This window comes from Haliotis asinina, chromosome 2 (assembly GCF_037392515.1).
Source record: "Haliotis asinina isolate JCU_RB_2024 chromosome 2, JCU_Hal_asi_v2, whole genome shotgun sequence".
NCBI classification, from domain to species: domain Eukaryota; kingdom Metazoa; phylum Mollusca; class Gastropoda; order Lepetellida; family Haliotidae; genus Haliotis; species Haliotis asinina.
Window position 1 is genome coordinate 83,462,837 of NC_090281.1, and position 72,089 is coordinate 83,534,925.

General features: G+C 36.7%; 2 protein-coding genes across 3 annotated transcripts; one reads left to right on the forward strand and one right to left on the reverse strand.

Moving 5' to 3' along the window:
* Nucleotides 1-41,336: 41,336 nt before the first annotated feature.
* LOC137274465 (nuclear apoptosis-inducing factor 1-like) lies at nucleotides 41,337-48,250 on the forward strand. Its single transcript, XM_067807662.1, has 4 exons — nucleotides 41,337-41,785; nucleotides 45,512-45,644; nucleotides 46,055-46,205; nucleotides 46,400-48,250. The coding sequence occupies exons 1-4, from the start codon at nucleotides 41,633-41,635 to the stop codon at nucleotides 46,572-46,574; spliced, it is 612 nt and encodes a 203-aa protein (XP_067663763.1). The 5' UTR covers nucleotides 41,337-41,632; the 3' UTR covers nucleotides 46,575-48,250.
* Nucleotides 46,433-50,253, reverse strand: LOC137274464 (putative nuclease HARBI1). Of its 2 annotated transcripts, XM_067807661.1 has the most exons (5): nucleotides 49,768-50,253; nucleotides 49,416-49,639; nucleotides 48,620-48,728; nucleotides 48,299-48,479; nucleotides 46,433-46,520 (listed from the first exon to the last, which is right to left on the reverse strand). In XM_067807661.1, coding segments are annotated over exons 1-5 (963 nt in total). In that variant the 5' UTR covers nucleotides 50,215-50,253; the 3' UTR covers nucleotides 46,433-46,518. The 2 variants fall into 2 exon arrangements, with proteins under 2 accessions (XP_067663762.1, XP_067663761.1); XM_067807660.1 differs by lacking the exon at nucleotides 46,433-46,520 and having other exon boundaries at nucleotides 48,265-48,479.
* Between the last annotated feature and the right edge of the window lie 21,836 nt (nucleotides 50,254-72,089).

Sequence of the window (72,089 nt, forward strand, 5' to 3'; positions counted from 1 at the left end):
TGGTTGTGGTTGTGGTTGTGGTTGTGGTTGTGGTTGTGATTGTGATTGTGATTGTGGTTGTGGTTGTGGTTGTGGTTGTGGTTGTGGTTGTGATTGTGATTGTGACTGTGGTTGTGGCTGTGGCTGTGGTTGTGATTGTGGTTGTGGTTGTGGTAGTGGTTGTGGTAGTGGTTGTGGTTGTGGTTGTGATTGTGGTTGTGATTGTGGCTGTGATTATGATTGTGACTGTGGTTGTGGCTGTGGCTGTGGCTGTGGCTGTGGCTGTGATTGTGATTGTGGTTGTGGTTGTGGTAGTGGTTGTGGTTGTGGTTGTGATTGAGGTTGTGATTGTGGCTGTGATTATGATTGTGATTGTGATTGTGATTGTGATTGTGGTTGTGGTTGTGGTTGTGGTAGTGGTTGTGGTTGTGATTGTGGCTGTGATTATGGCTGTGATTATGATTGTGATTGTGGTTGTGATTGTGATTGTGGTTGTGGTTGTGGTAGTGGTTGTGGTTGTGATTGTGGTTGTGATTGTGGCTGTGATTATGATTGTGATTGTGGTTGTGATTGTGATTGTGATTGTGGTTGTGGTTGTGGTTGTGATTGTGATTGTGATTGTGATTGTGATTATGATTGTGATTGTGGTTGTGATTGTGGTTGTGATTGTGGCTGTGATTGTGATTGTGATTGTGGTTGTGATTGTGCCGTAGTTAGGTTTGTGGTTATGGGTGTGGTTGTGGGTTTGGGTGTGGTTGCGGGTATGGTTGTGGTTGTGGGTGTGGGTGTGGGTGTGGGTGTGGGTGTGGGTGTGGGTGTGGGTATTGTTGTGGTTGTGGGTGTGGTTGTGGTAGTGGTTCTGCTTGCAGGTGTGGGTGTGGGTGTGATTGAGGTTAAGGATGAGGGTTTAGTTGAGACTGAGGTTGGAGGTATGGGTGAGGGTGTGATTGAGATTGGGGGTGTGATTGAGGTTGTGGGTGTGGATGTCTGTATCTGTTGAGTTTGAATGTAGGTGTGGGTGTGGGGGATGAGGGCTGCATGTGTGTTGTGTGGGGCATTGGGTGTGAGTGGGGTAGTGGGTGATGGTGTGGCATGGGTGTAATGTTGCCAAATAGTTCAGGCATATGAAAGAGTAATGCTATTGCTCTAACTGTTGAAAGTATTCAAATGTACAAGCATTTACTCTTATGCTTAAGACTATCACACTAAATTGCAGAAATGATACTTCCCTAATGGCAAATGTTTCACCAACCCAGGGTTAACCTGCTCAAATAGTATTTCTCTCCCTTCTGTGAATACTTTACATCCATTGTCTAACATGCTCCCAACTAAACAGTATAAAGCTGCAGTATTCTCAGTTATCAGAAATATTATTTCAAACAGAAAGCTGTCCAAAAACATATGAAGGTCTGTTCAACTAATGTTTTCACAGAATTCTTGTTCCAAAATTCCTTTTTAAACAAACTTCACTGAGATTCAATGTAAAAATAAAGACTTGATTGTGAGTAGACTCTTGGCCTCGAGATTAGTTCCTGAAAAGTCTAATGACTCAGCTTACTGACGTGGGATTAATCTTTCTGCTAAACACAATTCATGTGAAAGATTTCTCTGATTTTTGTTCAGTGGGCACAGGCTAGGAACTGTTGAGTTCTGTAGTTCTTGTTGGAGTGTAGAGCTATGAGCCCAAATATGCAATAATTCCACCTCACCAAACAGATAATCTTCTTTCGACAAGGATAAAAACTCATGACGGAAATGACAGGGGCTGATCGTGGGAGATAATTACTTCTGAAGTGATGATGAGATTGCTTGAAAGTTTTTTGAACTCATGCACTGCAGGAAAAAATTGAAACAATTTAGGAAACGGAACAGGACGTTGCTTGTCCAAAAATGATGCTTCCAACCAATGAAGATCTTGGCAGGAGTCTGATCATTTTTGTGTCAAATGGATGGCTAAATATTTGAAAGACTTTAAAAAGATCAACTGAATTCTGCACGTTTTGATACATGACAGGGAATGTGGAAATAAACATACAAAACAGTGTTTGCTTATTGATGTGGTAGATAGCAAAAATGATAAAAACCATATTTGCATGGCCGTCATGTCACATTATAATAATCATCATCACTACTACCAGAGATCCTCACAATCACCACAAGAATTATCATGTGAACATCATACTGACATCATAATTCATCACTGCCAAAATCATCACTGCCAAAATCATCACCAGTACCATCATCAACCTAAAACTACATCAGGGGTGGTGGGGTAGCCTAATGGTTAAAGTGTTCACTCATCATGCCACGACCAAGGCTTGAATCCACACATGGGTACAATGTGTGAACCCATTTCTGGTGTCCCTGACATGATATGGCTGGAATATTGCTAAAGCAGCATAAACAATACTCACTCACTCACTCACTCATTCACTCACTAAAACTACATCATATCATTGACATCACCACTGTCATAAACATTAATTCCATCTTCAGAGCAGCCATGAGCTCTTGTCTGAGACATTGCACTGAACAGACCTGCCAAGTCACATCACTCTGACCTCAAACAGGATGAGTCCAAAGTCTAAGCAGAACTAAAGCATGGAACTGTACAATTCAAATCATAACATCCACACTGCCATATATCTGTAATGTAAACCAATCCCCACAGACCAGTACATTCTCTACATGTCTAATCACATCACCCACAGATCAACCAAGCCTTAACTGCCACCTCGGGGGACAAATATCAGCAAAGAAATCCAGCACCTAAAACACAATTTACAGGATATTTCAAACATCTGACAGAAAAAAGACGGTTTGAAAACCCTTGAAAGCCAACAAAAAGATAATGTTTCTGAGTCCAACCCAGTCCCATCACCCATGAGTGACTATTCCATACCATGCCCTACTGATCATCAGATGGCTCAAAGAAACAGACAACATAAATGTGACATTCATCTCAGACAAGACACTTAGAAACAATTACACCAACAATAAACATCCCGTCCAGCGCATCCCAAACTGTAGGAAATGTGTGCATGAGATCTGATGCAACTGTGGAGACAAATATATGCAAGGTACTTGATGCCCCATAGTCAAAAGAATGAAAGATCATGAAGCTCATGTAGAAATGTCTGACATGAAATCTGCCCTTTCAAAACATCTTAAAACAATTCCTGACTACCATATTTCCTGGCAACAAACCAAGAATCTCCATACCAACATCAATACCAGAAAGAAAAGGAAGCTTTCAGAAAGTATTGAATTCCAAAGAAAGACGTCAACCATTAACAGACTCCAAGAGATCCTCCACCCAGAGTGTGCCCCACTGTGCTTTAATCATATCATCAGCCACAAATGAACACCTTGCTTGCCTTTTTGTTAGTGTTACTATTGTCAGCTATTTTTTATCACATCCATCCCAATCAACACCTCCATTGTGCTTAATTGACTTGATTTACTAACTGTATCTTGCATGAAACGATCACCATGTATGTATGTATGTATGTATGTATGTATGTATGTATGTATGTATGTATGTATGTATGTATGTATGTATGTATGTATGTATGTATGTATGTATGTACATACTTACGTACGTATGGAGAGAGAAAGACAGAGAGGGAGAGAGAGAGATAGAGATAGAGTGGCCATCATCATCAAGGATAAATGGTAACATTCACATTTTGATGACCCATCTACTGAGCTCTGCTATCACAAAAGATCAGTACATGGGTTCACTTTCTTCAGATAATGTGCTTACCTGTGAACCTACAATTGGACAAGTGTGATATTTCATTACAAGATAAGAAAAACATCTGAGGTTGTGTTTCTCTTAAAATCTTTGCCTTTCCAGAAAGCCTCCTTCTCACAAATCATCAAACAATGACTTGACAGATAAAAAGCTCTCCTATTAATGATGACTTATAGTTTCCACAACGTAGCTGAAGATTACCTTGGTTTTGAGACCACACTTTAGCTGACAAACATATATCAATGCATAACTTTGGTATAATATACAGTTTCATTTTACTATTCTTGCTCTCTTACTCACTTAGTTCGCCTCTACTATTTTTTTCACTGACATCAATGACAACATGTCACAAACGTTGTGAGCCACGAAAATGACTCTAGCAGGCTAACAATGATGTTAATTGACAAAACCAACTTTTATCAGCCTTGCCATCAAACCTTAAACAGCAAACAAGCCAAAATCAATACAAAAAGATAAAATAAATGAAAAACATCCAAGTTTCAATTTTGTTTCAATGGTTTCATGGGACAAGCACCTAATGGGGCAATCCCTCCGATTAGAGGAGCAAATCTTCAGAATGATACAAATTTCGCCTCTCTCAGCCTGTTGACGTAGAGCTTATATTATCTCTCAAAATGCTTCACATATTTGTGGAGAGGTTCACAGATTGATTTCAGCGTGAGCTGGCCAACATGAAATCAAAATCCGAAACGAATGACATTGCAGAAAAGCTTCACAGACTGAAAAAGTGCTGTCTTGTGACACCATCTAGAGCTGGACGAGTCATCCATGGCAGACAGATAGCTATCAGAAGGTTTACACAATGCATACTGGTGGTATTCAGTGTGGACTGAACCTCTCCACTTGTTTAGAAAACAGTTTCATTTCCATACTGGCGGTTCCAGGGCTGTGTGATTCAGTAATTACCTTCTCGTTGGGACTCCACCAGAAAATAACAGTCAAGAAACTGCTGAAAACTTTAAATTGAATAACTGGGTGAAATTATTGCATTTCTGTTGGGACCTGAACAGTTATGCTTTGATATAGGCTCCTTTGACACTGAGGGGAACTCTTTTAAAGTGCATATTTTTTCTTTTATATTTGGCAAAGTGGGAAAAAATATCCAATTAAATTGTTCTGTGTATTTATGCATGAGGTAATCAAACAATGATAATGATAATATGATAATAATTCACTTATATAGCGCCTAGTATCCATCTGACTAGCTGCTCACTGGACACTGTAATCAGAATCTCATTATCATTACCCTGGATAACCCAAGCTGCCTCTTAGGCCCAAGAAAGTCATAGTCATGCGACTTAATTTCACCGGTTACCCATTTTCTGCTGGGTGAACAGAGGCAAATTTGAACAAACTCACTTGCCTAAGGTGACAGCACATGAATGCCATGTGCTTTGTTGTGGGGCAGGACCTAGAAACTCTCAGGAGTCAAACTGCACAACACGGTCACCGGTCACCCATCCAAGGACTGTCCGAGCTCAAGAGTGCTTAACTTCAACTAATGGTGACCTGAGTGCTGTGCACACCCAGCTGAAATAAGCATGAAAAAACCATGGTATACCATGGTATACCATGGTAGACCATGGTTCACAGACCATGGTTTCCATGGTCTAGCACGGCTTACCACATCCGGTAAATGGCACCACAGTTTACCATGGTAAAATAAGACCATGGTCTACCATGGTCAACCATGGCAGAATTAGACCATGGTAAGCCATGGTCTACCATGGTAGCAAGACCATGGTGGCGGTAAATGGCACCACAGTTTACCATGGTAAAATAAAACCGTGGTCTACCATGGTAAAAAGTGACTATGGTGTACCATGGTAAACCATGGTAAAAGAAAAACCATGGCATACCATGGTCTACCATGGTAAACCAGAATAAAATAAGACCATGGTCATCCATGGCAAAAATAGACCATGGTTAACCATGGTCTACCATGGTAACAAAACATCATGGTGGTAGTAAATGGCACCACAGTTTACCATGGTTAAGTAAAACCATGGTCTACCATTGCAGAAAGAGACCATGGTGTACCATGGTTTGCCATGGTAAAAGGAGACCATGGTGTACCATTTATTACTACTGAAAAAAATGAGACCATAGTAAGTACAGCATGTTCGTTAGATTGCACAACAGTTTACCATCAGAATAACCTTTGGTTATTGAGACCATGTTGAAAACCAACCATATCACACCACAACCTACATAGAAAATTGATATAGCACAAACACCATGGCATAGAAATCAATTAGAATATCAAATATTAAAGAATTAACATAAAAAAGACCCATGCACTGAAAACAAACTGTTTACATTACGAAGACAAAGTTTATTACGAACATTGCCTCAGATTTAAATGAAAGACAATTTGACGATAGCTGTTGGAAAGCTCACAGGGATTGTGGGATATCCTGTGCAGCTAGAATTATAAATCCAGTTACACTGCTGAGGAAAAATGGTATGTGGACATGTTCATCTTTTTTCAGAAGACATTATTATTTAATATTTCAAAACAGAAATGGGATGTCCTTCAGTCTGTATCCAGGAAAATGAACTCTTTCGGGACAACATTTCATGCAGTAATATACAATTTCAGAAATCCCATTAGACTATATGATTTAAAAGTAGACACAATGAGAGTCACGACCAACACAGAATTTACAGGAGTGCCCCAAATCATCTACCTGGAAGTTGTACAGGGGGCATCACAATTTCTCTCAGAGGAGACAGGATTATACACACATGTTGGAAGAACCTTCAGGAAGAGCTGTGGGGACATCACAGAAGATACCCACATTGCTTCAGGGATAGTGCGTGAGTGAGTGACTGACTGAGTTTAGTTTTGCTCCACTTTTAGCAATGCTCCAGCAATAGCACGGCGACAGACACCAGAAAGGGGCTACACACACTGTACCCAGGAGAGGAATCGAATCTAAGTCTTCAGTTTGAAGAGCAAATGGCTCTGGAATATAACTTAATCTTCAATGTTTCAACATTAGTACCATTTCTTCAGAACTGTCCAGTGGAAATCTGAAAAACACACAAACAACATTTAATAACAGTGTTTCCCCATTTCAAAGGTTCTTAAGCAAATATTGAAATTGTGTTGTTTAATTGTATATTTATAACTGCTGAAAAAATGTTAAGTATTTTCCCATACTTTGGATATTTTTTCACCTGAGTATTATACTAAATCATGTTATTTAAAAACATTTCTATACATTAATGACTTTGAATCACTTTCTTTTAATGTGAAGAGTGTATATCAGTAGCAAAACATGCAATAGAAGTCAAAACACCAAACTGGCTTCCAAATCACTTGTCTACATTCATAACCAAATACAATATTCTGAAATGATGCATAAAATTTCATAATACTTATAATAATCAGCACTATCATAATATTGATAAAAACGTATCTCAAAGTATTTGAACCTATTTCCACGTTAAATGAATGGCAAAATGTACTGACACATTCAGTACTGGTTTACAAACAGCAGTTATTACAAAGCTGAATACAAATATATACGATAGAAAGAAAATGGAATGTCCATAAACGTGCCTATAGCAATTACCTCCCTTTTATGATCATTTGAGTGTATTTTATTGTGTGTGTAATCTGAGAACAAACGGAATCTTTCAGGCTGACCTTACAGGCACCGTGAACTTTGACACCTTGTGCTACACAATTTTTTAAGTCATAACGGTTTTTAAAGTACCGTTAGATACTGATAGTGTCTTAACATAAATGAACGGAACATATTACATAAAACCTCAAATTAACGTTCATCACACATTATTCCTTCCGTTTGAGAGATATTCACTGAGAATGTACGACATAAAGTAAACACTTCATACATTGCTATATATGTTATTGTTACATTGTCTTACGTCATTCTAATCAAAGAGTGATGCATACCCCTTTACCTATGTTCGTATGCGAACCTTAAGGTACTCAAAACAATTTAAATATCGGGGCACTCAAAACGATTTCAATATTGCTGTTGTTTACTTACCGCTCGTGCTCATCTCCATTGGAAATCAACCTGAGACGTATCCATCGGCATAAATCTAGTCTATTCCTTCTTCACATATCCAACATTGGATTATCCTCCAAATCCGTGAATCGCTAATACGTTAGGTTATTCTTCGCTTAGATCGTTGTCTGTTGGCAAAAGTTGTGTTTGGCGCCTCTCGCTCGGTTTGCGCGCTCACACAGGTCTACGTGACACATAGCACTAGCAGCGATGGCATCGTGCCGCGAAGAGATCGTCCCCATTCGGCTTGTCCCGGAATGGTGCGAGTTAGAAGTGGAAACGTATTTTTTAAGAAAAAAATTAAAGCCAACACGTTTTCATAGATATATCCACATAGATCTACTACGACCAGGAATATAGTCGTAACTGCATATGTAATAAATAAGCTGTACGGTTAGCGCTCATGAAGTCGCAATAGATTACGGAAGAACGAAGGGCGTGGCCGTGTTTGGCGCGAAAATCGGAGCCATGTACCGCGCGTTCTTGTTACTTCACAACAGTGGATAATTTCTAATCTTACGATGTAATAATGGCTAGAATTACAGTATTTCGGCATAAACATCGAAATTTGAATAAATATATATGTCGTATTATTTTCAACGGTGGGAATTGCGAAAACTTGATGTTCTGTGTGCTCACGTCCCTTGATCGATTTGATCGATCTGTGGAAGGACAGTTTATGTACATATCCCCGCCCATAAATTTAATTTCATTAGTCAAAATTGACCTAATTTTTTAATGGTCGTATTTGCACGTGGTGAACGGAATGTGACAGTGAAATGTGTTCAAAAGTGGAGAGCACTGATTTTTTTTTCAACGGGTAGATCGACGTACGTGTTTGGAAAGCTGTAAAAAAAACATCGATATCAAAATTCTTTTCAACATTTCTTTCTGTTTATAGTACCAAGTGAACTGTTTGTTGTTTTTACTGTTTTGTGTTTTTGCTTCACCATAAACAATGCGAAAGACGTTCTTATAAGTATCTGCTCTCTTGCGATCGAGAAAATCACGGGAGAAATTCAATGAAATGAGACGAATTTGACAGCGTACTTCAAAGTTTTACTTTATGGATAGACTAACAACTAGTCTCTTAAATGAACATAATTTACTTTAAAAAGTTCATATTGAAAATACTATAGTATAATACTATAATAATACAATGAAATAGAGCGCTGAGACTTTCTTCATTCACAGAAGCTAAGGGAATCTACAATCTGAGAACAAACGGAATCTTTCCTTACAGGCACCGTGAACTTTGACACCTTGTGCTACACAATTTTTTAAGTCATAACGGTTTTTAACGGACTTTCTTCATTTGCAGCCTGAAGTTAAGGGAATCTACAATCCATATTTTCTAGACTTACATGGGTATTCTTGGATATATTTGCGTCAGGGTCTGTACTTTATGGATTAAATATCAATATTCAGGGCAATTAGAAAACTCTACAGTATCAACTAGTTGCGTAGCTATTAACAAAAGGTGAGTTTTTCTTTGAACTGTCTATATTGCTGAGACATTGTTTAGCTTTTCTGTCGTACAATGTTTGTTGTGGTTATTTTAAAACAAGAAGAAAAAGGCACCCACACACAAAAACTAGTATTAGAGAGAGACGAGATTTACACAGTTTAATGGACAACTTTAACAAAGGGATCGGGAGAAATAAACCATGCCTATTATATTTTCAGATGAACACAGGGTTATTTTTGTTTTGCTTTTCCAGAGTATAAGACGTCAGTTGTTTTGTTTGTGTATCTCTGCAGCAATTATTAGTAAGTAAAATCAGTGAATAGTTCCGCTTATGATTATTTTTATGACATCCTGTTCTATTTTTTTTTATTAAATCACACTACATTTTAACACTCACTGAGGTGTTAAGATTTAGTTGTTTAATGCACACAAATGTAAGAACAAGGACCTACAAGATTTGTTATTCATAAATGAAACACAGAGTCATGAAACCATCAGGTTTCCCCTTTTAAATTTTTTATTTATCACAGTTTAAAATGTAAAATTTTTCTGTGATGACCATGGTCTACCATGGACTTTCATGAAATGACCATGGTCAACCACTGCTTTGAACGAAAACACCATGTTTTACCATGGTTTTGTCTAGGATGACCATGGTCTGCCATGGCAAAAGGACGATGACCATGGTCTACCATGGTTTCTGGTGATCATGAGTTGTGATGACCATGGTCTACCATGGTAAAATGGAAAAGACCATGGTCTACCATGGTTACTGGTGACCATGGTCTATAATGACCATGGTCTGCCATGATGACCATGTTAGACCATGGTCTACCATGGTCTAGAAATGTTGGTGACCACGGTTTAGCACGGTAAACCATGGTAATACCATGGTTTACTGTGGTAAGCCGTGGTTGACCATGGTCAACCATGGTGCCGTTTCAGCTGGGCAGTGAGGACCACTTGCCACAAACCAGCATCACAAATTTGAAGGTGCATATAAGGTTTGGACAAGGACATACAACATGGCAGTATACAAAGGATCACAATACAATGCAGCAGTAACACCATAACATAACCATGACATCATACAAAGGATCCCATGGGCAGATCCAGAAGTTGTGGTGCACCGGTGTGCCTGGAATCCAGATACGATACAATCCTTAAAACAAGGGGAATAACATTACACAAAGGATTCAGATAGAAGCAATAAAACAAGATCATATACCATGGCAGTATAGAAAGGATTGAATTATAATGAAGTAATAAGGTCACAACCCTTCTGTACATCATGATTCAAAGGATCCAGATACAGTGCACTGCTAAAAGAAGTGACATCACGAAACAATCATCAAATGATAAAACAATGTTGTACAGCATGGCATTACAAAAAGAATCCAAATGCAACATAAGCATGAAAACATAGCACAGCATTGCAAAAGTCCATAACCCAGTCACGCGGCATTACACAAAGGGTCCAGATATAAAGCATGGTCAAACCATGATTATCCAATCATAACACAATGACGTACAGCATGGAATTATAGCAGCTACAGAATTCTAATCAAATGTTCAGACAAATAAACAGGACACAGCATCACAAAAGGTTCCAGTGATATTATGATTATTAAGAAAACAGTTTCCATTATAATGCAACATACCAGAATGTTACAACAGGCCATTACATAAAACCCAGCAGATAGTACAAAATATATAATAGGTGGGGTAGGGGTGGGGTGGGGGGAGGGTTCACCATGTTACCAGAGACCATATAATCGGGTCTCTGATGTAATTACATGCTTTCTGACATTCTGTCTTCAATAATGCAGACATATCCAAGCTTCTTGATTTCATGTTTATCAATGTCATGCTGATTCATTCATTAGACACAGTCAATTCTGCTGTCAATTCAGTCTCTTCAACATGAATTAATCAGGAGAAGAAGATAGGTTTTAACTTACCATGTATCACATCTCTCCGGTTCCAGGTAAGACAGACAGATGGCTGGGTTCAGAGGATTACCAGTGTATTCTCTGTGACAGAACAATGTAATCAGTCATTGACAAAAGCACTTAAACAGGCACTTGATGTTTTAAGTCTGTCATTACAGTAGATCATATTTGAAAGCAATTCCTTGGTGTTTAGGATTAGCGTCTTAAAAAATGCTCAAAATTTTACCATTAAAAACATTTATCTTTTTGCATCAAATTTCAACTGTTCCATTTTTTGGGAGTACAAGGAATGTCAATGGGAATTGACGATCTTGAGTTGAGTTCTGATCTTATGAAAACAGGTTTGAATCCTAGAATGTCTCTGAACATGATCCATGCTGTGTCTCCATTCTAATTATGTTTGTGCTTTCATGAAGTGCAAAAGTGGACGAAATCAGACTTTATTTGCAGATGACACTGTGACATAACAATAACTAAAATATTGTTCCAGTCATCGATTGAATCCAACAGACTCCAGAAACAGTTCCTTCAAGTGTCATAGCCATGGTCATATTCAGTTAGCTTTGAAAACCCCAAATCCATTAAGGAAATAGAAATAAGCCTTATTACAGTCATTGTCATTGGAAGTCACAACAAGTGCATTCAACAATCAGTGCTCAATTTAAGTCCCAAATTCATGGAATGTTTGGAAATATTTCGATAACTTATTCTTATTTCCAAAACTATGTTGTGCTTATCTTCATCTGGGTAGTTTGACCTGACAATGGGGTGGAAACAATGGGAAAGAAACAGTTAAAAGGTAAATGTTATACTTTGTTGTATGTCACAATGTTTCTGGGCTATTCCTTTCCTCCTTGTCATGTGAATTACGAATAGTGCTCAAGGGACTGTAACTACCATAATTGAATGGAAACTTCTGACTGTTCCAGCACTGTAAGCAGTCTATGAAACAGGACACAAAGATGAGTAAAGTCTACCAATATCAGGTCCTCATCAGGTCATGAGCCAACATTGCCAACATTACCAACACAAAGGCTTTTGATGGTGCTAATGACATGGGACCAACTACTGTGAGGAGCTTGCCTAAGGGTAACCTTCAGTTAAAGGTTATACTATCAAGATACCATTGTCCATCACTGTCCAGTCCTTAACGATGATGTTATACTAGTATTTATTCAACAAATCAGACAAAACTGATGAATTATTTAACCCAGATATCTGCGTGTATATCAGAACATTTTTAGCAGGAAACACAGTGACTAAGAATCTTTTCTTTTGCAAATATTGTGAGGCATGTGACATAAAACCTGCCTAATAGAATACATTAAATGAAAATTGGATACATTAACGTGGGATGGCATTTCAGCAATCCCCCAACTGAAAGTCTTGACACAGATGAACCTTGTCTTTCTCCCACATGGTAAGCTGTCTACGTGAAAAATGTTTGTAAGAAGATTGACTTAAACAATATGGATTGCAGATTATTCAACCATTAAAAAAACTTTCACGATTTTTCTTAATTCTGATAGATTTCCTTCATTCCCTAGAGAATTTATATGTACATTGGACTTAAGCTAAGTCAATTGATCTTGGATTAGACATATAGGTTGTGGATCTTGATGGATATACTTGTATCGCATCACACTGTTTGATTCTAGACCGAAACAAGAAATTGAACCAAGAGTTTCCTCATGAAATATGCATTCTACAACATTGATTATCAAGGCCTTGAAACATAAAGTTTGTGTTTGGATATGCATGGATTTAAAATGTGAATAGGTTGATTTGGATTTAATTAAAAAAGAAGATGAACGATATAATTATCAAACCAGATGATAACTAGTGTTTCATTCATGTATGTGACACATCACTTAAGCAAGTATAACGGTATTACAATCGCCGATACTGTTATCCTTTCTGCTTATTTATGCAATTGAACATCCTGTTTGAAGCTTTTTATATTATTATAATCAATTACTATATAGAAAAACATAATTTAAAATGTTCTAAAACTTAAATCAACATCAGTATCAAACTTGACTTTTTGTCTGTTTTCTGTTTTCATTATCAGGAAAGTTTTTAGCTTTTTACAGATTTTACTGACCTTTTGTTAACCAAAACAAATACATCCAACTATTGTGTCCCTGTCTGACACGAATTAAGGGATAAATCTGGGGTCAGTAGAGGTGTGAATGAGGTATCCATAGTGAACTGTGATCTAGTACCTCAGTAAGGCAGCACAGTACCTCAGTAAGGCAGCACAGTACCTCAGTAAGACAGCACAGTACCTCAGTAAGGCAGCATAGTACATCAGTAAAGGCGTCACTCTGAAAATAAGTATTGCCTGGACGCATATGCATACATGCATATTGCTTTATCAGTGAACAAATCTTGAAGTGATGTTATCCCCAATTCACCATCTAACCAAGTACTGACTAACATGAGAAGCGTGGCAAGTGACTAACACACCTGTAAATGATTGCTCTGACTGTCATTGTAAATATCTGTGGCTTGAAACATCTTGAAACCTTGTCTCTGAACCCTCCCCTGTACTTACAACACTTTACTTACTGAAAGAATAAAAGCAAGCCCACTCTGACATAAAATGGATAAATTTTGTGATTCACTCCGAGAATCCAGACTGTGAAGATCTTTAAAGTGGTTCACTAATTTAGTGTTGAGTGAGTTCCGAATGCAGTGCTTATCGTGCGGTACCTTTTTAACGCCAAATATAAAGTATCATCATTATGTAAGCAAATGTAAACATGTTAAAATCAGATTATATCAGTAGGGATTGAGTAGTTTATTGAATCCTTATTCTATTCTTAAGTGAAATGTTTCCACTACTTGAGGTTTAAATGCAAATTGAAAGCCTAATGGAAAATCACAGGAAATTTAAATCTTGAAAGGGAATAATTCACTGTAAACTTTTCAAATCTTGGTGAACTGTAAATTTGAATTCTTTCATTTCTTTACTTCTTGGAGTTTTAACATGTTTGCACTGACAAACAACATCGATAAAAAAAGAAATAAAAATAACAAAAAAAAACAAAAACAAAATTGCCAGCTTTTTTCTAAAGTTATTTCAATTTCTTTATTGAAGTAACAAAAATTGATTTGTTTAAACACTGAAAGAAATATATGATTTGCAAACAAATATCTAAACTTCAAAAGAAAAATATGAAAGGATATATCAAGATCTTGATGACAATTTTGATAGTTTGATATTACTCTTGAAAAATAAAGTGAATATCCATGATGTTTTTATATACAGTTACTCTTCCATTCAAATCATAGGTCTGTTAAAGTTAGTTTCATGTTTCCATCCATTTAATTTGAGACAGGGTGATATACAGTCACAGTGAATATGAAACTAAACAGCCCTGTGTCATTTAGATGAATCTGTTTATACAACAGCCGACTATTTTTGATAATAAGAAAGGTAAATGATATTTTGTAGCCCTTAAGTAGCCCTTCACCTGTCATAAGCTAAATTGTATTTATACTTTGTTTAATAGTTTCAGGTATTGCATTATTGCTCCTTTCTTATGATACTGCTCTTCCATGCATCGAAAATAACATGGAAGCTGTTGAATATCTCTGTTCTGTACTGACATTAAGTGCCATTGAATAGAGCAATATAACTCCATGTGAACACAATATATTTTCCTTTGGAAGCTGTGACTGAAGAAAGAATTTGGTTTGGACAATGTACAAGACTGTAGAGATTCTGATACATGTACAAGTCACACTTGGGACTGAGGTTTCATGCCGGTGATGGCAACTTGCCAGAATGGACAACTTGCCAGTTTTGACAGCTTCTAGTGCACATATCCGCACAACAAGTACATGCTGAAGACACTGGTATGTTTTCCCTCGATCACTGGATGTCAGTCTCAATGGCATATCATATTATCGATCTCAACTCCCTGGGGAATACACAACTCTGTCAGCTACTGATAAACACTAACGTAATAACAAACTCAAGGTTGGGGGCATGACCAGGATGGCTGACAGAAACGAGTTATTACCTCTTATCCTTACGAGGTACCTACATTCACAGCTGGGTGGACTGGGACACGTAGTGATAGTACTTTGTCCAAGTTTACTGCATGTTGCTGCACCTGCAACTAGGGGTTGTGACAACATGGAAAGAGTCTGTAGACTAAGTTGAGTCCAAGGTTTTTATACCTGGTCAGAGGTGGGCTCAATCCCATCAGTTCAAGCTTGCTGGATCACTAGCCTGATGCTTTAGCCAGCTCGCCTACCATGTCTCCATTACTCAATCAGTATACGACAACACTACCCTAAAACGTACAATAATGCTACTTAGTTTGAATATATCAATATTACTACCTGTGAACACAATATTTATCCTTTTAAATCATATGTTACTCATCATGCATACAACAGTACTATCCCATTACATACAATAATGCTACTCATCCTAAATATATCAATGTTACTGTCTATGAACACAATATTTATCCTTCTAAATACAACATTACTCACCTTGCATACAACACTATCCCATTACATACAATAATGCTACTCATCCTAAATATATCAATGTTACTGTCTATGAACACAATATTTATCCTTCTAAATACAACATTACTCACCTTGCATACAACACTATCCCATTACATACAATAATGCTACTCATCCTAAATATATCAATGTTACTATCTATGAACACAATATTTATCCTTCTAAATACAACATTACTCACCTTGCATACAACACTATCCCATTACATACAATAATGCTACTCATCCTAAATATATCAATGTTACTGTCTATGAACACAATATTTATCCTTCTAAATACAACATTACTCACCTTGCATACAACACTATCCCATTACATACAATAATGCTACTCATCCTAAATATATCAATGTTACTGTCTATGAACACAATATTTATCCTTCTAAATACAACATTACTCACCTTGCATACAACACTATCCCATTACATACAATAATGCTACTCATCCTAAATATATCAATGTTACTATCTATGAACACAATATTTATCCTTCTAAATACAACATTACTCACCTTGCATACAACACTATCCCATTACATACAATAATGCTACTCATCCTAAATATATCAATGTTACTGTCTATGAACACAATATTTATCCTTCTAAATACAACATTACTCACCTTGCATACAACACTATCCCATTACATACAATAATGCTACTCATCCTAAATATATCAATGTTACTATCTATGAACACAATATTTATCCTTCTAAATACAACATTACTCACCTTGCATACAACACTATCCCATTACATACAATAATGCTACTCATCCTAAATATATCAATGTTACTGTCTATGAACACAATATTTATCCTTCTAAATACAACATTACTCACCTTGCATACAACACTATCCCATTACATACAATAATGCTACTCATCCTAAATATATCAATGTTACTGTCTATGAACACAATATTTATCCTTCTAAATACAACATTACTCACCTTGCATACAACACTATCCCATTACATACAATAATGCTACTCATCCTAAATATATCAATGTTACTATCTATGAACACAATATTTATCCTTCTAAATACAACATTACTCACCTTGCATACAACACTATCCCATTACATACAATAACACTACTCATCCTAAATATATCAATGTTACTATCTATGAACACAATATTTATCCTTCTAAATACAACATTACTCACCTTGCATACAACACTATCCCATTACATACAATAACACTACTCAGATTGAATATAACACACATACTTCACTAAGACAAGACACATCAAAACGCTGAGCTGTGAATAATGTTTTTGCCTGCATCAGCAATTCTCCAGCTATTCACAGCTGCTCTTTGAACCAATATATCCCAGACAAATAAACCTTTGGTCTCTTACATACAACACATTACGTCCTTTGAAGAAGCATCATCTCTAGTTATACATCCCAATATAGATTTTCTCAAAACTCAAACTCAATTCTAGATTCAGTTAGCATCACCTTAGGCGTAAAGGAGATCAGTAGAACCACGGTCCATTAAACTCATGTTCCGTTGGCACTTGTTTCTTGTACAAGTTTGGTAATGGACGAATTTCTGCAGCACAAAATCCACAACTAAAACAATTGTGGAAATGGACCAGAAACACTAAAAGACTTGACAAATTATCGCTGATGTGTATCATTGTGAAGATACTTATAAAATATACCTCATCAGGACTCACCATGTCATTTCTACTTGAAAAGTGTTTATCATTCGTCAGAAATCATGATAGATTTCTATTCAGCTGAATTCAGCATTCACATTAAAGATTTTCCATTTTGGAAAATGTTCCATGTTAATGAGAAAAGGACGTAATGTTTTGTTGAAATATAAGGATGATAGATGATGGATTATTAGATTTCTAGATAACTGCAATGGCAATGCAATCTTTAAGATATTTATTATCTGGAGATGAAAAGAGAAGAAGTGATCAAAATGTGTTATTAACAGCCATTCAAATACTTTTTCAATCATGAATAATGTCACTGCTGTTGGATTTTAACACACAGTTTGGGGGTGTATACTCCCCAGGGAGTTGAGAATAAAATGTTACTGGGTACAGATCTATTGATTTGGGTAACATGTCATGTGCTTTGATGAAGCGAACAGAAAAAGGATAAAATTAAGAGACAATGGGTCGTCAGTAGATCCTGCGTGCGTGCGTGCGTGCGTGCGTGCGTGCGTGCGTGCATGTGTGCATTTTTGTATGACAAATTCAATAGTTACACTGTATGATGACAGAATGCATCTTCAAAACCAATATCATGAGCATAAATCTTCACAATAAGGTCGTGTTGGTGGGAATCAACCAAGGCTATTTTTTGTTTGGTGTTTACTGGCGCATTCAGCAATACTGTGGCTGTTTTGAATGAGTCTGTAAATGCTAAAGTCTTTATCAAACATTCCGGTGATTGATATCATGAGCATGCACCAGTCATGCTAGAAAACATGATTTAACTGTAGACTTAGCCTTGGCCACAGTTGTCAGCCATTCCCCAACCTCCAGTTTTGGTTTTGGCATGGTTTTCAAAGGTCCAAATAAAATCTGTAATGAAGAGTTCTTTTTTGTCCTACTGACAATGCATACATTGACATTTTGTGTGTTCTTTACTAATAACCTTCAATACAGCTCACTGAGGAAGACTTACATTACTCCTATTACATATTCATGAAGATATTGTAGGAAGAGGTGACAAAATGGAATCAGGTGGTGCGGCATAACACAAAACTCACTCACCCACCAGAACACGCTGGGAGATGCAGATGCAGAAATGGTAGTAACATTCAAGTATGAGTAAAACTTGATGCAACTTAAGTGCGCTGAAGAGGTCATTGTTGGCTCGGGTACTAGAGATATGTACCTTAAGCATACAGAAATGCACACATATATCTGACACCCTAAACAGCAGATGAGTCTATATACCACAATCCAGAAGCGAAACTATATGTTGTTGCTTCCGTTCAACAAATTGTGAGTGGTACAGTATACTGTGAACTATTTGTCACTGTTTATGGTCAATTTCTTATGAAGCAGTACTAAAGAATTTTTGACTGTGATATATAAATTTTGTAAATTGCAATATATTGGGTGGTGAACATATTTAAAGTCACACTTCCTGTAACATTGGCACACAACTATAACACATTACATACATAGAAGTATTTCATTGCTTTATGCCAAAGCACTCCAAAGTCATTTTAAAATTGGTGTTGCTTTAAAATTAAGCATGTGATGTAACTTAGATATTTTAAAAAGTGTGATTTACTCTGAACAAAATATTGAAACTAAGATACAAAAAGGCAAACAAATATTTTTTTTCTGATTGTCTGCAAGCAACAGAGGTATAGAGGCAACACCAACGCATTATCATATTGAAAATGAAACCCTGTATTATAAAGCTGAAATGTCAAAAGGTGAGGTATTGACAGGAAATGAAATATATAGATCATGTATTGAAGCGCTGAGTTTAATATAACAGTGCTGATGATAGTGGTGAATCATCTTACTCCTACTTAAAGACTGTCTGTTTCTCGTGTACTCAGCAATATTCAAGCTTGGATGTTTCCCAGATAAAGACTGGTAATACTCTTCAGAAACCAATGCTATCTTACTTTATGGGGTGGTGTGACCCACAGATTTGGTTGACACATGTCATCATATCCAATGGTATCAGTCTTTGCTCATCATGTGGATCACTTGATATTCTGGTCACGATTTGATTATTCACTGAAACCAAACTGCTGGATTATTCCTTACTGTGCTGTCCTCTACTAAACAATCCAAGCAAATGGGCTACAATGATCTGAACAAGACAGGGTCACCTGCCCCAAACATCTGATCACAACCTCAACCATTCGATTACAACCTCAACCATCTGATCACCCACTCCAACCATCTGACTGCAAACCCCTACCATCTGATCACCCATCCCAAACTCCTGATCACTGACCCCAATCACAAATTCCAGCCATCTGATCACCAACTCCAACAATCTGATCACCAACCCCAACCATCTGATCACCCACCCCAACCATCTGATCACCAACCCCAACCATCTGACTGCAAACCCCTACCATCTGATCACCCACCACAACCACCTGATCACTAACCCCAATCACAAATTCCAACCATCTAATCACCAACTCCAACCACCTGATCACCAACCCAAATTATCTGATCACCCACCCCACCTACCCCACCCACCTGATTACAAACCCCTACCATCTGATCACCCACACCAACCAGCTGATCACTAACACCAATCACAAATTCCAACCATCTCATCACCAGCTCTAACGATCTGATTGCAAACCCCAACCATCTGATCACCAATCCCAACCATTTCATCACAACCTCAACCATCTGATTGCACACCCCGTACCAACTGATCACCAACCCTAACAACCTCCTCCATGACCAGAAAAGGTTGCTTGTTTGTCCACTTCAAAACCATAACTCGGATACAAAATGTACTTAGCTGTCAACGAATGGGTCTTGTCTTGATGTATATAGGTGGAAGTCCTTTCAATGCTCATAATAAAAATACATATTCATTAGGGACACAAATATGAAGTAGAAAACTTACCATATGACTCAAAGGGAGCTAACTCCTGCAGTAGTGATAATTCAGCTAATATCAACCATGAAGAAATTTTTTTGTATGATAAAGAAATATAATTACGCATGACTATAGATAAAACACATGCAAATTTGACACATAAAATCCACATACTACAAAAATAATATTTCAGTGTGCAATGAATCAGAATCTTCTATATCATATCTATGTATGCAAAGGAAAGACTTCAAATCCACTAAATGTAAAACTAGTATCATCAGACTAAAACATTGCATAAAAATTCTTTGATGTAATGAGAAGTGTCTTGACTGTCACATTTCATGCCTATCAGTTACAAATTCAATTTCTTTTTTTTAATAAGAACATGATTAAAATCTATTTTTCTTATAGCAATACATCAGAATAGTCTTCATGAGTATTGAGTGTTCCATACACAATGTTCACTCTTATCACAACTATCTAACAGGTTTTCAGTGAAAAAGGACAATTTCAGAGTTTTACTTGCTATTTGACTATTACCAGAAAACACCAACACCACCACTACCATCATCAGAATCATCATTGTCGTTGTCGTCATCATTGTCCTCCTCCTCGTCATCGTCATCATCATCATTGCCATTATCATCATTGTCATATTGCATTTATGTAGTCTACAGAATAAATTTATTTTCACACTACATGGAACGTTTCTGCAATAACTATCACATCCGCCATGCAGTAATATGTCAGCCTATTTTGTTTTAACAAAATATGAATAATACATATCCTCCTGATTGTTTTACTGTCCATATTTGCTGTATAATGTATTTATTTCTTTAACTTATCCATGTTCCTAATGCTTCCTGATTCAAATGTCAAGGCATTAATTGTAACTTTATCTATAATACATTGTTCTTTTGTTACACAATATTTACATCATGCAGTTGGCATTAAAGCTATAAAATAAAATGAAAAATCTTATACCAATGATCCAACAATTAAAAATTATTAATGTGTTATTTGTTGAATAATTCAACATTTTCCTTAATATGAACTATTTTTCAGCATATTAATAACTATTGTTTTTAAGTAATGCAGAACAATAATAGCATGATAATATGATGAAATGACTTTTACACTTGTGTAAAGATTAGTTCACAATATCTGGACAAGTGTCGCTCCTGAAGTGGGTATCTGACGAGCTGTCATTCAAAAATTATAGGTGTTCTCCTTAATGTGCAAACTCTCTGTCCACAGCTCAGACAATAAAATCTCAAATGTCCAAAATCGCTGACACCCTTCCAGCATGCTTTCACGGCCATTGAAAACATGTGGCGCCTCTCATCCACTTACTTAAATAACTGGAACCTACATTTACTGTAAATTCAATAAAGTGCCAATGTGGTGTCGATTAGTGTCTAATCTATAGAGGACAGAGGATGGAATGGCTTCCATATGTTTGACCAGTGGTCAATGAGCAGGTGATAGCTTAGAGAGAAAACTCTTGACCATTTGACCACCCAGCAGGAAGGCATCAAGTGGACCGAAATATTTCATCCATGCAGAAGATGACCTGTCCTTGTTTGCTCCTTCAAAGACAATTTTGGTGAATTATTACAAAGTTGTGGTTGTGTTTTCAGATACCTTTCACTAAAATGTTAAACTGATAGCCTTAATCGCGGGTATTTATCATTTGACCTTTCAATCTCCCCACCCCCACCCCCCTAACAGTTCCTCTACTTTGACCATGAGGTGAAATGTTAATTCATGACCCATAGAAGAATCAGTACTTTGGCATATCAAATCCTGATGGCAAATCCTGCTGATAAAAGGGTGCAAAAAACTTTCAACTTTAAAAATAACATCTTACAGTTAAGAGTAATTCAGAGGACATATAAATTAAAATTGTTAAATAATCATCAGATAAGACATATTGACAAATTTCAGAAATATTAAACAAAACTTTGAATTAATTACAAGGTGTCAGGAAAACGCTCAGAGATTAACACCTGCTATAAAGGGCGATTCCAACTGGGAGAGACCAAATGTGCACATTATCTGATAAGCTGCTGGAGTGATTTTCCAAATTTAAAAGCAGTAATGTGCCTTTAAGTCCACATGGGCTTTGGTAACCTGCCATTACTTTCAATAATAGATAAGACCTGTTATCCTGACACTAAAACAAAGACGTAATCACATCATAAGCTCTGTTGAATAATCAGATGGCAACCTGACAGGCTGTAATCACGTTATCAGAGCACAAATTTCTCCCATGTTCCACGAAGCAGGCTCTTTAGGCCATCATAATGTTGGGCAATGGCAAGTATAATGGCTACAAGCTGGGCCTCCTATTCTCAAAGTCATCTTAGAGATAAGCCTGTCTTAGGTCCATGTTAATTTATGCTAGTTAAGATAACAGTAGAGCTACAACCCTTTTTTAGCAGTTCTGTCCTTAGGGCTGGCTTAAAGGATGAGAGTGAGTAAGTGGTGTGAGTGAGTTTGCATGGGTGGGTGGGTGAGTGACTGAGTGAGTGAGTGAAATCTTCACCACACAATCATTATAATGAGACGTGCATCAATCTAGTTGAAAATGGGTAGATTGTCACACCAAAACCTAGGGTCTACACAACATAGATACAATCTTGTTTATCGCCATGACTAGAATATCTCTGGTCCTACTCTACTTAGCAACTCAACTAATGCTTAGTCTCTGAATATATACACATATATAACAGTAACAAACTAGCCAATATAACTTGAAAATGAGGCCCACTGGGAGACCTGACATTCAGAACTGAGCCTGAGGAAATGTAGACTTGCTTCTTTTGAAGCTTTAAGCATTGCAGCGAGGGTCTGGCAGCAGGGTAAATGATGTGGCTCTGGGACTGCGAGGCAGACTTTGGATGAACTGTTAATACTGGCAGGATGGCGTATGACAGACGAACACCTTGTATTGTAGGGAAGGTGCCACATCACAGGAGAACACCTTGTATTATAGGAAAGGTGCCACATCACAGGAGAACACCTTGTATTGTTGGGAAGGTGTCATATCATGGAAGAACACCTTGTATTGTTGGGAAGGTGTCGTAACATTTGAGAGAAGGTGCTATATGTCAGAAGAACACCTTGCCTGTTGAGAACTTGTATCTTCAACATGACAAGAAGACATAAAATATACAACTTGAATCAGATATTTTTAGCTTTACAAACACCTGGTGTTATCACTGATCAAACTTTACCTTTTCTTGGAATTCTACATCCATTAGAATCTGTTCAGTGCTTAACTGAGACAATGTTTGCAGGCACTGGCATCAATTAATGAAATTTAACAAATAAATTCATGGACACAACACAATACAAGCTGATCTTTCATAAGGTATATTCTCCATGAAGAATATACGTTGCTAAAACTATTGTCTTTCATTTTAATGAATGGACATTTTCAAGAAGTTCATGAACTATAATCAAATTACATATGCTTGAACAAAAGATTTCCTTCTATTTGAATAGACATGAAGGACAACAATGATTTAAATTTAAGACTTTTACTTAATCTCTAAAGAGGAAGCCTTGTTTGATTTAAGCATAAAAGATTTATACCTTTATATTGAAAACAACCTTTGAGAAAACAAGCTTTGTGATCTGTCAGGATGAAACCTCTTTGAAAATATAAATTGAAATTTTCATGACTCTGGAAGAGTTGTTTTTGTTAGAAAGCATCATTATAATCACTTTTTGATATGTTCTTTGTTAAAACTGAACCAAGAGAGTACAATAGGTTTGCTGACAAGAAACTGACGTCGACTGATGTAGGTTTAAAGAATGGCTTTACAAGAAGTCTCCTCATATACTGTGATAATGCATTGCATTTTTATAGAAACCATTACAGAATTACCCTCATCTCTTAAGTTTATTTACACACTATTAATTTTTGTTGTTGATTCACTAAAATACTTGATTCTTGTTAATATGAACATGGTTGTCATGACGACAAGAACACAGAATTAATTACCACAGGGCTGAGTTCTCTGCTAGATCTCAACATGACCATAGGATTATCTTTAAATATCTCAACACAATGTTATATCCTGAAAATATCTTCAGAATAGGTCTTTGTATATCTTAGAAAGGCAACCGTGTTCTTGGTTATATATCAACATAGAGGACACCTCAGCACAACATCATATCTTGTAAAATCTCTACAGATCATGTGCAAAATATGCGAACAAGGTAAATGTTACCAGTATTATCTGAACATTGCCTCAGTATTGTTTTTAAACATCCTAGCAAGGTTACAGTCATACCTTTAATATCTCATATCTTCGAGTTCTGAAAAATTCCAGCATGACCATATGAACACAGGAGTTATATCAACAAAACGACAGTTAATCTTTGAATATCTCAACAAAATTGCAAGGTTACCAATATTTTGAAACATCTCAGAATGTACATGTGGTCTTTTAAGTTGCTTTGAAATTTCTAAAGAAAAACACAAATATATCTCCAGATGTCTCATCGCGTGTAATGGCCATCACATCTATCTCATATTAACATGTATTACCTCAGCAATGTAATTTCAAACTATCAGTATAATATTTAAACAAGAGTCATCAGAAGATGACATATTCCACGGCACCTACATATTTGAAAGGGTGCATCATCTGACAGTTACTTGATGTATTTTCTTAGACTCCCAAAATGAAACTCATCCATACCCATTGAAAATATGTCCAAATCATTTCCATGGAAACTCAGAAAATGATAAACCACACAAATCTGTAAATAGCAACAGGAACCACTTTGGGATCTGCCTTAGATATCTGCCAAGTTTTGCTGAAAGATATGAAGTTTTGAAGTTGTGCTCCAGAAACAGAGCCCATTCCTCCCTTTCAAGACTAAGTTGGAATCAATTCCATGGAACCCAGGGAGCGGGGGACAGGGGGGAGCTGGGGGAATGATATATCATGAAAATTTGTAAACAGCAAAAGGCACCACTTCAAGATCTGTCTCATATATCTGCCAAGATCTGTTGAAAGATATCAAATGTTTTTCAAGTTGTGCTCTGGAAATGAAGCCCATCAGTCCCTTTTGAGTTCAGTCAAAAACAGTTCCATGGAAACAGGGAAAAATAAACATGTCAAAAATCTGTAAATAGAAAAAGGCACCACTTTAAGATCTGTCTCATATGTCTGCCAAGTTTTAAAAAAGATATTGTGAAGTTTTCAAGTTGTGCTCCAGAGAGGAAGGTCACCCCTCCCTTTTGAGGTTCGAATCATTTCCATGGAAACCAAGAAAAATATAAATGACAAAAATCTGCAAATAGCAAAAGGCACCACATTAGGGCCTGTTTGATATGTATGCCAATCTTTTTGAAAACTACTGAATGGTTTTGGAAATATGCACAGAGACAAAATGATAACGGATGGACAAGACATTGACTATATTCCAGGGCATTACATGCTGGGGTAGGGGGATAAAAACTTTCCTTAAATAGCCGAAAAAGTAACTGAACTCTAACTCCAAATATCTCATGAAGAGTAATGAATAGCACTTCTCCACCTCACTTTTATGTTGTTAAAATTGATTGGCTCATCTAAATTCCTTATCAAACTATTTATCAAATGTGCTACATTTACTCAGAGTTATTTCATGAGAAGATGAATCAACAGAGTTGATGATAGGATTTAATTGACAATCCAAGCTCTGTAGGCAATTCAAACACACCTCAATTTTGTTTCTATGGTAACACAAATGTCATAAGGTATATCAATATACCTATAAGTTTTGTAGACTGTATTAATTAGAACCTACTGCACACTCTGTACCATTTACCAAAGAGACAGGTCACCCTTGTTCCTCCTGTAAACACCTGGTGCCAGCAGGGAATCTTAAAGATTATGCTTGACATGTGTACCAGGTTAGGTTAAGAACATGAATAGTTTAGGAGATATGTTTTGGCCAAAGGATGGTGGATGTATGGATGGATGGAACTTGTTTCTGTATCTCCCACAAATTTGTTGTTGTGGGGGATAAAATTGAAGGGTTCCTTCTCATTGTTTTTTTTAAATTGTTGTTATGAATTTTTTTCTGTAAAATATGTTATGTTCTGAAACAAGTTTACCCTCTCTCTAATGATATATACATGCATACCTCAACATAGAGGGTATACAACCATTCTTTTGTTTGGTCATCATTGGAGTCCCTTTACAACAGTTAGTGATCCTTTATTACCTTGAGACCTGTGAAGATCAGGGTTAGAACTGATCTTCCACAATCCATACTTGTTGTAAGAGACATCCAGTGGCCAGGTTTGACACTGGACTGACCACATCTCAGCATATCCAAATTGTGTAGATCAGTGCTCATGCTGTCGATCAGTGCATTGTCTGGTCCATAATTGATCATTTACACGTCAATATTGATTGACTACAAACTGATGATATCTTACCCACAAAGGATATCTTGCTATAAATATTATTATACAGTTTTAAGGGTTAATAGAAGGACAGGTAAGACATAGGCAACTTTGTATAAAAAGTCAAAGAAGCAAATTGCCTTTGCTTCATTCAAAACTTTTGAGATCATTACATGCTTTTGCATCACAGAAAGTTGACAGCAAAGGTGAGAGACATTACTGATACTGGAGTGGCAGTATGTGCTTAACATATTTGTGAACATCTGGTGTCATAACTGATTTTAAAAAATCCATTCAAATCATTTTCACCACAATTTTGCCATTTTATGATCAACAGAGTCTGTGTTGGTCAGTAAATGAAGAATGATTAGTCTCTGCCTTGTAGTCAGTCAATCTGTCTGAACTATCTCTGCCAGGATAGGAGCTCGAGGTCATTTGGAAATGTCTCAACAAAGTATTTATATATTTCTGAAGAGGAAAAACAAATATCTCCAAGAGACTCAACAGGAATAATGTACAATACTTCTAGCTCAACACTATTTTGCCTTTTATGATCTGCAGAATGTGTTTTGCTCAACACTATTTTGCCTTTTATGATCTGCAGAATGTGTTTTGTTCAGCAAATCAAGAATGATTTCTCTCTTGTCTTCAGTCATTTGATCAGTCTGAACTATTTCAAATGGTTGCTGCTATCCTTATTAACTGGGTTAGACTCAATGATGATTACATGAGAAAAGATTTACACTTGGACACACCTGACCATTGTTGATATATACAAGACCACCACCTGTGTTGCTATTGATGGCTTCCAGCAGCTAGCCTCTTCTGTATATATGTGTTAGTATATCGACCATATGATGTTAATTAGAAGCGGTTTTGTTGACACAGAACCTCCATGAAAGTTGTGTTCAGTGTTAGGCGATACTGTAAAGATTGGCAGAAAGTAGGATGACATACAAAAACATATGTTTTTAACACCCCCAGTTATGCCCTGCTTGTGTGCAATGGGGTCTTGGGTGACCACACACATATATAACTTTGTTTGAACATACTGATTGACTCTGTCAACATGGATCTTGTTGTGCCTTTGGGGAGATTCTAGGCTAATCCTGTTTAGATTTGTTGCAAACCTGTCATTAAAAACTGGCAAAATATGTGTGAAAATAACATTACTTTATCTTTGAATAGGCAGCTAGCAACCACCTGTAACAGTCTGTCATTATCATAACACAGATTGGACCTCTTTATCCGTCAAATGTTCTTCTGTGATACAGCACTTTCTGTCAAGTGTTCTGTGATATAGCACCTTTGCTAATGTGTTCTTCTGTGATATGGCACCTTCTCTCAAGTGTTCTGTGATATTGAACCTTCTCTCAAGTGTTCTTCTGTGATATAGCACCTTTGCTCATGTGTTCTGTGATATTGCACCTTCTCTCAAGTGCTCTTCTGTCATATAGCATCTTTCTCTCAAGTGTTCTTCTGTGATACAGCACCTTCTCACAAGAATTCTTCTGTGATATGTCACCTTCTCTCAAGAGTTCTTCTGTGCTATGGCACCCTCTCTCAAGTCTTCTTCTGTGATATAGAACCTTTCCTATAATACAAGGTGTTCTTCTATCATATAACACCTTCTCTGAAGTGTTCTGTGATATGGCACCTTCTCTGAAGTGTTTTTCTGGGATATGGCACCTTTGCCTACAATACAAGGAGTTCTTCTGTGATAGGGCAGCTTCTCTCAAATGTTCCTCACTTCTCTGATATAGCACCTTCTCTCAAATGTTCTGTTATACAGCAATGTTTCTCAAGTGTTCTTCTGTGATATGGCACCTTCCCTACAATACAAGGTGTTCTTCTGTCAAACAACACCTTCCCTCCAGCATTAACAGTTCATTCATAGTCAGTCTCTCAGTTGCTGAACCACATCATTTACCCTACTACCCAGACCTCCCTGCAATGCTCAAGTCTGACATGAAGCAAGTCTAGATTTGCTTAGGTTGAATGTTGCACCTAACGGGAGTTCAGTTTAAATGGGTTTATTTGTTACAATTCAAATGATATATATTAAGAGATTAAGCATTAGTCTATCTGTGATATAGCACATTCCTTTCACAGCAAACAGTTTATCTATGACATGGCACCTTCCTTCCAATACAAACAGTTCATCCATGATAAGACACCTTCCTTCAAAATATAAAGCATTCATCTGTCATATAGCACCGTCCTTCTAATACAAGGGTGGTGTGGTACTATAGTGCTTAAAGCATTTGCTCATCACACCGAAGACATGGGTTCAATTCACTCACTCGTACTCACTATAGTGCAAAGCATTCTTCTGTCATTTAGCATCTTCGCTCTAATACAAAATTTTCTTCTGTGATATAGCATCCTTTTGTTACTTAATGAGCAGATCTGTAGCCTAGAACCTAACATCTATCACAAAATGTTCCTCTTGTTTATACAATGCTGCTAAGATTTGTTATAAAATATCTATAAACACAGGAATCAAATAACACCTCTCCTGTCCTGGGAGAACATTGGCCAGGCTTCGGGGTGTAAACAATTTTGATCAGGTAAGTGGAGATGTTACAACCTACTTCATATACGTCTTAGGTTGGAATGGTTTTCAGATAGAGTTAGGTCTTTTGTTTCCATGAGAACAGTGTGAACATTGTCTAATAATTCCTGTACCACATTAATGCCTCAATTATCCACAAATATCAGTGACCCATTATAAAAGTCACATTATATAACATAACTTTGTCTTTGTTTATACCTTTTAAGAGCTGGTTTCTTTCCTTTCAGTGTTGTTATAAGGAAAAATGAACGTACCCTGAGGCTAACACAGTCCAAAATTTTTAAACTTGAGTTGAGACAAATGTCAACAATAACCAAGACCTGTATTTATCTTAAGTTTCAATAAGGCCAGACCAATTTTATTTGTTGTTTTATGGATTCGCAAGTTGTATTTGTTCAAGAATAAGGCCAAAAATCTAGGTCAATTTTCTATGCTCGACAAATACAATCCTCACTGTTTTTCCTGGCCACCAATGCAAACTTACAAGAATTTTTTTGTTAGATTGTATTTTGCCCCATTTACACTTTATAAAATGTCAAAATTTAAATACTTTTAGAAGTTAGAAGGAATATTACCTTGGTGACTATTTTTATTTTTTTCCCTCCTGTCTTTAAGATTTCTGAGGACAAAAATCCATAAAGCAAAAATTAAAACTGTTCTGGCCTCAATCTGTTTAAAAAATGGTTAGTGTATTGATGAATGTTTTAGAGTTAGATTACTTGCTTTAGAAACAAATAGCACTTAACATTATCTGAAACATTTGCCATATATATGGCAATATATGGAAAGTTGTTAAGGAGAAAAAACACAATTCAAAGTATGTGCGTTCTTTTTCGATCATGATGCCATACCTTTTACATACCTGTAAACAGATATACTGAACAGGTTTTGGGATCAAAGCTAAGTCTATTGCAAGAACACCACCACCCATATGTCTACTATGATGTTCTGACATTTATTTGTAACATAACCTGAAGCTACAAAATAACCTACTCACAGGCATCAGAACTTGATATTCAATTCCAAATGGAAAATAGGTGCTTAGTGATTATTCTACAACAAGATTATAAATGTATGTTTCAGGAGTTTTAAAAGAAGTCGCCTTTCAGCTTTTACATGCAGAGCAAAGAATGTGAAGAAATGTTGAATGTTAACAATATAGTATTACATGATATGTAACATCTGTAAATGCAGGTCCTTGTAAACCTTCAACTTTTATCTTGTTACGCAAACTCTAGAATCATCCATTATTCAAGTAGAAAGAAAAGAAGAAGACCCAGTGAAGAATCCAGGATAGTGACTGACTGAGTTCAGTTTATGGCTGCACTCAGCAATATTCAAGCTATATGGCAGTGGTCTGAAAATAATCACATCTGGACCAGAAAATTCAGTGACCAACAGCATGAGCATCAATCTACGTACTTGGGATACGATGAAGTGAAGTTAGCGAGTCTGACCACCTGATCTCATTAGTTGCCGCTTACGACAAACATCGGTTACTGAAGATCATTTCAAACCAATATCTTCATGGGTCTATAGGTTTGAACTGTCATCAGTTCACTGAGCGCTCATTGTATCAAATACTCTTGATCACTGGATGATCCGGTTCATACTGGATTATTTATATATGGCCACAACAGAGCTGGAATATTGCTGAGCATGGCATTAAAGAAACAAACAAAAATTATATAAAAAAAACAGGAGATTTTCTTTGTGGATATGTACAAAACTTATGACCCATAAGTCACTAAATGCTATAAAGAGGAGAAAAAATAATAAATAAAACTACAATGTTACGAATACTGACACCAAAGTTCAATACAAATACACCTACTTACACAATGTAATGTTTGAATAGTGTGGGTGAGTGAGTGAGTGAGTGAGTGAGTGAGCTTTTTCTCTGTTTTTAGGACTATTCCAGCAATATAGCTCTCTTAGTGCTAAAATAATCATAAGTTAATGTTAATGTATGGTACTTAAGAGAGCTTCGAAAATCTAGGCCCTGGTTTACAAATACCAATACCAAATATGATAAGATATAATGACTTGAAAAACACTCCACTATGAAACAGGGAGAATTTTGTAGATTTGCATAAAATCATACAAGATACATCTGGAGCATATTTACAAGCGAAGCAAAACATACAAATAGCCAGATATATGTTTAATTTATATACTTACATAAGTCATTAGGTACACTATCAAATACAAAGTCATAAACATGGTGAGATACACTATTTATTGTGGTACTAATATTTTTAAATATACGCATCCCCTTGACCCCACCTTACATACATACACATCTATCTCACAATCTCAGTATAACCCTCTGGTATCCTTCTTCAGACTCTCATTCTCATATAACCTTTAAAACAACTGTCAAGCATGTTTAAAAAGCATGTAAGCCAAGATTTTCATTTAAACATGTCCCTCCCAAAATTACCATTCTGTTAGCCCTCAAGGCGGAACACAATCTAGATGTTGTTTCTGCGTTAATAGACCATATGCCCCCACACACGGTAGATTAAGCATGTGCCACATGATTCTTGCACTGTACTCAGTGACTGCTCCATGGTAAGTACCTCTTGTCAAAATGCATTTGCAGGAACTTTTTTTCATCAGCTTCCCTTCCTTGTACAGATGCTAAAAGCTATGGGCTGGACAGCAGCTGCTGAAGAGGGGAGGGGGAACTGAAGAGTTGGCCCAGGGGCAGTGGGGAATTGAATACCAGGTCCTGGGGTAGGTGAGTTGTGTGTATCCTTGGGATAATTTGGACTAATATATCTGGATGAGGCAAGTCATTCTAGACTTGAGATTGGTTGATTTAAAAATTACTCTGAGACAGGCTTCATGTCAGGTAGCGTAAAGAAGACTTGGGCTTCATCTCTCTTATCTTATCTCCAACTATGGGGAGTGGGCTAGCCTTGTGGTTAAAGTGTTTGCTTATCATGCTGAAGATCCAGGTTTGATTCCCCATATGGCCACTATGTGTGAAGCCCATTTTTGGAGTCTCCTGCCTTGATATTGCTGGAATATTGCTAAAAGCAGTTTAAAACCATACTCAATCAGTTGTTGACTCTAACTATACATAATTTGGACAACAAAGTGTAATTCCTGAATTTTAAAAGGGGATGACAGATCAGAACATAAGGAAATTCCAGCCTTGGGGGATTTTGTCATAAAGAAGGACTGAATGGGAGGGGAAATAATATGTTCATGCACAGACAGGGGGTAGGAATGGGTCAGTGAGTGAGTTTAGATTTTACACCACTTTTTAGCAATATTCTGGCACTATTTCTGAGGGGGACACCAGAAATGGGCTTCTGACATTGTACCCTGTGGGGAATAGTACAGGAATGACATTATAGGTGGGTGGTATTAATATTGTTGTAAAGGAGAAATGAAGGAGAGGAAAGTCCAGAAGCAGTATGAGAAGAGAAAGATGCTGACTGTCGATAGAAATGACTGAAGTTGAAGTTGGTTGGAGGAGAAGACTACAGCAGAACCAGGCGGAGGTCCCCAGGAAGAGAAACGGATGAATTGTGGCAGGAGATAGGGCCATGTTGATGACTGCAGGGAGGGAAGAACAGAGGGGGGTGGAGGGGTGGGGGGTGCAAGAAAAAGGAAGCAGAATATGGAAGGAGGACTGAAGCAAGGGCGGGAAGAACAAAGGAAGGATAAGAGCACAAGGTGATTGGATGGAGATAGGATGGGAGGTTCAAAGGGAGTAAATGATAATTATGAAGAAGGAAAGTGAGTGAATGAGTTTAGTTTTACGCCATACTCAGCAATATTCCAGCTATATGATGGCGGTCTGTAAATGATCAAGTATGGCCAGACAATCCAGTGATCAACAGCATGGGCATCCATCTGCACAATTAGGAACTGATTACATGTTTCAATCAAGTCAGTGAGCCTGACCACCCAATCCTGTTAACCGCCTCTCATAGCAACCATAGTTGCCTTTTCTATTCTACTCTGGATCTTCATGGGTGTGAAGTAGGAAATAGGATTGAGTCAGGTGTGAAGAATAAAGGAAGGAAAACAGGAAAATAAGAAGGAAAGAGTATTGAAGTCAGGGTGGGAAGAATAAAGGAAGGTGACTTGGAAAATGAAGATGTAGACAGCATTGGGGTCAGAGTGGGAGGAAAAAAAGGAAATGACAGAAGAAGGAAAGAGGATTTGAGGCAGGTTGGTAGGAATAGTAGAAGAGGTGCAGAAAATGAATGAGGAAACAGCATTAGTGTCAGGGTGGCAAGAATACAGGAAAGGTGAGAGGAAAATGAAGTAAAGAGTATTGGGGTCATAGTGGCAGGAATAAAGGAAAGGAGTGAGGAAAATGAAGTAAAGAGTATTGGGATCATAGTGGCAGGAATAAAGGAAAGGAGTGAGGAAAATGAAGTAAAGAGTATTGGGATCATAGTGGCAGGAATAAAGGAAAGGAGTGAGGAAAATGAAGTAAAGAGTATTGGGATCATAGTGGCAGGAATAAAGGGAAGAGGAAAATTAAGAAAGAAAGAGGAGTTGAGGCAGGTTGGTAGGAATGAAAGAAGGGGAAGAGGTAACTGATGAAGACTGGAGCCATGGAAGAAAGAATAAGATTAAGAAATGAATCAAGGCTGGACTAAGGCCGAGGTCACTGAGTTGGAATATGAAAGAAAGAGTAAGGGCTTGACGATAAGATGACGAGTAAACAAATTATCATTGTGTATCAGATAGTTAACATTTGGACATCTTTCCTTGGGATGTAGATGCTAGCAACATGATCAAGCTGCTGCTTTATTGAAGAAATTATACTAGTATTTAGATTAGGTGGAAGGTTTGGGGTTCCTCATTGTCAAGGTAATATCTGTTGAGGTAAGCACTGAGAATATCTACAGGAGAAGATCTGGAAGCATTTTCTGTATATTCTTTGAAGACACTTACACAGTGATGGATGTCAGCAGGAGGTGTGATGGACATAATGAGATATAATGAGATGAACGGATAAATCAGAGGCTGCTACTGATCTGGGCAAGGTTTAGGGAAGTAGGAATTGGTCAGACCAACAACTAGTCTGTTCAAAGATCATACGTTGCAGAAAAAAGTTCTTAGCAGAAACAATATTATGAAAATGAGCCCTGAAGTTTTCTTTAGTGAAAATCTAGACTTGCCACTTTTTCTAGACTTGCATGGTCTTTATTGGATATATTTACTTCAGGGACTGCATGATGGACTAGGAATTGGTTTCAGGGGTTCCTTGAGGTTCTAGACTTACACAAGTCTCTTAGGCAATAATTCATAGTTTCAACAAAAAAGATACCAAAACAAGAACAACAGACTGGGGTCCTTATTGTTTGCTTATCTAGACTTGCCTCTTTAAAGGACAGAATTACTATACATCTATGGGCTTGGCATTCAGTACAACCTTGTATAAAGTTAATGAGGTTCCAGTGGCGTTATTTATGAATTGGGCAGATCTGAGACCAATCAAGGGAGTGGACTGACCTTGTTGGTGCTGCTGCTTATTTGATTTTGCTAATTCAGGATAATTAGGTTCCATGTCATAGGTTATATCATCTGATATGGATTGGAAAAGTATGGAGTTTAGAAATCAGTATGGCATTTTTGCTGATGTACAAAAGGTGCAAACTGCCTTACGATTTTAGAATAAAATGATATGTGATGATGTTGAAATGTTGGCAGTTTGTTTGGGTTCAATAGATAAACACAATGAAGATTGCAGATAAACACAACAAGATGTCTCGGGAAATGCTTATTTGATAATCTTGATGCAGTGACTAAATTAGTCTGTTACAAATGCACATAACTATTGAATTAACTTAATATAAGCATTAAGCTAGGAACAATGTTATCAAGAGAACACACTTGATGCTATTACACAGTACAATGAGAATAAATGTAAAGTATGCAGTAAACACTAGCAGTCTAATAATTGGCTCCAGATAAAACATACCACTCTACTTGGAAAGGATATTTTTTTTCTGTTCATGATACACACAAGAAATATACTCCTAATATAACAAGTGCATATCTAAGTATGCATACTGTGTCTGATTGTCCCAGGCCATTTTGATACACATTCAATCATGTGTCTACCTATCAAATTGTGGGTAGTATATATATATATATGTATTCATTCTTAACAAAAGTATGGAACACTAAACTTTGAGTTTAGAAAGGCAGTGTAAGCATCAACAAACTTTTCAAAGACAGGTATCTTATGAACACACCATCATTTCTCTTTATCATCATCCCTAAACACAACACATGATATCCACATGTACAACACAGTAGCCCCATACATGTGCATGGGGTGTTGTTTTTGGTCCATAAATCAGTGAAGAATACTCATTTTTACAATCATCTTACATCACACAGTTGTAAGAGTTTGTTTTTAGACATTTTTTTAAAAATGAAAATCATACACTTGCAAATTTCATGTCAAACACTGCTCATCTTTTGAGCAATTACTGTACAAACAACTATGGTCATAAGGAAGTGCACGAGGAGATGCCATCTGAAAACATTCATGACTATCATATCAACATAGACTGACTCTGATATATCTCTCTATTATTTCAGTCGTAATTGAAAATGAAGTTCCCTACTTTTTCTCAAGCATATGCAAACAACATATGATTTCCAGTTTAATGTTACTCTTTATTCCACATTTCTGAAGGTATACTAAAAAGAATGTTTGTTTCAATACAATTTATATTTCCATTTTCATTTATCTATCCCAGTATACAACTTGTAACTCCATACCTATGCTACATATATACATATGTTTGTGTAAAACTGTATATTATTGTTACGCCTAATCTTACGTATTGTATCATGATTGTCCACCGGTGTGCAACGGCTCCTAGTTGACTGCTAGTTCCTGTCTTATACAGTTGTAATGAATAATCAATAAACACTCCTTAGATTTACATATTTTATAAATCATTCATCAACAGAAGAAATATTAGTTACATGAAAATCCAGCTGTGTGCTGGGTGAATATAGAACCAGTCTTATCCAGGTTCCAGCAGTATCAGACAGGGTACCAATATGTCACTGTGTGGGAATCAAACTGTATGCCTTAAGCCACAAGGCAAGCACTTGTCCTACCTGACCAAATCTTCAACCTCTACACCCATTTATCCCCCTTCTCCATTCACCATATAATCTCAGACACTTATTATCTATCTGCCTGTCACCCACTCAACATCCTCCCTCACCCCCTCACAATCCCCCTTCCCCATTCACCATATAATCTCAGACACTTATTATCTATCTGCCTGTCACCCACTCAACATCCTCCCTCACCCCCTCACAATCCCCCTTCCCCATTCACCATATAATCTCAGACACTTATTATCTATCTGCCTGTCACCCACTCAACATCCTCCCTCACCCCCTCACAATCCCCCTTCCCCATTATCCGCCATCCCATATCCTTCCACTGAAATACGACAGGAAAGAAAATCCCCTATCTTGTGTCACACGTTTACGAAAACATAAATCTAAACAATTAAATGACATAAACATTTGTTGAGTCAAAATAAACCAAAACAAAAATCTGAAACTACTTCTCATAAAGGCCAATTTATTTCCTTGAAATAGCAGTCCCAACTGAAAACATTCCAAAAGTGTCAAAGAACACTTTTAATGTTATATGTCTGACATTTATACACTCATAGTCAGTAAACATTACAAATTAACATTCACAATTCTCACTGCCACCAATAGAAGGGCATTCTCTAACATCTGCTACATAAAGTATTTGGTCTACTGAAAACGTGTGAAAATCTTCAAGCCTCAATAAATTACAACTATCCCACAAACAATCTAACTAAATGTACCAGAAGGAACCCCCAACACTACTGTCACCTTCTAATTAGCAAACTTTACTAATGGTGTCAAAACATCCCAAACATTTGCATACTTGATTTGAAGAGGACTATTTTCCCTGAGAGCGGAAAGTGGAATTTGATCCGAAATTCTTGCCATGGTTCCAAAGTTAGAGACTGGAACTAATATTCACACATGGTAATCCAGTAGATGAGGAATTGCTTTATATTTATTTCTATAAGGATTTTCTTTTCATCAACTGTCAAAACATGTATGTTTATTTACTTTCAGCTGTCATCACCAGAGAGAGAATACAAAGGAGATACACAGGGGACTGGTAATGAGGAATGGTAATTAACCTAAATAAACTTTCATTTCAGCATTTTTTTTCAAATTTATTTATGCCAGAACTTTGGTTTCTTGTTTTTTTATCTTCATTCACAGCATGAAACACTTACAGTATTTCACAAAATAAAGACCACTTATCAGACAATACTGTTTTCTGGCTCCCACCTAAAATATATAACTTGTTTAGTGTTACACCTAAAACACAAAGATAACTGTCAGATAGCTGACAAAACATTGAAAATTTTGTATGTATTTTTCTTAACAAATAAATCATGCATTAATTCAATAGTTTAATCTTACCAGAGCAAGATTCCCTTTGACAGGATGAACTGTAAACTCTTTTTATATTCTGGTTTATCTAATTTAAAGCAAGACTGCCAGTAGATTTAAACGCTTAAGTTTTAATACAAGCAAAACACATGACATGAGGTTTCAAGTAGTAAAGTTAGTGAGAACAGTTGGAAGTAAGGCTGAAGGAGTGATTGTCAGCTCAGGTACTACAGATACATACCACATTACATACTCTACAATCCCATAATGTATGTAGTTCCTGTTAAACTGAAGAATGTTATGCATCATGAAATATTTCTTACAACACATGCTAGTTTCTTGTATCTAGTACAACAGAATGACAGTTCTGATCATGAAACAGGCTAATACTGAATGGATTCATCATATCGTATGTTTCTGTATTATGGTTTTGGCTTGGCTACATTTATCTTGTCTCCATACACTCCAGCATGTAAACTCTGATCGAGTGATGACAATCTTGTACAAGTTCTCATATTTTGACTAAAAACATTTGGTTCTGCCCCTATCCTCTGGAACTCACTTCCATCAGATTTGAAATTGTGTCCAACCTTTGAGCAATTAAAATCAAGACTGAAGACCCATATGTTCTCAGAGTATCACGGAGACATTTATATCCAGTGAACGCATCCTCTGGAATTTATCAGTACAGACAGGCATATACATATTTATATTTACCTGGGGTACACATCTGTAGTACTTATGCCAACAACCAATTCAGTAGAACTACATTAAAACTGACAATGTTCAATCACATGTGAAGTCTTCAGTGCAAGTGAAACAGTTAGCGCAGTACTTGCGCTGATTTCAATGTTGTAAGTATATATGTCAACAATTTGAATTGGTAAATACTAATATTAACCTTAAAACAAAATAAACACTGATAATTTACATCATTATATTTGCCTGAATTGAAAAGGAATAGCTCTGTCATCAAACCCCATGATGTCATGTCATGACTTACATCATGTCTGACAATATTTAATAGTCAGTTCTACTCCACACATTGCAGTGACTGCCACTACTAATATTTAAATGGAAAAGATCAAATGTTGCATTAAGAAAAGACCTGAATTTCAGGTTCTCTTTTGTAAAAAAAATAACAAAAATATATTGTTTGCCCAAAATGTATTCAAACAGGTCTTTTGAACAGTTTTATCAACAGCTCTGCATTTTCCCACCTATTATATTGGATATAATGATTAAAAATACATATCAACTAAGAGAGGTCAGTCCTGTAAATATTTGTTTCCTGGCTGCTGAGGCAATTAAATCATGTTTCAGTCAGGTTTGGATACTGCTTGCAACCTCTGACTGGCCAATGAAAATACAATATTTCCCAAGTTCATGGGAAAATGTCATTTAGTATACAACAGTATGATACAGTAACAATAAAGAAGGCTTAGTCAAAATCAAGTATTTCAACAACACATTATCTAGACTGCAATGTGGATCTAATTATTCTTCACCTATTTCTACTGACTAAATTGTAATTAGAAACATAAAACTTGGCTATTTGTGCCTACACAAAGTGTTCTGTTTGTAAGAATAAACATACTAATGGCATTATTTTCAATTTATATCTCATTAATCTTATCAGATGACAATGTACTAAGAAACACTGCAATATTTCAGATAGTTTCTGCAAAAGAAAAATATTGTCTTAAAAATCGAGTTAGTATTAATATTTACCCATGGAACCATTGAAAACATATTGCCCATATAGAGATTCCCTTGACAGTTCCTAACGCTGCCAGCCATCTTTATTTCAATAACTGATGATGTCGAAAAAAAAAAAATGACTGCAAGAATAATTTTGAATTTTAAACCAAAAAAAAATGATTAATATCTCTTAAAGTGAACGACCACAGAGATCCAATACTGTTATTGTTTTTGCTGCACTTTTAATCTGCTAAAGTCATGTACCACCACAGAATTGGGTTGAAAAAGAAATATAAACATGGGTTTTCCTGATTTCACAAACGCCATCTCTACCATTGAATGAGTCTCTGAAGGCATCCTCAACTGTCAGCAGCTGAAACACAAATGTCGTAATTCCTCTTAAAATCTCAACCTTTGGAAAAGTATATGATGAACACTTTGATGTAATGATGCTTTAATGATTTCACATGCAAAGAAACCGCACTCATATATAAAGTACCAGTAATGAATGATGGAAAATATTCTCGATCATATGTTTTTGATGATATTGACAACTGTTATTCCATAATTCTTCTAAAAATCTGAACCCTTTGAAACTGACGACATTCCTGTGACATTTCATTTGCATCACTTGACAATAGTAAAATTGCTTATAAAAAATTGTTGATAACAGACCAAAAAGTGATCTTGATTCTAATGACTTCAGTCATTTGCTTTAAAGTTCAAAACATAATTCTCCGTTGGGATGATCCATGCTATATCAATGTTGCGAAATGTTATATTTCCCCATAAAGTGAAGTCACATTACTGTTTTCATAATCACAAGAAAATGCCTGCTAACAAAAGTGCTTAATTTTTGTAACATATGACTAAAGCATATCGAAAACACACAATTTTTGGAGTATCCCCCCAAAATAATTTGGTGAAAAGTATCTGTTAATCACCACATCTATCTACTGACATGTTCTTTGGCTTTTACAGAACGTGCAATATTTAAGTCAAGTGAAGACATGGAAACAATACTTCATATCAGCATATTTAATGAAATTCACTCTGAAATTAAATTATCTTGTCAAATCACCATTCACAGAACTTTGTTCACATATTATTGCTTCATGCCACACCTGGCCATATCTTAACTGTAATGAAGTCAAACAGACCAGTGTTCAATATTGTAAGCAATTATCCATTCAACTGGAGTAGGATGACATACATCAACCCTGTAAGTCAGACAACCAATCCACAAGTCTGTCTCAGAGCCCCTGAACTGCAATATTTTCCCTTTAACTCACATTTCCACAAGGCTAAAGCCCAAACTGAAGAAAGCTTAGATGAACTCGGGTTCTGAATCTCTTTGTTTCATTTTAAATGAATATATATTTGTTTTCATCAAACTTATTCACAGACTAAGCACTAGTCTAAGAATCAATGACTTAGCAAGACTGTGTCACATGTTGATAATGTTACACAATCTAATTGATTTAGCATGGCCATGTCATAAGTTGTTAATTTAACATCACCACATTAATTTAGCGTGGATACGTCATATGATGTAAATGTCACATATCCTTGGTAATATAGAGTGGCTATGTCGTATGTCGTTAATTTAGCAATGCCATGTCATATGTGCTTAATGTATCACATGCGTTTAGCATCACCATGTCCAGTAATGAGAACAATAAACATATCTGTTATCAGAAGTATTTAATCTGTTTGTCTGAAAAAGAAATAAAATAATAACAATAAATATTGTCCGTTTTCAATTTAAATTTTTTTTTCAGTATATACTCAATGTGAACAGCTTGTAGTCTGAAAAAGCTTTGGGAATCAATTTGTAAGTCAGGGGCGGTATTCTAAAAAAGTCTAAGATTTCTCTTAAGTTTTGTCTTAAGTTTTCAAAAATTGACTTAGCTAAGTCAGAAACTTAAGTTCGTATTCATAAAGTGACTTAGTCAAAAACTTAGCTGAGTCGGACGTTAAGTCGATCATAAACTTAAGTTCTTGGCCGCGGTGCGTGCGCATCGTTGCTAGTGGGAAAATACCAGCAACGGAAAACTTCCGGTGGAACTCTTTAATGCAAGAAAATAAAAAGTGACGTCAAGCGGGGATTCCCTTCTGTCATCGGAACGCAGACGACAAGAAATCATGGCCGAGACCGATGCTAGCAAGAAAAGAAAACCCAACTGGCATAAAGAAGAATGTCTGCTGTTAGCAGAATTAGTGAAGGAGAGGAAGACTGTAACAGAGGGGAGATTCGGACCGGGTGTGACTTCGGCAAACCGACATGAGGCGTGGCAGGTGAGTGCATTCAACACGTTAACCCCCTGGATGCCACAGGGACATATATGTCCCTCCTCTTCACACCTCACTTTGAAGTCGAATAAAATTCTAAATATACCACGCATATATAAATACTTCACAGTTTTGAATTCTGCGGAAAATTCCCAGTTTCTTGATACCATCCACTATTATCTCAGACCAAGCGAAAGTGCTTAAAATCGCCTTTCAAAATAGGCTTCTTCGTAAATGTCGCCATTTTTCAAACTGTACAAAATCGAGATTCACAGCGTTATTTGCAGTATGTTTTGAAATGTGAAAATCGGATAATTACTGGGAGTAATGAATTTCAAAAATAGCATATTAATGATCACTGATATCAAGTTTTCATGTAACCCGGAATGATAATTCTGAAACGTCACCGATGTACCCAGAATCGGTTGGGATGTTTTCGAAAATACACTTACACGAACGCCGAAGTGCGCTTTCCGCCATATTGGATAGTGTTTACTAAATCACGTTTCGAGAAGGCCGGTATTGAGAAGCCCATTACATCATCTATACTTCATAGTTAGCTGCGACAAATGCATCATTGAATTCCCCATATATCTTAGAATCAAATTACAAATGGTCTTTGTCACCAATACCAACTGTCTAGACAAAACGAAACGAAATATACTTTGTATGAAAACGAACGCTGTGCTCGAAAGACAGCGCTTGACTGAAATGTAAACAAAGAAAAAATCCAATTTTACAATGCGTAGCATTTTCGGAAATTTCCTAACATCCAGCCCTCTAATCATTGCTTACAATAGCTCAATACGCTTAGTATATTCAGGGGAAGAGTATCGTGGCAAAAAATAGCAAATTGAAAATAGATACAATGAAATAATTTGGTAATTCATAAGAAACTGTCAAAATTTTAGTGCAGCGTGACGCCATGACTGACGCAAAATCACGCAGAACGACAACGGTACTTATCGGCATTTCTGGCTTCTTCCGTCATTTACAATGTAAACGATAAGAACATATCACAATACACAGATAGGCAGAATAATTCTGATTACTTACATCTCACATTTATATACAAAAGATCCCTGAATCAAGCAAAATGTCGTCGCAAAATCCTGTGTACCCCTCTCAGCGAAGCCGCCATTTTGAAAGAAATCGGTCATCGGTAGTGATGTCACACGTCAACATTGTTGCACATATTAGGCAATTTCTTTGAGGTGAAGGTCGGTTGAACAAGAGTAAACACAATGCCCATACCATTCCGATTGCACTTTTAGTATTGTGATGTATATTTTGCGCATCGTTCAGATATTTTTTCATGAAACTGATTTCAGTATCTACGTATATCCATGTTCAACACCATATCATGTGTGGATATAAGGTATCCGTTTTTATTCTTTGAAAGCTTTTGATTGTTTGAATAATATTTACATGGGAAACTGTCTAAGTAAGTGTATTATACCACATTTTAAGCCTCTACACAAGTGTTGGAAGACCACACGTAGCCATTACTGCAACATGTGCTTTAGTTCCCGTGACGTGCAATATTCAATACGTTGGGGCAAATATTGCAGTTTCATATGAACAGGTTAATAAACAACGATTTAATTCCAACTTATAAGTAAAACGGATAATATTAATGAAAATGATTTGTACATTATATCAAATGTAGGGACACACATACTACTATTTAGAGGAATTGTCTTGTTCATTGTATTGGTTCGTGTCGTTTTTATAGACAAAACTATTATCAATATTAATTGACCAGGTGCGAGTTTGTCAAAACGTTTCATGATTCATTATCATTGTTTTTCGATAATAAAGTCAATTCAAATGCGATTAAAATATATCTGATGGCAGAATGTCTAACTCAAACAATTTTTATACGGAAATTGTTAAAAATATATACATCAGGTCAAGTCTTAATTTGGACAAGCATTACGTCCATTTTCTAATACTTCTTTACTGAAACATCGATCTCTTTGTACCTTTCATTGCATACTTATGAAGGGAATTGATTTCATAATCATGAGAAGAAAAGTATTTTTCCTAAATGAATACTCAATGAACATTCAGGTGTTGTGAAATTTTCATTTATGCTAAATTGATGCTAGGCAGGTTCGCGTGTTGCTCACAATAAGATATGTAGTAAAACCGTGTAATTGTTGATATATTCAGGACACTATTTCAGTGATAATACCATTCATTTTATATTTTGGCTAAAAAGTGTTGAATTCTGACACAGAAGCCGAAATCTTTTACACATTGAGTGGAAATTAGGGTTAGATATGTACTAATCAGCAACCAGAGTAGTCTTTTTCCGACGTCACAAAATGCACAAAACATGCTGTGACGTCAACTAAAATGTCGCATTATTTTCAGTTATTTCATTACGTTTGAAAATGTGGCTGTTACTCCGTTAATAATGATGGAAAATTAATAAAATTACATATACACAAACAGGAGAATATGGGAATCTAAGAACTAAAATATGTATCGGATAGGGACATCCAAATCGCTATTGCCTGATTTTTGATGTAGTACACTTGCATCTTGTCTTACAGATTGTGAAACTACCAAAAGGTATCCTCTCACATTGGGGAAATTTGTGTTGGAATAGTTTGGTTCACTGTGAACAAAACATCACGAAAATATTCTGTCCATATCCACAGCAAATTCTCTCCATGTGATCGGAGTTACATTGACCTAATGTAAACCGTAGCTGAGTTATGCCCCCTTATCTTTATACGTACATGACCTCTCTGTCGACGTTTGACGTCATAGTAGAAAATCGATTTTTGACATTTATTGCGGGTCATTTTTGATTTTGTGAGTATGACGTTATGCATTAGCACATACATCCATTTCATATACACTTATGTCGTTCAGATATCAAGCTGTATTTTCTTCGCTGACACTTCCCGTAAAGATGCCAAATTAAAAAAATCGTAGCAGAGTGCTTTTATTGGTGCATGATAAAAAACTGAGAAATTTACTGTTTTTGAACACACACAAAAGTTTTGGACAACTTTTAGCAGTGTCTCTTTCTCAAACCCCTGAGGTAGCCGCAATTATATTTATACCAACGGATACGAAATCAAATATCCTACATGTCTGTGCAATTTCATAGCCGTACGCAGATCCAGGACCACGCGAGCGCAAATCTCGCACAACGTTCACTTTTCAAACTTTATGAAAATGTGCGCCTGAAAAAAAACTCGGCATCCAGGGGGTTAAAGAACGTCTTATCAGGATAAATTTGATAACACGTAATTATGTATAATTACCTCATGAATTGATGGTACATTGTACAATAGGAAATATATACGAACCTTCAACATCATCAATTAGTATAAAAATTTACGAGCACCATTTAATGCATTTTATCAATTTTTGTGTAAACTGATTTTTAAAAAAATGGTTGATTTGCACCAATTCCCTCCTTGTAATATAAAGTATTATGCTGTCAGTAATGATTGTTTATTTACAGAAATATTCCGTACATTCTTTTCTACAGACCAAAAGTCGTTTGGTTCAACTTATAATGTCCCTGAGTAATGGTACACAAATACTAAATCAGAGAAATCATTAATCATAATGAAAAATTACTTTTACATTAATTTGAAAATTGTCATGTTCTCTCCTGAAACAGAAGAATGCCAAAACCAAATTTGTTATTTTCAAACCAAGGATCCAGGTAATATTAATCCAAATGTGAACCAATTTTTGTCTTAGAAAATCACAGACACCCTCAATGCAAATGGTCACCAACAAAGAAGCAAAGAGGAGGTCATTAAGAAATGGAAGAATCTGAAGAGTGCCGGAAAAAGTGCTTACAGCACATTCAAGAATTCAACAACTGCAACCGGTAATGTTTAGATTTTATTTCCTACAAAGAGTAATATATCTGGGATAAGGCCTAAAAAAATTCTTGGGGTTCCCATGTCTCTACTGACCCAAAATTTTCCCACTGACCATAACAATTTTACTCACCATAATAAATCCGACTTTCTTTCAGTTATGTAAGTATTTTAAAAGCACAGGAGAAAACCTAAAGTAGTATCATATCACACCATTGTTTATGAATTATAAAATCACAAAAACACCAACTTTTAGTTTTGTGTGAGGTAAATCTGTTCATTGCCATGAATAACATTGATCATCTATATTTCATATGAGCAGGTGACTATGGGTTGATTGTGTAATATTTTTAATCTCACCAATGTGGTATGTTATAGTAGTATAATTAATTCAAAGTAAGTCTGACTATATTTTCAGGCGGTGGACCACCCCCAACACCTATAAGCCCTGTCACAGAGGCGGTGGTGGACTGTATTGGCAGGGATAACACTGTCCTAACCGGGATTGGGCCAATGTCAATGGATTCAAGCTTCATACAGCTCCTACAGCTAGACCAATCCTTCGAAAAGTAGGTAATAAGTTATTGATAGTATTATATGAGTTCCCCAGGCTACATGCATGACTGACTGTGTGAAGTCATAATTTAAAATTAGAAATTAGTTAAACCTTCTTTTAAGATATAAAATAAGAACAGAAAACAGGAATTGAAAAGCATATGTATTAAAATGAATACAAGATTGATGATATACGTTTATGTTTCAGAGAGTTAGAGCCATCATTGGCATCACCATCAACATCAGCATCAGCCTGCACATCAGTCTCCACATCAGCTACTTCCTCAGCAGTTTTGGAAAAAGAGAAGTTGTTACTGGAAATTGAGGTTCTGAAATTACAGAAAATTTATCTTCAGTCAAAAATCAGGAAATTGGAAGAATAGCTTTTCACATGTATTTTACTAGTTCCAAATATACAGAACAATCTTTAACAAGCACAAGTATTGCTGTTATGAAATTGTTGTTGCGTGTGACTTATCCCTAAAATACAAAATTGTGTATGTTATCATTGTTATGTCAAAGGTAGACATCTCTTGTGTAATTTTAAGAGCTAATGACAACCGATGAATACAAACTTAATGAACAGTCAGAATATTGGAAAACAACACCTTGGATTTTCTTTCACTTGAATTGTTGGTACAAGACATTATCTTACTCTGAAATTATGGCATATTTCTTGACTTGCATCTGACATTTTCGCATATTTGGAGGCTTTACTTTTAATGTTATCCAATATTGCTACGACTGATATGACCAAATGTTATCTGTACACTTGAAAGATGATGCCCACTGATAATCTACTTCAGTTTTGGAATAAATTGCATCTTATTTCCGGTACATGATTTTCAGGGCCAGGGGGAATTGTGATCTTCGTAAGACTGGTGTTGATGTTTAAGATGATATACATGTATGTGGTTAAATTAACCATGGGATGAGGTTGAACCCCTTTTTTTATATCAAACGTTTCAAATTATTATAGTTTTATGGCTTGTTATGATGCTGCTATTTAAAGAATGTACATATGGAATATGTTTGAAATCGAATAACTTGAGGCTTAAACATGGGTAATATTAGCATAATTCTAAAGTGCTAGAACTCAGTCTGATCCACTTTACACTTGATGCCATTTTGCACAGAAAAATGAAAACAAGTCAACCTTGACTGTTAACATAGGAAATTTTGCTTTTACCTACATGAATCATCTGGATGAATCCTAGAATGTATTGCAATGCAAACAATTATATTGAGTTTTTCAATGGATGATATTTATTAACCCTTTGAATGAATTCTTCTTATGATGCCATAATCGTAATCTGTTAAACTATTTCACATCAAAGGAATTATTTATTAATTGTAATGTAATTGCATGATCTTATGACAGACTTTAATAGTCTGATGTTTAGGGTGTAAATTATACCCGCTCTACAGAGTAAGGGGGGTATATAGAGTTCACTCTGTCCGTCCATCCTTCCATCCCAAAATTTGGACCTGAGCATATCTCTGAAAGTTTACATGTTAGGTTCACCAAACTTCACATACATGTCAATCATTACCAATAGATGTGCCTTTTGCTATTTGGAAGTTGGGTTTTTTTTTCAAAATTTGGGGTATTTTTTACTGTTTCCATGGAAACATGACTATTTACTGGCAAAGTGTGTGCAACATGAGACAGTCTATTTCAATTTTATGTCAGGTTTCCACAGGAAAAATAATGTTTCCATAAATTGTTAGTCTAATTAGTACATGGGAAGTAGGGGGATGTAAGCTTTGTTCAATTCTACACTTGTTTCAATTATACTTATGATTACATAGCTCTGTCAATAAGCATTGATTTATACACTTTACTGTAGTGTGTGAACAGTGCTCATTGTTCTCATGTTACCATGTTGGTTATTTATAAACTGCTATATGTAATATAACTCAACACTGCAATTAGTATATTGATAGAATATACCGGGATGCATCATGTGTTCTGTTCTTATTGATACTGTATTGTAGAAAATTGGGTTGGTTTCAGAAACTAATCCTTTCTACCAGTCCTAATAAATGTTGGAAATAATTTTGATAGTTGCTTCAGTCAATCAGTAATGTATGTCATCAGACTTACATGGAAAGTGAGTCCTTGCAAACTGCTCCCTGTACCGAACTCCCATCAAACCTTGTGGAGGCAGGACTGCTGGTGCTGCGGCTGCATTGCGCTGTTGTTGCTGTGGTATACCATCAGCTGGTGGAATTGGAATATTACGTTCCTTGCAAATATTATGCAAAACAGCGCCGGCCATAATGATCTGAAACACATGAAATGACACAATGACAAAATCTCCAATGAACATGGCACATCTTATTACAGCCACTTACAAGATATTACTAAATTGAGTGATTTCTCAATGACATATTTGTATCCCTTCATTTAGCTTCTCATTTTTACCTTGCAAGTTCTCTCTGGGGATTGTCTGATTTCACCATGAAGGACTCCAAATCTGCGCTTCAGTTGGCCAATTCCACGCTCAACACAACTCCTTGTGATCTTGTGTGCTCTGAAAATAATTGTCTTAATATCAAAATATATCAAAATAACTTTGGTTCACACCAGTTTAAAAAAAACAAAAAACAAAAAAAACATGAATGGGGTTAATAATGATATTATTGTATTTATTTAGTGCCATTTATTTATTTATTTATTGTATTTATTTAGTGCCTAATATGCTCCATAGATATGCTCAGTGGCACTGTAGCAACATTGGGAAAGGAAATAGTTCACACAGCTTTACAGAAGAGAAGCATGAATTGATAGATGTTAAGTAGATATTTAAGAGTTTGGGTTCCTTAATCTTCTTATGTTATTTGAATTCAATTTTACTGAAAAAAAATTCAGGTATATTATTGTTAGAATGTGCATTATCATAAAAAAACTAAAAAAAACTAGAAAAAGTTGAAGATAGATACAAATTACTTTGATGTGATCTGATCAGTGTTTTGTGTCAGTGCCAAATTAATGTTCTTACATTGAAACACATTATTATCAAATCATTGAATTTATATTATTATTATTATTATTCAAATGATTATGATAATAAATATGATCATCTGTTGGATATATACTTGCATGTAACGCAAGGTTTAATTTGGTTATTTTTTTCCGTATTATGTGTATCCAATTATGATCGCAAGTTTTTACAAACTAGCAAGGGAGGTTACTCCAACATTTTGTGGATAGTTCTTACCGGTTGTAGCGTGCCTGACTGCCGGGTTCTGGGCGAAGGAATGGAGTAAGCAGCCAACGTTTAGACGGATAACCACTATCACCGAGAAGGTGACACCTAGCTGGCAAGTTGTTGCTCTCCATTAAACGGAAGAGGCCACTCTGAGAGAGGATTCTTGAGTCGTGTGTGGACCCAGGCCAGCGTGCCACGATGTCAATGATACGGTCGAAGGGATCGAACACTACCTGACAAATACAAATCCACAGCAACAAGTTTACAAATTTCTTACAACCAATCGACGATTCAAAATTTTGTGAGATTATTTGGAAATAAGCTTTGAGAACACAAATATATGAATCTGTGAAGAAAGTACCTGTGTGTTTATGCTGTGGTAGTGATGTCGATTGACGTAAACATCCTCATTTACAGTTGGTGCCTGTATTTGTATATGCGTGCCGTCAATGACGCCGATCACCCCTGGGAAGTTCGCCGTCCGGTGAAACTCCACCTTGTTGCGTTGACACTCTGCGGGACTGGGAAAATGTATAAACCGTGCCACCATGGCAGGGGCGGACAAGGCTTCAACAGTCGTGTATATCGCACGTGAAACGCTCGGTTGACTCAACCCGTGATCATCCCCATTACACAATTGAAACTTGCCTGTTGCCAGAAACCTCAAAGTTACTAAGAGCTTTGTTGTTGCATCAATAGCATGATTCCGTCCAGTCAGTGGCTGTATTTGTGCTCCAATAAGTTGCAATAAAAACCTAATACCTTGTTGATTCAGTCTGTATCTTCTAAGTAGTTCCTCGTCATTCATATCATTGAATCTGTTGGATCTTGGTAAATATACACGCTGTGCGGCTGCCATTTTGGTTAGACTTAAGTTGAAATCCTATATTTAAGCCTACATGGGTGCAGGCTTAAGAACTAAGTCAAAAAACAACAAGACTTAAGTCTAAAACTTTTATTGAATATGACTAAGAATAAAGAAGTGATTTAAGACAAAACTTAAGTTTTTCAAAAAAAACTTAAGTCATTTTTATAGACTTAAGTTTTTTTTAGGACTTAAGACTTTTTTAGAATACCGCCCCAGGTCAAACATTGATAATCTACTGCTTGGATTTAAGTTAATTTGCTGTGTTGAAAGTACTGTGTTTCTTGTACATGCATGTTTTCCTGATTGAATAAACCTGACTGTATTTTCCCTGGTACCTCAGCTCCTGCCCTGTTTTTATAACTCTCAATATTACCTTAGTCTCCACCAGCTGGGGCCAGCACAAAAACTCTTTGCCCTAAATTCATTTCAACCAAGGCGCTTAAAATTGCAATTAAAATTCTTAAAATGTGTAAGAAATTGAATTACATTTCAGTTGTGTGTTTCTCATTTCACATTTTGATGGATAAAAATGAAACTTTTTGGGACAGTGTTGAACAAAAAACATACAGTGGTATAGTATGCTGGTTAAAAACCATCTGATGTGAAGCAAAAGTTACCAGCTGCCCTGATTAAAATGATACATCAATTCAAAAGTGATCCGTTTAATATTAAATTAAGTTGCAGTGAATTCAAACTTAATACTATCATGTATATCACTAATTTTGCAGATAGGTTGGATACAGTACACTATTACTACCCTCAGTGACGTGAAAATCTCCAGTTATCTTTGGTGGATATAACAACATGGCAATTCCAGGTGCCAACAACTCCACTGTCTCCAAGGCTAGTGTTTTTCATAATCAAGTAGGGAATCTGGGTTAGAATAGATTCTCACCTACCCCTGCTGATCATTTGAGTTGACCAAATCCATTGAATGGGCAGAGATTGTCATCATACACCACAAACATTGACTGGTGTTCACAATATCAATCACTAGATTGTTTGGTCCTGACTCAATTCCTTACAGGCCACCTGACATATCTGTAATATAACTTGTGCAGAGTTAAACAACAAACGAACTGTAGCAATGGACATGAGTGAGTGAGTGAGTGAGTGAGTGAGTGAGTGAGTGAGTGAGTGAGTGACATGTTTTCAACAAGAATAACAGTTAATGGACTAATTTGTGGTCAACACAAAGTATTTTCTAAATTATTTGCTTTTACTTTAAATTTTAGGGGCAGTGGCCCTTTCAAAAGAACAGTGAATCCTCTTTTTCCAATATTGGATATGTCCTTGGTGAGTGGAGGAGTGGTTGAGGTTCTGCACTGCACTTACTGCTAATGCTAGAGATTGGGGATGGAAATGAGAATTTCCATTATTGAAAGTGTTAAAAAATTACCCTTCAAAACAGGTCACTTGTCTTAGAAACCTCCTGAACCTCTAGTCAATTTCCATCGTCTTTCTCTTCGTGATGCTTAGCCAGCTAAATTGTTGTGAAGAAAAGGGGACAAAAGATAACTTAAATGTCCATATTTACATATTTCAAAGCTTCATGGTTGTTTTAAAACAGGACAAAAGATTATTCAAATGTCCAAATACACATATTTCAAAGCTTCACACTTATGTGTTAAAAGATGACAAAAGATATCTCAAGAGGCATGGATAAGTTTCAAATGAGGCCAAAAGACAGCTAAAGTTTCCACAGCTACATTTTTCAAGAAGACAAACAAGGCTCGATTTTTTAAATGTGTACCTACTTGCACCAGGTGCAACCTGAGATTAGTTGCACCAACCACATTCCGGTTGCACAGTGTTATTGTGATATCTAATGAAACAAATGTGCCATTGAATCATTTAGATGTTTACCCACTAAAAAATTCACTTGCACCTGATGCAAATTGGAAAAATAACTAGGTTGCATTTTGCAATATCGGGTTCCACCAGTGCAAGTAACGAAGCACTAATCTGAGCACTTGCAAAAGATCACTCAAATGTCCATATGTTTCAACGTTTCACAGTTATGCTTTATACAGAGACAAAAGAAAGATCAAATGTCCATATATTTCAAAGTTTCAAAGTAAAAGAGGACAAGATATATCTAAGATGTCCATATTTGTCAAAGTTGCACAGATATATTTTAAAAGAAGACAAAAGAAATCTTAAATCTCCATGAACTTCAAACCTACACAGTTATTCAGTGATGATTCCTTTGGAGTACCTCACTGCTTTTCTCCACCTGTTTGTCCGTTACAACAGAGTTCTGTCTGTGCTCATGTACTGATGCTGAGTTTAAACCCATGACAGTCTCCATTATGATTTTTAATCTTTTCACCTAAATACCTGTATCGCTTTGGTCATTCTGCCAACATTAACCTCATGTGCCCTGATATACCTGAAACACTGTTCGAATCAGTATTTAAACCAAAACCACACTCACTTCACCCAGAAAATATGAAAAGGTTTATGCCATCAAGCACACACATACATTGTCATTACATCAAATCTGTAAAGACAGTACAAATTGGAGTCTGGTTTAAAAATACCACAGTGATATATAAAGTAATTGTCAGTCTATATCATCTGAATGCCATTGATCCTGGAAGAGAACCACATAATTGGTTCTCCAGTGTCTCATTGTCCTCAACAATGAAGAATCATTCTTGGATTCCAGCAAAGGAATAACAAACATCATCGGAGATGTAGTGATGATTGGAATACTGCCTTTGTTTTGACTTGTTCTTGATCCATGGCTTGGGTAGACAGTATTTGTTTTCTTGGAATAACGGTCAGTGATTTGGCAAGTGAGTGGAATGGATAGGGCCTAGCTTATTGAGTCATTAGGAACGGAGTCAGTGTTAATGAGCACCATTACAGAAAGGAGTCATTGTTTGTCAGACTGTCAAAGCCAGATAACAGTCCTAGATCTTCATGCCTGTTTGTCTTGTCCTACACTGAACCTGGGCCAGTGCTTGCAATGTTTATCTAGGAGACAATCCATATATGGAGGTGAAATTTAAATCAATATTGAACTGTATGTCTTGTACTCTAATTTAAAATATTTTGTTCTTGAAATTACATCTTGATTAGGCTATTAAAATCCATAATTTTTAGAAAAAATATACACCACATATAAAAATAGTAGAAAAAAAATCACTATTGTTAGGCATGATTCAGTTATATTTTGTATGAAGAAAAATAAGCTTGTGAAATTAATTTTTGAAAACATGGATGATATATATTCATTAATGTATTATGCATTATGATTTCTTTTAAATTTTGGGGGTAGGGGGAGGGGAGGAGAGGGGGCAGGGAGTCCCAATTCTCTTTATCTTAATATATGTATGTAACTGGTCATTCTCATTTTTGTACAGCAATGGTAAAAACTTTAACTACTTGTCCTGAACTCTTCCTATTACCTTATACCTTTCAGAATGTCTAGCTGAACAAATGTTTAAATTTTAAATTATTTCTTTTTAAATTTCAATGTTTTTATTGTCAAACCTTCATGGTTAGGGTGACTCTCATTTGTAAGGTGTCAAGGTACTGGTAGAAAATATTACTTTTTCTAAAAAATAAAATTCATTCACAATCAGATTCATACTCAATACTGTTGTGCATTTAATATAAGAAGTCATCTTTTACTATATGTCTGTTTTTCACTTATGCTTAGGCTAGTGTGAACAGATTTGTTTTTGGGTTTTTTTTTAGAAAATTAGCTTCTCAAGCCCAAATTAACTCACAAATATGTTTTGCACAAAGTGAGCATTCTTTCATCCACTTAAGATGAACAAACGTTACCATGAACACTTTTTAAAGATCAATCAGCCTTCCCGCATATTACACATCAGCTTTGATTGTTTGAGTTATAAATATGCACAAGCAGAACTGGGTATCTGTGTGATGCTTAGCAATCATGAAAGTTTAACATACACTTTCTCTGACACCATATTACAAGGCTGTCTGGCACAAAGATATTTTAGTAACAATATCTACAAGAGTATTTATAACACAGTTTGCCTATATATCTTTGTGTCTTTTAATATTTCAAATTCGATTCCCCTACATTTTTCAGGAATATCCTATCAGGTGTTAAATGTTTACCAATCTGTTCCTCTTCCATCAACCATTCTGAAAAGCAGGAACTCCATGAACACAAGGCACCACTCATCATCTCCGGGGCCAGACAGGCGGGTCATTATTGAAGGACAAGTCACCTGTGGTCAATGCAAACCAACACACTACTTGAGTTACACTAGAAGTCTTAACCCAAGAAGACCCATCGAGTGATTGGGGCAGAAATATCTCAGTGGCAGACCAGACATTTTTTTTTGTTCAAGGTCAGCATTTGTTTGAATGGAAGACCATGGTGACCTGGGAAGCTGATCTACAAGGGTCATTCCAGTTGTCTGACCAACTACAACAGATGGTGGGACAGATATATCTCCTGGTGTTGTGTTTGTGGGAAAAACATGATGGCCTCTTGCACACAAGATGGCCGTCAGCAGCTGCAAGCAGCAGTCCTGGTTTACATAGATCACAGGCTTGTTGTTTGGTAAACAGCCGCCTAGACAGAGGATTGAAGAGATGACGAAGGAAGAGGGGTGGTTTGGGAGAATGGGGAGGTAAGACATGCTGGGAAATGGATGCACTGTTCCAAACACCCTAGTCTGTCACATGGTCCTTGAACCGCATTATTTTCCCTACAGCTTGGCCCTCTCTGTAATGCTGTACACCAAAATGAAGCAAGCCTAGGTATACCCAAGCTCAGGGAATCTCCCATCTCACTTGGACTCCTTTTCACTATAAATGGGATTATTTGTTACTATCAACATTTTATATATATTCAGAAACTAAGCATTTGTCAACTCAAAGAATCTTAGTCTAGCATCACATTAAATGTGTAACATTTAAATTTCCTTTCAATGATCATATGTTAATTATATGGGTTTTTTTTTTAAAATGCAATGTTTACTTGGCTATAACAAGTGGTGATGCACTGACATTGTAAATTCTTGAATGATTGCTTGGGTTTAGGATAATGTTTGTGGGATGTCCTGTAACCATTTGTGTCATTAGAAATATAACAACAAATGTTTCTAAACGGTCAAGAAACCTGTAATACATGGATATGTATGTATCAACATTTCATGTGAGCAAGTGAGTCCAGCAACATCATGGTGGAGGACACCAGACACAAACTGAATTGGTGATAGATACTCTTAAAAAAAGTATGTTGTTGAGGTATTACATCTACTTTATAGAGGAGCTATACTAAACCATTCTTTGGGGATACCTTATGGGAGGTCAGTTATCTCTCTTTACCTATCTGGGCACTTTCCAGTTACAGGTGAGAACTGGCAGTAGGTCTTGCTTTGAGATCCTTCACCTATCTGGGCACTTTCCAATTATAGGTGAGAACTGGCAGTAGGTCTTGCCAGGAAGTGTTTTACCTGTCTGGGCACATTCCAGTTACAGGTAAGAACTGGCAGTAGGTCTTGCCAGGAGGTGTTTTACCTATTTGTTTTCATTTACAAGCTTCTAAAACAGGTGAGACCTTGCATTTGGTGTTATTTTGAAACCTTAATTTCTATCACAACATACTTTGTAAAAGTCCTGTGAACAGATGGTTAATGAGGACCAAAACATATATTTATTTAGAGTAAACAAAGTAATTCTTCAAATCCTCTTAAACAAACAATTTCAAAGGGACAAGCACAATATCGACATAACACCATACTCCCAATTCCTCTGGAAACACATTATTCTTGACTCATATATGACTTCACTGTTTGATAAAGATATTAAAAATGGATTCCAAATCCAAATCGTTGAAGACTTCAATTCTTAAAGGATCCTGGTTCTTTGATGCCTCGTCAAACCTACTCCAATCGATGATCATTGCCAAGTAGATAAAAGTGGTTCTTGAGCATCTTGAAGTTATCAATATCTGTATTATAAGCTGAGAGAGATTATGAAATCTGTAAGGGCAAGTAAGTGATTACAGCTCCGATAGGGATTACATTGTCAATACCTTGTGTGCATTTCTTCAGCTGTGCAACACTTCATATCAAGGAACAGACAATCTATAAAGAACTGGTTTGAATATTACTTGTTTGGAAGAAGATATTTTCAGGAAACACATGTTCATCTTTTCTCAAACATTGTTAACTACCACCATTTTCTATTGTTTCTACTCATGTTCTTAATCTGACTTCTGTGGAACTGTTCTTATTTGGTGTTCATACCATTTGCAAAGTGATTTAATATGCATGTGTACGGCTCTCAAGAAATGCTAAACTGAAAAGGCATGAAAAATGTAACTGAAAAGAACTGATTTCGGGACCAAATGTCAAGTTTATATTTTGAATGTTCATGAAATCCTGTTATGAAAGTTATCAGAAAGTTTAAATGACTTGAAGATCAGTAATATGTCAAAAAAAGCCACAATGGACAATTTCCTAATTGAAAATCTGAAAATGAGAAAGTCGGTGAGATTAAAGCTTCACCATATGTTTCAGAAACTTACCTTATCCTCTCCCAAGAGTAGCCTAGTGGTTAAAGCATTTGTTCATCATATAGAATGCATGGATTTGATTCCCCACAGTGTACAATATGTGAAACTCCTTTCTGGTGTCCCTTGCCATGATATTATGGGAATACTGCTAAAAGCAAAGTAAAACTAAACTCACACACCTATCCTCTTCTGAGAAAATTACTAGCATCTTACGTTTAGAATTTGTCATACTTAAACATCAGTAAAATACTTTCCCCGACCTCCAAAATCAGCTCATACATGTTTGTTGTCATCCTCAATAATCTCCATGGTATACGTTAAGATAAATCTCCACTATACCCTGGATGCATCAGTAGCTCAGCTCGATACTTTTATTAACTAAGCTTTGCTGGTTCCACCGTGTCACAGTAGCCAATTAGTTAAGTCGCCATTACAACTGAGCTTGCCATTGTCCAACAAAGACTGTGGTCACAGCCAAAAACGTTTGTTTGCAGTTCGCAGTGCAACTCAGATTTGGTGGGGAAGTCATATAGACAAACTCACAGGTCCAAAACTTTAAGAAACATACGCAATAACTCCTTTTACCGCTTTTAAAGTACCTCATCATCATTTCTTTTGCCATGTTTAATTGCTCAACGTACCAGTGAAGACAATTGATTGGATAAAAAGTCAAGGGAGGTAATCAAATCATCAGACAGAGCCTTAGATGCATCCAGGCCATAGAGGAGATTTATCATATCCTATACACCGGAGATTATCAAGGATGGTTTGTTGATGCCTCACTTGACACAATTACATGTTCATGACAGTGATATGTAAATCTGGACCAAACAATCCAGTGACTGATATCATGAGGAACAAATCCATCCTGTCTGGGCACAAGGTTTGATTCAGTGTGGCCTTGATCATCTTAGGGAACATATTTCAATTGGAATTTCCAGGGGGGCACTTTAATACACTGTCATTAATCTGAACAAATAAGCTGTTGAATAAAACAATATGGACAGATACTGCTTTTCTCAATATTCCTTCCAAGAAACAGTTGTAAAATCAGACTGATAGAAAGCTAAACAAGATTAATATAAAACATACACACCAATATTACAATATTCATCAATATTCTGTCTCATGGGCACAGTTTATAGGCCTACATATTAGACAAATTGCAGTTTAAGAACAGTGTAAAGTATTGTCAAAAATGCACAAGCAATGTATTTTGATTAAAATTGATTCTATAAATGTAAAAATTAAAATGATTATATCCCCCACACTGATGCAAGGAATGAGTATTCAATTTAACTAATTATGCAGTCTAAAAAATAAGGTAATTTTCATTAAACATATACATTTGGGAAGAGGTGAATGTACAAAGTGAGTGCCATCAAGTGGAGAACTGAATCTGGGTCTTCTTAAACTTTAAATAATTAATCATACTGTTCCTTAAAGGGTATATGCATATTCCCTATTCTAAGTCTGTTTGTTTGCTGATCCAAAAAGCCATCATTGTTTGTTTGTATTGAACTCACCTATTGTCCAGCAATAAGATTCATTAAATAACTGAGTATGGACAAGATAATACAGTGATTGATATCATAAGCATTGATCTTCATATTTGGACAAAAATACACCAACAAAGTCAACGACACTAACTCCAGGATTCTGTTTGTCACAAGAGACCATATAATAAGAATACATTTTACATGGTCTGTGTTGTCTCAAATATCACGAATCACCACATGGCGTTCTGTAGCGTGGGTTGCTGAAGACCAGTTCTTCTCCAGATCTGCAAGTTTACATCAGACAGTGTGACCTACCTATGGCATGTGAAGCGCACAAGATTTTCCCCCATTAAAAACCCACAGTATAAGGTCAACAAGAGAATAATAGCATCTAGAATAATCCAGACAATGTGTCTGCAGGTAATGTGTCTGCAGGTAATGTGTCTGGGTTTAGTCATAGATCAAAAGATACACATACAAGTGTTTATATGTCAGCTTCATGATAATGTCTCTTGGGCAAATATTGCTTAACTGTGTGTGAAAACTACTATGTGTAGAAACAGCGTTGACCCATGAGATTCAGGTTAGAACTGGTCCTCAGCAACACGTGTTTGTAAGATGCATGGACAGGATCAAGCTGTCTTTCTCTGATGCCTATTACAGTTTCCCAGTTGCACTGACTGATGCTCATGATGTCAGTCACTAGATTGTCTTGTCCAGACTTGGTTATTTACAGCCCACATTTGGTGCAGCATCAAAGAAATGCTTAAAGTAACTTTTAAACTACTAAATCACAATAGGTACTCACATAAATCCAAATATCCTGCTCTTCAAAATGAATTGTTATACATAAGAATTAACCCTCCAATAAATTCATTCATGCAAACATGAAACCAATGTTTCAGACTCTATACACATCTAAAAAATTACAGCATAATAATTCATGACCAAATGTTGACTATGTTGGCGTATACATGTGGATCTACTCAGTTCTTTCTCAAACATCAGACTTCGCCTTTTTAAAACTCAATCAAATTACCATGAAAGCTTATTGCCAAAGGATTACCACGGTAACAAGAACACAGGGAGCAACTGCTTGAGAGGTAATTGGTTGGAACTGATTACCCAAGCAAAATGTTGAAGTAATAAACATGTTGTCTTCCCTGGAGGAAGTTTCAATAACTCCAGCGGCAAATTTCATTCATGTAAAGAATTACCAAAGCTTTGCGGAAACCCCAAACTCAAACTTTAAACTTTTAAGTAATTATGCAGAGTATATTTTTTTAATAATCTGACATTTTAAAACAGCTGAGCTTTGTATTCTTGGGATGAGGCTTAATGGCTTTAATTGTGGACTGAAATGCTGGTATTGTCACGAATATCACCTCACAATATTGTAATTATTCCTTGGGGTTGGGAAGAGCTCAGAGCATAATGACCACATTCAAGTCCCTGTCCTGAAATTAACATTTTTTTAAAGTTTTTAATTTGATGGCCTGTTCATTATTTCAACTTAAAATGTGTTACATTGGAAAAATATATCGATCATTTGGAATCTCTAAACTGAAAATGGCCATTACAGTTAAACAATATAAAAAAAATACACATTCCAAAATGTTGCATGACACTTGTAATAGTCTTAGTATTGGCTTTAGCAAGGCTTTACAGGAATGAAGAGCAAAACACCATGATATCTGATTAGTTAAACATTAAAAATATACAAAAGGCTAGACCATTTTGTGTTAATTTAGGACCTGACAGAGATCCCAGGATACAATGCATCTCACAATATGCTATTGTACCTTGGACCTCATACACGCAAGGTAGGGACTGACTCACACCAAGCATAATATATTTTGGATCTTGTAACAAGTATCATGCATTAACGACCTCCCAAGAAGCATGATGAGCTCATTACCTTACAAACACAATGTGCTAACTATCCCATAAGCATAAAATACTTAAGACCTCACACTAAGCACAGGATGCTCATTACTGCTTAACAAGCATGAGGTACTTAGGATATCACAACAAGCATGAGGTTCTTAGGGACTTCACAACAATAATGAGGTGCTTATGACTTCTCAACAAGGATGAGGTATGCATGATTTCACAACAAGCATGAGGTCATTAGGACCTCACAACAAGGATGTGCTTTAGGTCCTCACAACAAGCAGGAGGTACTCAGGACCTGAAAACAAGCATAAGGTACTCAGAGCCTCACAACAAGAATGAGGTACTTTGACTTCAGAACAAGCATGAGGTACATATGACTTCACAAGCAAGAGGTATATATGACTTCACAACGAGCATGAGGTCATTAGAACTTCACAACGAGGATGAGGACATTAGGACCTCACAACAAGCATGAGATGCTTAGGAACCCACAACAAGGATGAGCTGCTTACGACTTCACAAGTATGAAGTACTTAAGGTCTTACAACAATCACAAGGTACTTAGGACTTTATAACAAGCATGAGGTGCTTACAGCTTCACAACAAGCATGAGGTACTTTTTATTTCACAACAAGCATGAGGTACTCACTTATAGTAATAATGATAAGGAACTTAGCATCTAATCTGGCCCCATCCCTGAACTTCTCTTCAGTAACTGAAGCTTCTAATATGAGGCGACAAACAGGATCCAAGGTGGAAGCTTACTAACTTGGTTAACAAATGTCATTTTATCTCCATTGTGTAGATCAATGTTCATGATGTCAAGCACTAGAATGTCTGGTCCATATGTGATAATTTACAAACCACATTATACAGGTAGAATACTCCTGAGTTTAGATAACAACCAACAAATATGGCCACCATAACAAAATAGAAGGTTTCTCATGCAACCAGTGCTAGTTTGCCTGGCACTCCTTTGATCATGTACAGATCTTCCTTAATGAAATTCAGTTCCACAAGGTGACCTTAGCTCCAAAGCCATTGTAAATCTACATAAGTGTGTCAGAGTTCACAGTCATGACCCAAAGATCACTTTGTTGGACAGTGCTTGAACAATATTCCTGATGGACAACATAAAACAACAGTCATTCAATGGGGACTCTTGATTGACTGATAAAGATATTTCAAAGTGTGTACAGAAAATGTCATCAATCTCTTAAAGTCCATCTTTGATGAACTCTCGAGTCTGCAACAGCAATGCACAAACAAACATTTCATGCTAAATGAAAATAATTAAGACAGAAAATAAAGCTGTTGTTGGTATGTGAGCTTATTGTTCTGCTACCTAAAATACCACCAATATTGGGGTAATGGTGCTACAGACTGGAGATATTGAGTAAGCTGTAGAAGGTGCTAATTGTTCCATCCCCATCTCTAAAGTCAGCCATGTTGTTTATGGTTGTCTTGTAATGGAATGTAAGCCAATATTAGGTTCAGTACTTATTGTCTAGGATCTACTGATGAGATGATTAAGGCTATTTTCCTCATCTTTATATATTTGTTATTGCCTTGTCGTATTTCAATTACTGAAGGTCAGGGTGACTCCTGAGTCTCGTTTCACTAAACAATCATGGGGCAATTGCAATTACTGTCGTATGTGAGAGTTGAAATGTAGGAGTTTCGACTGTTGTACATCAATGTTAACGTATAGAAGTTACGACTGTTGTACGTCAATGTTAACGTATAGAAGTTACGACTGTTGTACGTCAATTTTAACGTATAGAAGTTACGGCTGTTGTAAGTTGGTGGTGAAGCATTAAAAAAAGGTATGTTGTATTATATATGTCACACAGTAATCAAATGTGACTGTCACACCAAACAATGCGATTGTACTGACCAGTCTGTGTAGTTTATCTTGATAATTCACCATTTATCAATGTGGAATGAATCACACTATAATCTTTCTGAAATTCTGAAAGCATCCTGTGCATAGCACATACAGAAAAACTGTGAGGTTTAAAAAGGTGTGCACTTATGCAATGATATTAAGGGGAGATAACTCCATGGGGAAAGGCATACTGCCATAGGAACTATGACTTAGTGATCATTTTTCATTTCCATAGGAGTTACGAATGTTGTAAGTCAGTGATGAAACAAAGAAGTTACAGTTGTCCTAAGTCAGTGTCAAAATATAGGAGTTAAAGATGGTGAGGAGTTGTCTGTCTGTCTGTCTGTATGTCTGTATGTCTGTATGTATGTATGTATGTTTAGAGCTAGGCCAGGATCTCCCCCTTGTGATATAAGAACAAGAGTGAAGAACAAGAGGTCAAGAGGTGGGGGGCTAGGGAACTTTAGACTATCACAAACTTTCCCTGGGGTAAGAATCATGTAAGTCAAAACTTCCACTGGAGAATAAACGGCCTTCTACACCTGTAAGGATCCTATTGAATCACTTGAGCGTGTGACAAAAATCTATGTTCTAATCACTGTTTGAGTGAGTGTGCTTTGCAAAGAGCAGCATACACATCAAAAATTAACTGCAAAATGAATTACATGAGTACATAATTTGAAAGCACTTCTTAAAATTCTTAAAATGAACAAGCATTAATGTGGGTATAACATTCTGTTAGAGGAGGATAATATACTGAACATCAAAAGAAACACCAGTTTTGAACAAAAGTAAGTACTGATGTCTATGTTCACCTAAAACATGACAAAAAAGACCCCAACAGAGTTGTGTTTCTTTTGCTGCTAAGTATATAAGGAGGTGAATGAGTGCAGGCACTACCCCCAAAATAATGAACATACAGCTGCAATATCATTTTCATCATAGACCCTTTCAACATTTACAACAGGCGGAGCAGACTTAGACCTTTTATTTTTCAAGATAAACTACAACACAACATACATCAACTTCTAGAAAAAATCCTTGACAGACATTTGAAATAATTACTTTTATTATTTGAATCCCTGAAGTCCAGAACTGGGAACATTATGGTCATTTGCGATGCTTATCTTATCAAACTGGCGGCAGATAATATCAAATTTAATCTTTGTGAATCCTTTTCATTTGCACAGCTCTATACCAATTTCCCATGACAATTACAACCAGAAAATAGAATTGCATGTTGACACAAGCAGCCATCGTTCCATGGCATCAGAGACTGCTGGAACAAATCCCAGTGTGGGTGTGTTACATAGGATATCATTACAATTTGATTTTATATACAAGCAATAAAGCATTCTGTGGGTGTTATTGTCAACATTTGTTTGAAATGTATACAGGTCAGATGTGTACAACATCAGAATCGTACTTTTTTGAATAATACATCACTATCGTGAATAATACAGCACTATCTAATGGCAGTGTTCAGAATAATTGCATCCTGCTGGCTGGGGTCTGTGGGTTAGCCAAGTGGTTAAAGCATTTGCTCATCATGTCGAAGACCTGAGTTCGACTCCCCCATAAAATGCGTAAAATGTGTGAAGCCCATTCCTGGTATCACTTGCTGTGATATTGTGGGAATATTGCTAAAAGCAACATAAAACTAAACTTACTGCTTGCTGGTTGAGCCATTTCATATCATAAGTTGGTGAGTGAGTATAGTGTTACAACGCTTTTAGCAATATTCCAGCAATACTGCAGTGGGACATCAGAAATGAGCTTCATATATTGTACCCATGAGGGGAAATAAACCTTGGTCTTCTGCATGACCAAACACTCTCACCACTTGGCTACCACCTTAGTTCATAAACATTGGTGACATAAGCGTATGGTTGTGTATGCACTGAGCGAAGGCAATGACCACTGGAACTGCCAACACCCTTGAATGATAATAAAGACTGACTAGAAGGCAACAATAGCAACACCTACAGCTACATTTACTTAATCAGAGAGCTGCTGATAGGGCGCTTCATATGTTCCATATATGACTGTTGCACTAAGTGTAGTCTTTTAAGATCCAGGTTACAAATGATCTTCAGCAACCCATGCTTGTAGTAACAGGCAAAAAGAACACTAGATTGTAAGGGGAGTTTTATCATGTTTTCACACCATTTAGTCATACCAGTACACCATCCAAACACATGACTACACTGTACAGAGATATCAATTCACCTCTATCACAAAGTCACACAACTGTTACGTTCAAAATTTACCGTGAATTTACTATATAAGAAATCCCCTGTGAACCAGCAAAACAGAACAAAGACAAGTTGTAAACGTTCAAATTCTGTATTATTATGCAATGAGAGCAAGGTATACAAAGTCACAAGTCAATGGTCACAATGCTGATTACATATTCAATACAAATGAGACAAAGGCAATGGCTCACAAGATACAATATAGCAAACTCACCAAAGTCTCAGTATGAGAGATAATCAACTATGCAGAATGTAAACACAGCGATCGGTCTGACAGCAGATAATGTAGATTCAGGCGTTTTGATGATCCAGCATTGGCAGTGATGCATTATGTGAATGTGTGTCACTCACAGCACGGCAGCTAGCCTTGACATGTACTTTCAGTCGTTTCCCGAAAGTACGAGCACTTACTGTCATCGCCAACACTGTAGAATGCCCTCGAATAAGTCTCCCAGAAGTAAACACATAGAAAACTAAGAGCAGATAAATTCCGGAAAACCAAAATCCTAAAAGTGCTGACCATCTATTAAACGAAATGTGACCCATCATAATTATTATTCAAAACACTAAATGTTGTGACTCAATAATAATTATTACTGAATAAATAACAAAACATACAGAAAATACACACTCATAACACAACATACACATCATCCAAATCCACTGGTATGCCCTCCCATCAAAACAGTACACCGTTAAGTCACATCTCAATACACTTTCTTGTCACACCCTTTGTTCTCACAAGTACACCATCTATTTATACAAATACATCCTCAATTCACACATGTACACCCTATAGTCTCACAAGTAAACCCTCTATTTTCACACATACATCTCCTGTTCTCACATGTCCACCCTCTATTTTCACACATACACCCCCTGTTCTCACATGTCCACCCTCTATTCTCCCAAGTATACTTTCAAGTCACACAAATACACCTCAATGTTCTCTATGGCCATCTGCATGAATTGACGTGGAGGACCAACAGATTGTCGAGCACTGTTATGGTTGTTTCGTATAATCATTTAATGTGACACTCGTTCAAAAATGTATCTGAATTTAAAATGCCTGAGAAGTATGTTTCCTAATGTCCAAACTCATCATATATCCATAAAGAGATAAATGCATGCAATTTTTCAAGCCTGTCTTGGTGGCACAATTCATGTATCATTCTTAACCAGGACACGTCTCAAGAAATACAATTCATGAAAAGTCTCCTCGAATCTAGTTTGGGTTTGGTAATTTAAATTCTAAACACAACAGGAAAAAAATCAGTGTAATCTCCCTCAAGGTATTTCATTTCTAAAGATAGCTTTAAGCCCCATCTTTTCATTGCAATGTTAAATTTATATATCCAAAAGGAGGACCCCCCTAATATCCAAGACTCTTGTAATTCAAGCACATCTGAACATTTACAGTCTTTGAATGTGTTCCAAAGAGACATTAGACTCCGTCCCGAGGGACACCAGTTCACAGATCTCCTGGCACTGATGTAATAACACCACCTACTTAGCTAAACACGAGACAACGATAATTTTGCACAAATTGAAACACACACGAACAAAGGACTTGGGTCTTTTGCAACAAAATGTTGCAGCATTGAGAGTAATAGTCCCAGCATTTTATTGTACCGTTTATAGCTTTCTTAGCGCCATCAAAGGAGGACGTTTCATCTTCTAGTCGGCAACAGTCAATGTGAGGTTGCAGGGGCTTGGATCTGTATTCTGATTCAAGAGCTCATCCGATAAAATACCATGGTAATGAAGTATTCTCTCTCATTTCTCTCCCTCCAGGAATTTATTTTGGCGTAAAAGCCTCATTGGGTTGAGACGACTTTCCGTCTTGTCTAAGCATCAATAACATGAGATTGCACAAGTATGGGCCAGCACTGACGATTGCAAGCAAAATTTATGAAGAAAAAATAAATTTCTACGACTAAAATCATCATTTGAGCATAATAGATTATATGAAAATGTTGAACCGTGAATATTTGTCTTGGGGGAATTTGTCTTAGCTGAAGTGTTGATTAAAAATGGTCATAAACAGATTTTGAATCTGAGTGGGATGAGGTGTCTATTGCTGTTAGGACATTGTGTAAACACTGTTATCTGGAATAGTGATCTGAGGGTGCTCAAGAAAGTTTTAGAGGAAACAGATGAGAAAAACAAGAGCCAGTGTGAGTCTCCAGGAATAATTATATCTGCTTCGCTGCACTTGTATTATCTTAATCATATTTTTTAGTTCAAATATAAAACCAGGACTGACACCAAAAGAATGGATTACTCATTAACTGCAAGTCGGAGAAATTCACGATTAATCTAGTTTTTAAAACTGACAGTTTTATACCTTTATTTCCTCTGAAACAGAAATATGAACACTGTGAGTGATTGCATTTTCCCACAAAATTCTCTAAAGCAGAAGATGACATTTTAATAAATGTTATATTCATTTTCAAAACAGTAAATAAACATTGAAATGATGTTGATGTCTTAATAAACAAGCTTATGAGACTAAATAATACCTAAACTTGTAATCATATATAGTTTGTTGTCTAATGCCACACTCAGCAATATTCCAGCTATATGGCATGGTCTGTAAATAAAAGTCTGTACCAGATAATATAGTGATCAACATCATGAGCAATTGTCTATGCAATTGGGATGCAATGACAAATTTCATTTTACATAGTGAACTCTGAAAATGATCATTGGTCAAAACATCATTATAATGTTCTAACTGCCATATAGCTGGAAATTTCTGAGCACAGCATAAAACTAAAGTCACTCACGAAAAAATCAATGTTTCAGTTTCATTTTTTCAATGTTTTGTCTCTTACTGTACACAATTTTACAAAAATATAATTCATTATAAATTTACAAGGAATACCCGTGAGATGCAGGATTCAGAACCTTAGGAAATCTAGACTTGCTTCATTTATTCATTGCAGGAAGGAACTGAATGGAGAGGAAAACAATATGGTTCACGGACAGCTTCCTTTAGTTTCATGCAACATCCTAATTGTGCAGGAATTAGATATAAAGATGGCTGGGCTTAATTCTTTTAACCAGTTGAGCTGAAAGGCAGAATTAAAGCTTACTGACACATGGGAATATCTGTTATCAGGCTGTTGACATAAGTGTCTCATTGATGTATACAAGATCTACTAAAGCAGAGTGGCACAGTGGTACAGGGTGTTGCCTACCATCACATTGTTGGAGTCGTGCAAACACAACTCAAGATGATGATACATATGATTATTGGGATGAATTTGGGCGTATAGAAATGCATCAATTATCCAGGAAGATAAACACCTTGCCAACTATTGCCATGATAAAACTAATCTAGCTGGTCTCACTCCCAGCTTTCCCAACCTAATAATTGGAATACTGCTGACAAAGCATAAAACACAACTCATAACAAGCTGAAAAAATTACATTATTTTCATGAGAGTAGCAATTCTCTGTCCAAATTGCCAGCCTCAGTAACATCTGCGATGAGTTCAGTTCCGTTATGAGTGAATCTCTCTAAACACCAGAACCCCCCATGTGGTTTTACAAGGCTGAATTCAACTGAGTCGACGTCTACTGACGAAAACATGGCCCCATAAAAGTTAGGCTAATTTCACTAAATATACAAGATCTAATTACACTTCTGTAACTTGTCGATGCATGGGAATAAGTATGGTTCATATCTTCACATAAAAACAATAAACAAAATACTGATGTTCTTAATCACAAGTTCCAGTCTCCAAGAACTCTTTGAAGCACTTTGTTGAGACTCAGAATCAATGAAACAGACACAAATGTAGGAGTACCAGTGCGCGAGAGTGGTGGAAAGTATCACCAACAGCAGGGTTTCAGGTTATCAGGATAAGTCATGGTGGCATGTGGTCATGGGTGCATGGCCTTGCTCCAATTCATGCAAACGTGACTGAAGTTCATCATGGAGTGTAGGAGGATCATCATCATCATCATCATCATCATCATCATCATCATCATTATCATCAATGACAATGTATGATACAAATGACCTCACTGCAGAAATATGAATTTCTGTTTCATGAGCTGCATGCATAAATGAATGACTCAATGGATGACAAAGAACTGCTCTTTAGCAGTAAGTGTATGTGCTCTTTTACGTGGACAAAGTTTACCTATTCACAGTGGAATGTAAACTAAGATCCAATTCAGACTGGATCAGACAACTGATGAACTTTACCAATTGATGAACATGATTAGAGTCAAGGTCCAAAGGGGAGACAAGCAAAGCAAAGACAGTTAAACATTAAAGAGCATATCAGAACTAATCCACAGCCAAAGACTAACATGGAGGATTCCTCTGCCAAATAGTAATTCCATGAGACTAACTTGTGCCACATGTCTCCTCTGGAACACATGTACTGGAAGGAAAGGAAAGGAATATGAAGGATCAGTTTTTCTTAAGGTCATGTTAGGTCAAAAGAATGTAGAGGTCACAACTTCTTGATGCGAGAAACATCGACCAGAGATTAGTTACAGTATATGGAAAGTAGAATTTACTAGGAAAGTAATTGCTTCTGTTAAAACTGTCTGAGTTGTTCTGGCCGAGACAGAAAAGTCTCCATAACTGTATCTTCCTTGCACAATCCAATTGCCACCATAACTCATTTCATATGTTCCTAACATTATTGATGCACTGCTATTCTGCACTGGAAATGGCAGATCTCCAAAGCAAACATCATCACCTAATAAACCATGGCCCAGTCTAAACTAACAAATTATGGGCAGGTACTTGGGATGAAGCACTTCTACCAGGGATCATAGAATCAACCTGATTCCTAATTGATAACTTATAGCACTTTCCCTTCCTGGTTTTACAGCTCCAAATATGTCTCAGCCACCATCACTGTCAACAGTCAGCAAGGCAGATATTTATAAAATTATCAACGATCAATTTCAGTTTTGACAGTATTGATGACAGGGACAAAACATCCACCATTTTGTGCATGGTCACTCTTCAACAAATGGTCAGCCAAGGTCAGTATGGATTAATGAAGAACAAGTGTGTTCTTGAACTTGCCTTGGTGCTTCAGCCAGACAGACCATCATCTTGCAGACCAGCAATGGTGTCAAGTGTTTGCTGACAGCAGTCTGAGCATTTGTCCAGTGGCATCTGCAGCTTTGTCCTGAAATGCCACACTCCATCTCATTGCAGCAAATACCATGGTGGTTTATTTTATTTGATGGCTATTTTGTAATGGTATGCAAGCATAGTTGAGGTGCTTGACACGTTTGATGATTTCTCCATGAAGGTCAGTCCTATCATGCATGTGAGCTTAACGTGACAATTACAAAGTGGTGTTGGTCAACTTGGACAACTGAATAATGAGAGGCTCATCTGGAAAAACAAGCAAAAATAATTTGGTCTGGAACAAACATGGATGGCAAAGGATCTAACTGAAAAGTAATGCTTGACTGAAGTACCCTTACACATCTGTCAGAAGTGCAGTGAGTGAGTATGGTTTTATACAGCTGTTAACAATATTCAAGCAATATCACAGCAGGGAACTCCAGAAGTGGGCATCACACATTGTATCCATGAACCTGGTTCCTCGATGTGATGAGCGGACACTTAAACCACTAGGCTACCCCACCACCCCAGAAGAAGTACACATTAAGTGGATGGTACAACAGAAAGACTATTTAAAACATCCATCATACGTGGAGAAATCACCATCAGCAACATTTAAAAACTCCACATTCACTGCACACATAACTAGTCACCTTTGGGTATAATGAACAAAACATATCCTCTGTCCAACATTTTTTGTATTACACAAAGGAAATTTGAGATTTTGTGCACTAGTTGAGGATAAACTGAGATGTCTAAAAAATGTCAAAGGGGACAAAGTCAACGGAGAGATTTGCCATCGGCTTACACCAATCACAATCCCCTGACAGAATCACAGCAACAAATAGAACCTTACAGGAAAGTATACCGACAATGTGTCCAGCAAAATCTGAGATTAAACAAGGAAAAAAAGATGAAGAGAGCAAAACAAAGAAATCCACCACTGTCATGTCTGGCGTGAGTGGATTCAGCCGTAAGAAATAACATATTTGCTCATGGTGTTTTCTGCTACCGGAAAGACACCGACTGAAGCGATGACTGAGTCATGTAGCAGGGAAGAGTACACAAACAAAACTTAAAGGTCCAATATCACTATTTCAAGTATGTATTTGCTTTCTCTGTTTAGCTTGAAGAGGGATAACATTACAAAATTGCTGACTTTCATGTGCATGAGGGGTGGTGGGGTAGCCTAGTGGTTAAGGTGTTCACTTGTCACGCTGGATCCTGGATCGATTCCCCACATGTGTACAATGCGTAAAACTGATCTGTGGTGTTCCCCACCATGATATTGCTGGAATATTGCTAAAAGTGGCATAAAACTAAACTCACTCACCTAATGTGCTTGAGCAAAGATGTGTTCTTGGCACAGTTCCTTAGCAAGATACTTAGCAACTATGTCAAGGAATGGCCTGTTTTTGCAGTGGTCAACAATATATGTACAGTCCATACACAGCTTTCATTGTGATCATACAATACCCATTCAGTGAGTAAGTATGGTTCTAAACACATTTAGAGTGACTGACTGACTGAGTGAGTAAGGTTTTATACCACTTTTATCATTTTTATACCATTATCATGGTAGAGGACACCAGAAAAAGGCTTCATATACCGCACCCATGTGGGAAATTGAACCCAGGTCCTCAGCATGACGAGCCAAAGCTTTAACCACTAGGCCACTCCACCACCCCACACACATTTAGTTATATTCAGAAATAACACAAGAGGAGGCACCAGACAGAGCACGCCAATACACTTGATGTAAGGATTCAAGCTAGCATTTAGGCATGACAAGCAGGTGCTTGAACCACTAGGCTACACCACTGTCCTTTGTGCTGAACAAACATTATGCTAATACTACTCCAATGGAAATGTTACAACAAACCTCCTTTGCTTATTGGGACTGAAATTTCATATGAAATGTGGCATGTTCACATGTTCTAGTGAAAAAAACGTATCTCTTCTGTGACCATTATTTGAAGAGAGTGAATGAGTGAATACTGCTTTTAGCAATATTACAGCTATATCATGGTAGGGGACACCAGAAGTGGGCTTCACACATTGTAACCATACAGGCAATCAAACACAGGTCTTCAGTGTGGTGAGGGAACCAACCACTAGGCTATTCCATCGCACCCATCATTTGAAATGAGTTTGAAATTTGAACCAACTTGATAAAACCGTGTGACAGTCATGATCCTAGCACATGACATCTTACATCCCCAAGAGGAAACAAGCACATGTCCTGGGACTGGTCAGTCAATAACACTGTCATAGATCTCCGATGACCAATTTAGTCTCATCAGACACAAGTGTCCAATCTGACCTTGACCACAGAAGTAACTGGACATGCTCAAAATGGATTTATCTTGACCCTGGTGGCCTTACCTTGATTTATTATTTAGCAGTTACTGGATTAGGTGACACAAGAGCTAGGGTTAACATTCATTGGCCACTCATGGAGATGCTGAAAGATGTTCAACACGGAATGTGACAGGACTTGGTGTGTCCTAGGCGCCTACAGAATTGGTAGTACATAACCAAGCAGAAGAATTGGATTCCGGACTTATCATATATGAATATTTCACACGATGAATAAGATCATATTAAGAAATTGACAAGATCAAAGCGATACGTAGCAATGTCTCGAGGAATG

Coding starts and splice junctions, on each gene's coding strand:
- LOC137274465 (XM_067807662.1), top strand. CDS start 41,633: ATGGCCGAGACCGATGCTAGCAAGAAAAGAAAACCCAACTGGCATAAA. Junction 41,786..45,511: donor ACCGACATGAGGCGTGGCAG/GTGAGTGCATTC, acceptor TTTTTGTCTTAG/AAAATCACAGACACCCTCAA. Junction 46,206..46,399: donor CTAGACCAATCCTTCGAAAA/GTAGGTAATAAG, acceptor TTTATGTTTCAG/AGAGTTAGAGCCATCATTGG.
- LOC137274464 (XM_067807660.1), bottom strand. CDS start 50,214: ATGAATGACGAGGAACTACTTAGAAGATACAGACTGAATCAACAAGGT. Junction 48,729..49,415: donor AGTCAGGCACGCTACAACCG/GTAAGAACTATC, acceptor AATTATTTTCAG/AGCACACAAGATCACAAGGA. Junction 48,480..48,619: donor CCCCAGAGAGAACTTGCAAG/GTAAAAATGAGA, acceptor CATGTGTTTCAG/ATCATTATGGCCGGCGCTGT.